At 46.8% G+C, this 70,369-nt stretch overlaps 5 protein-coding genes and 4 non-coding genes across 10 annotated transcripts; 7 read left to right on the top strand and 2 right to left on the bottom strand.

The window, feature by feature from the left end:
• Positions 1 to 16,024: 16,024 nt before the first annotated feature.
• On the bottom strand, positions 16,025 to 16,106 carry Trnal-uag. Its single transcript has one exon. It is a non-coding gene; the product is annotated as a tRNA-Leu (tRNA).
• A 4,709-nt stretch (positions 16,107 to 20,815) lies between these two features.
• Trnat-ugu lies at positions 20,816 to 20,888 on the top strand. Its single transcript has one exon. It is a non-coding gene; the product is annotated as a tRNA-Thr (tRNA).
• An 810-nt stretch (positions 20,889 to 21,698) lies between these two features.
• Positions 21,699 to 21,785, top strand: Trnay-gua. The gene is given in 2 exon segments: positions 21,699 to 21,735; positions 21,750 to 21,785. It is a non-coding gene; the product is annotated as a tRNA-Tyr (tRNA).
• A 1,016-nt stretch (positions 21,786 to 22,801) lies between these two features.
• Positions 22,802 to 22,873, top strand: Trnap-ugg. Its single transcript has one exon. It is a non-coding gene; the product is annotated as a tRNA-Pro (tRNA).
• Positions 22,874 to 23,095: 222 nt separating this feature from the next.
• Rnase4 (ribonuclease A family member 4) lies at positions 23,096 to 41,396 on the top strand. 2 transcript variants are annotated; one of them, XM_036199334.1, is made up of 2 exons: positions 23,096 to 23,378; positions 40,243 to 41,396. In XM_036199334.1, the coding sequence occupies exon 2, from the start codon at positions 40,260 to 40,262 to the stop codon at positions 40,701 to 40,703; it is 444 nt and encodes a 147-aa protein (XP_036055227.1). In that variant the 5' UTR covers positions 23,096 to 23,378; positions 40,243 to 40,259; the 3' UTR covers positions 40,704 to 41,396. The 2 variants fall into 2 exon arrangements, with proteins under 2 accessions (XP_036055227.1, XP_036055226.1); XM_036199333.1 differs by having other exon boundaries at positions 23,099 to 23,415.
• Ang (angiogenin) lies at positions 32,338 to 32,856 on the top strand. The gene is given in 1 exon segment (XM_036199335.1): positions 32,338 to 32,856. A coding segment is annotated over 1 exon segment (441 nt). The 3' UTR covers positions 32,779 to 32,856.
• Positions 41,397 to 50,694: 9,298 nt separating the features above from the next.
• On the top strand, positions 50,695 to 51,141 carry Eddm3b (epididymal protein 3B). Its single transcript, XM_036198787.1, has one exon. It carries the CDS (start codon positions 50,707 to 50,709, stop codon positions 51,139 to 51,141), a length of 435 nt encoding a protein of 144 aa, XP_036054680.1. The 5' UTR covers positions 50,695 to 50,706.
• A 9,816-nt stretch (positions 51,142 to 60,957) lies between these two features.
• Rnase6 (ribonuclease A family member k6) lies at positions 60,958 to 61,458 on the top strand. Its single transcript, XM_036198800.1, has one exon. The coding sequence runs from the start codon at positions 60,997 to 60,999 to the stop codon at positions 61,456 to 61,458; it is 462 nt and encodes a 153-aa protein (XP_036054693.1). The 5' UTR covers positions 60,958 to 60,996.
• A 3,968-nt stretch (positions 61,459 to 65,426) lies between these two features.
• Positions 65,427 to 68,246, bottom strand: Rnase1 (ribonuclease A family member 1, pancreatic). Its single transcript, XM_036198736.1, has 2 exons — positions 68,208 to 68,246; positions 65,427 to 65,897 (listed from the first exon to the last, which is right to left on the bottom strand). Exon 2 carries the CDS (start codon positions 65,871 to 65,873, stop codon positions 65,427 to 65,429), a length of 447 nt encoding a protein of 148 aa, XP_036054629.1. The 5' UTR covers positions 65,874 to 65,897; positions 68,208 to 68,246.
• Between the last annotated feature and the right edge of the window lie 2,123 nt (positions 68,247 to 70,369).

Consider the following 70,369-nt stretch of genomic DNA (forward strand, 5'->3'; position numbering starts at 1 on the left):
GGTGTGGACAGGGTCCCCTTAGCTCCTCCCCAGGGCCTCTCTCAGCCTCTCCTGCTGGCCCAGCTCTACTCTTCTCTGCCACACACCCAGGAGACCCAAAGACTTTCCTAAGATCCAGAGGTCCACTGAGAGAGCAAAAGAAAACAAGAACCAGAGCATCCACCCAGCAGTGATAAGACCAGATATCAGCCTTCCAATCACCTGACTCATCCCAACCCCAGATGCCTAGACACCACCAGAACCCAGAAATCCTCCCACAATAAACACTGAAAAATGCAATATAACTGAAGCACAAGACTTCTAAATAGCAGTTACAAGTATGTCCAAGGACCTTAAAGAGAATATGAATAAATCCACTGATCAAGTCTGTGAGAACACAAACAGTGGAACAAAACAATGAAAACCGTTCAAGGCATGAAAGTAGAAATAGACTCACTAAAGAAAACCCAAGCTGAGTTAAAACTGGAAATGAAACATTTAAGAAGTCAAGCAAAAAACCTCAGCGGTAAACCTCACCAACAGAATACAGAGATGGAAGGATCACAGGTGCTGGTGATGAGATAGAAGAAGTGGATCCCTCCCTCAGTCAAAGAAAATGTTAGATCTAAAAACACCCAGGCACAAAACATCGAGGAAATCTGGGATACTATGAAAAGCCAAAATCATAGGAATAGAGGAAGAAGAAGAAACATAGGTTAAAGGTACAGAAAATAGTTTCAACATAGAGAAAAATTTCCCTAACCTAATGGAGATGCCCATCAATGTACAAGATGCATACAGAACACCAAGTCGGCAGGACCAGAAAAGAAATTCTCCACAACACACAACAATCACAACATTAATGTTCAGAGCAAAGAAAGCATTAAAAACTGCGAAGAAAGAGCATCAAGTAACATACAAAGGCAGATCCATTAGAACGGCACCCAGCTTCACAATGGAGACTCTGAAAAGCCAGCAAGGGCTGGACAACTGTTCCACAAACTCCAAGAGACCACAGATGCCAGTCCAGACTACTACATACAGCAAAACTACCAATCACAAGAGAGAGAGAGGGAGGAAATCCAAGATAAAAACCAAAACTAAGCAGTATCTGTCTACCAATCCAACTCTACAGAAGGCACTAGAAGGAAAACCTCAATCTGAAGAGATTAACCACACCCAAGACAACAGAAGAATAATAATCCCAGGCCATATAACGGGGGAGGGGGCACATCAAAACAGGAATCAATAAGCACTGCTCATTTATAACTCTTGATATTAATGGCCTCTATCCCCCGAGTAAAATAAGACCCAGAGTAATAGATTAGATTAGAAAACAGGTTCCATCTTTCTGCTGCATCCAAGAAACACACCTTATCATCAAGGATAGACATGACCTTGAGGAAAAAGGATGGGAGAAGCAAAGTAACCTGGTGTAGCCTTTTTAACATCTGACAAAATAGACTTCAAGAACTCAGAAGAGATAGGGAAGGGCACTACATACTCATCATAGGAAAAAATCCACCAAGAGGCCATCACAATTCTAAACACTTATGCACTAAGCACGGGGCACCCAAGCTCCTAACAGAAACACACCACAGCTATAGTAATAGTGGACCACTTCAATACTCCACTCTCCCTAGTAGACACATTGTCCAGGCAAAAACTAAACAGACAAATGCTAAAGCTGAATAATGTTATAAACCAAATAGACTTAGAATATATTTATAGAACATTTTACCCAAACACAAAAGAACATACCTCTTTCTCAGCAGCTCACGGAACTTTCTTCAAAATTGACCACAGTCTTGCACACAAGGCAAGTCTCCACAGATACAACAAAGCTGAAGTAACACCCTGCGTCCTGTCTGCGCACCGTGGATTAAAGCTGGACACCACCAACAACAGAAACAATGGGAAGTTTACAAACCTGGGGAAACCAAACAACTCACTACTGAGTGGAAACTGGGTCAAGTCAGGAATTAAGGAAAAATTTAAAACTTTTTAGAATTTAGGAGAAGGAAATCACAGCAAACCTATTGGATTCTAAGAGACAAGTCCATAGCACCAAGTGTCTACTTAAAAACAAACAAACAAACAAAAAAACAAAAACAAAAAAACCCTGGAGAGATCTTATATTAACAACACACCTTAACAGACCTGAAAGATCTAGAAGAAAAAGAACTAACACCCAAAAGGAGTGGATAGCAGGAATAGTCAAACTCAGGAATGAAATCAATAAAATAGAAACAAGACAAAACTCAGAATACCAAGAAGAGTTGAGTAAAATGAAGAGTTGGTTCTCTGGGAAAAATCATAAGACTGATAAATGCTTAGGTAACTTAACTAAATGATAGAGAAGATTCAAATGAATAAGATTAGAGATGAAAAGGAAACATCATCTCGGACACCGAGGAAATCCAGAGAATAATAAGGACACTTGTTAAAACTCTGAACCCCATCAAACTGGAATACCTAAAAGAAATGGATAAATGTCTCAATACATACTACCTACCAAAGTTAAATCAAGACCAGACAAGCAACTTAAACAGACCCATAGCCTCTAGTGAAATAGAAGCAGTATTTGAAAGTCTCCCAATCAAAAAAAAAAAAAAAAAAAGCTCAGGGTCAAAAGGACTAAATTCAGAAGTACATCAGACCTTCAAGGAAGAATTAATGCCAACACTCCTCAAATTATTCTGTAAAATAGAAACAAAAGAAATATTACCTAATTCCTTTGATGAGGCCACAATTATCCTGAACCTCACACAGACCTAACAAAGAAAGAGAATTACAGCCCAATTGCCCTCATGAACACAGGAAATTCTCAATAAAATACTTGCAAACTCAGAGGCAGGGGCATTTTTGTAGTTTGAGGCCAGCCTGGTCTATAGAGTGAGTTCTAGCATGGCCAGGGCTGTCACACAGAGAAATCCTACCTCAAAACAAAACAAAACAAAAAACCAAGCAAACAAAACATACACACACACACACACACACACACACACACACACACCAAAACAATAACAAAAAAAACCCTCACAAACTGAATAGAAGAACACAATGATCAAGTAAGCTTCACCCCAGTGTACAAGGATGGTTCAACATAAAAATATGTAAATAAATGTAATCCACCATAGAAACGGATTGGAAGACAAAAAGCACATGATCACCTCATTAGATGCAGAAAAGACAATTTTACAAAATTTAACACTCCTTTTTGATTAAATACTGGAGAGACTAGAGATACAAGGGACATACCTCAGCATAATAAAGCTGATTTACAGCAAGCTCACAGCCAACACCAACCTAAGCAGAGAAAACTCAAAGCGATCTCACTAAAATCCGGCACAAGACAAAGATGCCCACTCTCTCCATATCTACTCAGCATAGTACCTAGCTAGAGCAATAAGACAATTGAGGGCCTTGAGAGTTGGCTCAGAGGTTAAGAACACCGGCTGCTCTTACAGAGGACCCAGGTTCTATTCCTAGAACCCACAAGGCAGCTCACAACCATCTGCAATTCTCATTTACAGGAAATCTACAGACACCCTCTTCTGGCCTCGGAAGCCAACAGGCATACATGTGGTATACAGCTATACATGTAGACAACCTACACATATAAAATTTTAAAATATGGCAATTAAAGGATATCAAGGAGATACAAATAAGAAAGGAAGAAGACAGAGTATCTTTATTTGCAGATTATATGACTTTATATTTAAAAGACCCTAACATCACCACTAGGAAATCTGATAGCCACTTTCCATAAAGCAGCAGGATGCAAAATTAATACATAAAGACCAATAGTCTTCCTATATACAAATGACAGACTGAGAAAAGAAAATCATGGAAACCACACCTTTCACAACAGTCTCAAAAATAATAAAATACCTTGAGAAAACTCTAACCAAGCAAATTAAAGACTTAAATAATAACAACTTTAAGATACTGAAGAAAATAATAGTAGCACATATCAGAAGATGGAAAAACCTGTCCATGTTCGTGAATTGGTAGAATTAATATAGTAAAAATGGCCATCTTAGCAAATCAGTCTACAGATTCAATGCAATCTACAGCAAAATTCCTACACAGTTCTTCACAGAAATCGAAAGGACAATGTTCAGCTTCATATGGAAATACAGCATTTGGAAGCCAGGTAGTGGTGGCACACGCCTGTAATCCCAGCACTCAGGAGGCAGAGGCAGGTGGATCTCTGTGAGTTTGAGGCCAGCCTGGTCTACAGAGTGAGATCCAGGAAAGGCACAAAGCTACACAGAGAAGCCCTGTCTCAACCCCCCCCCCCCAAAAAAAAAAGGAAATACAGCACTTGGGAGGCAGAGGCAGGTGGATCTTAGTGAGTTCAAGAACAGCTTGGTCTACAAAGAGAGTTCCAGGATAGCTAAGACTGTTATAGAGAGAAACCCTGACTCAAAAAACAAAATGAAACAAAACAACAATGTCAGGAACCAAACATGAACCATGGAAAAATACTAGCTAGGCCAGAGAACAAATCATACACCCTCTGCCCTTTCCCAGAACAGTAACACCTGTTTACTAACCAGAGGCCCTCAAAGATAAGAGAACATTCCACAGTCAGGTAGCCTAGCAACAGAACAAATGGGCCCTGACCAGCAACCTTAGCCAACATCCTGCAGTTGCACGTTCTGCAAATCTCCCACATCCTGGACCCCTGCCACGTTCTGCACGTCTCTTCCCCCTTCTCTCCTTTCTGCCCCTTCCCCCTCCTGTGCTGGTCAGAATCCTGCCTTGCTGTCGTCCTTCCATGTCCCCTGTCCCTTTCATTCTCTTCCACAGATGGGTCGCCCCTGTTGAAACCCCGCTGGCCGGGGCACAACAACAACAAAAATTCCAGGATAACTAAAACAATTCTGGATAATAGATGAATTTCTGGAGGTATCACCATTCCCAATTTCAAGTTGTATTACAGAGCTAGCTATAGTAATAATAATAATAATAATAATAATAATAATAATAATAATAATAATAAAAGGAGAAGGAGGAGGAGGAGAAAAGGAGAAGGAGAAGGAGAAAAGGAGAAGAAGAAGAAGAAGAAGAAGAAGAAGAAGAAGAAGAAGAAGAAGAAGAAGAAGCAGAAGAATGGTATTGACAAAGAAAACCACACCTGTTGATTAGTGGAATCAAATTGAAGACCCAGACATAAGTCCACACATGTATCAACACCTAAGTTTTGAGAAAGCCAAAAATACACACTAGAAGAGAGTCAGCATCTTTTCCAAATGGTGCTGGTCAAACTGGACAGCTGAATGTAGAAGAATTCAAATAGATGCCGGTTTATCCCTCTGCACAAAACTCAACTTTAAATGGGTGAAGGACTTCAACATGAGGCCAGATACCCTGAATTTGATAGGAGAGAAAGTGGGGAATAGTCTTGAACTCACTGGCACTGAAGACAACATCCTGAACAGGATACCAATAGCACAGGCACTAAGACCAACAATCAATAAGTGGGACTCCATGAAACTGAAAAACTTCTATACGGCAAAGGACACCGCCAATCATACAAAGCAGCAGGCTACAGAAGGGGAAAGATCTTTACCAATTATACATCCAACAGAGGGTTAATATCTAACATGTATAAAGATTAACAACAACAAAAGCTGGACTCCAAGAAAACAAATAACCCAATTTAAAAATGGGGTACAGAACTAAACAGAGAGTTCTCAAAGATGAAACACAAATAGCTGAGAAAGATTTAAAGAAATGTACAACATCCTTAATCATCAAGGGTATGCAAATCAAAATTACTTTGAGATTTCATCTTACACCTGTCAGAATAGCCAAGATCGTAAAACAAAGGGCAGCTATGCTGGTGAGGATGTGGGGTAAGAGGAACACTCATCCATTGATGGTGGGAGTGCAAACTTGTACAGTCATTGTGGGAACCAGTGGGAATAGTTCTACCTCAAGGTTCAGCTATACCACTCTTGGGCATACACCCAGAGGATGCTTCATCCTACCACAGAGACACTCACTCATCCATGTTCATTGCTGCTCTATTCATAATAGCCCTAAATTGGAAACAGCCTAGCTGGCCATCCATAAATGAATGGATAAGGGAAAGTGAGGTGAAATTCACAGGTAAATGTACACAGCTAGGAAAAAATCATCTGGAGTGAGGTAACCCAGGCCCCAAAAAGACAAATATGGTACATATTCTTTTATATGTGGATGTATCATTTGATGGGAATGTTATAGTACATATAACTACAGATATTAGGTATAGAGTGAAGGAACTGGGGGTGGGGGAATCTTCCAAGGAAGGAGAAAAATAATATATAGTTAAGGAGAGACAGGGGAGAACTAGAACAGAGGGATTAAATAGGGAGGGGGGATGAGGGGGTAAGGGAGACAATACAGGGAGGGATAACCAACACTAAGGACCATTTATGAGGCCATTTGGAAACTTAATACTGTGGAAGTTTTCCTTTCATATGTATACGTGTGTGTGTGTGTGTGTGTGTGTGTGTGTGTGTGTGTGTGTGTGTGTGTGTATGGAATCTAAATGGAATCACCAAATTACAGAGAGACAATGACCCAACTAGACATCTTTCTTCACCAACTAAAACTTCCAGTGCTAGGAACTGGTTACAACTAGTTGAGTTGTTGGGCAAACAGGCCCTACTGAAATCTCCAAACATCTCAGATTATTGCCAAAGGCAGTTTCTCTGCATAAACTGATGGTAAGGCCCTATTGTTGGAGACAACATTTACATATCTCATTGAACATGGAGAAGTTGAACTAGTCCCTAACTAGAACCTTCATCCCTACAAACTAGTGTTCAAGGACTGGAAGGCACTCTGCAAGCTACTAGAGGAAAAGGTAAACACCAATCCAGCTATAAACCCTGTGATCTACAACAGTGACTGGTCTATATGAGACATTGGTGCAACAGTGGCTCACACACTGGGGGAGTAACCAACCACTGATTGGATTTAAGGCCCACCCACTCCATGGAATGGAACCCATGCCTGACACTGCTCAAGTGGCCAAGAACCTAAGACTAGATAGGTCACGGGTGAAGGGACTCTAGCCCACTGGAGCATGTGGCTCTGGCAGGCCTTGCCTTTCTCCCCCATTCCCTCTGCCTTGCTAAAGACTGTTAAATTACATTTCTAAAGCTAGCCACCAAGGTCTATTCCCTTATTGGACCACTTCTGTCTCTTGAGGCTGACCACCAAGGTCCAGCAATCAGAAGCCCCTTTGGCTCACCTAATTAATATGCCAATTAAAATTAAACACCTCATTCTAACACTGGGTTTCCCCCTTTACCTTTATAAGCCACCACTTTCCTATGTGCCACGTCTGTCTCCTCTCTGTCCAGAGGCGGTCCTTTGTCCTCTGGGACAAATAACCCTCCCTGTCCCTTTCTCTTGTCCCCTTCCCCTTCTCCCTCCTCCTCTAGCTTCTTTACCACCACAATCTAGCCCACTCTAACACAGACCTCCTCTTTTTCTCTTCCTAAGAACGACACCTGCATCTCCTTCCATGAGTTACTGGGATGTTCTAGGATGACAATTAGGGTAGTCACCAATTTGATGACAGGATGATGGCCAGATCAGGCACCCTCTCCACTATTACTAGGAATCTTAACTGGGGTCATCTCTGTGGATTCCTGGGATTTTCCCTGGCACCAGGTTTCTCCCTAGCCCCATAATGCCCTATTCTATCACGATATGGAGCCGGGGAGGGGGGAGGCGAGGGGGGGTGGTCAAGATCATAATGGGGAAACCCGAGCTTATAGGAGCTCACAGACTCCAGACCAACAGCTAGGGAGCCTGCATGAGACCGACCAAAGCCCTCTACATGTTGTGACAGTTACATAGCTTGATCTGTTTGTGGGGTCCCTAGCAGTGAGACCAGGGTCTGTCCCTGGTGCATGAGCTGGCTTTTTGGAACCTATTCCCTGTGGTGGGATGCCTCACTCAGCCTTGATGCAGGGGGAGGAGCTTAGTGGGAGGATGCCTCAACTCGATATGCCAGGCTTTGCTCACTCTCTTGGGAGCCCTTACTCTTTCTGAGGAGTGGATGAGGGGAAGGCAGAAAGGAGGTGTGTGTGTGTGGGGGGGGGGGACAGGAAGAGAGGAGGGAGAGGAAACCATGGTTGGTATGTAAAATAAATTTTAAAAATTTAATAATACAAATTCAAAAGAAAATGGCTCCTGCAAGGTCATTGGCTGCTGTTTTTCAGCCTGAGTCAGAGAGCATCCACTTACCTTTTCTTCTGCTTAATAAAGATCTCTCTGTGAAAACAGGTGTCTGGGTGTGGTTTGTGCCGCATCCGGGGTCTGGAAGGAAGCCCCTGCTGTGTGGGAGTTGCCTTCAATGGGTCTAGGAAGAACCAAATGCTATTGTTCTGCTAAAGGAATGCTATAATGAATTGGCTTCTATAGACATTCTGTTATACTGATAGATCAGTGTCTCCCTCAGCCACCACCAGAGACGATTCCTCCTGAGTAGACGGGAACTAACACAGAGACCCACAACTGGCCAATGCGTAGAGAGTAAACGACCTTGGAACACAGTTGTAAGTGGATGTCTGCACCAAATCCCTCCTCTCAAGGCTCAGGGAACTATGTGGACGAGGAGGCAGAAAGAGTGTAAGAGCTAGTGGGGATGGAAAAATAGTGCCTTTCGGGCCCATCAGTACTGACGTACATATGAACTCACAGACAGAAAGCACGCCCAGGGCCTACATAGGTTCAAACTGCATTGTGGGGCGGGGGTGGGGCGGCGCCAGAGGAGGGGGGCGGCGTGTCTCACCACTGAGAGGGAGAACTGGACGTGCACTCCCATTCCTAACCAAGAAGCTATCTCCAATTGACAACCAGTTTCAATGGAAAAATCAGTTTTCTTCATTGGAGTCTGACTGGGCATATTAATCACATTTTAGGGAGGCCCTGTTAGTTATTTGGCGCTCTTACCCTGCGAGAAAACGTCCCGAACTCGACAAAACCACAGAAGAGTTTTTATTGAGAGAGGATAGAAAAGAGACGTGATTAAGAGGACAAGAGACTCATGCAAGATGGCGCCGGCTTTATAAACGGGTGGGCCACACATGCGTACAGGAACTCGTGTGGCTACTCCACGCATGCACGTAGATTACATGGCCATGCACACATGTGCTTTACGCAACCATGCAAAGCCACGGAGTCCTAGTCACGCGAGATGTTTTGACCCGGAAATGGCTATTTTGAACCGGAAATAATTAGGCAGTCCGCTGGGCAAGCACAACTGTGTGGGCATGTTGTGACTTCATATCAGGCCCCAGGCCCAGTAGTAGATGGCCAACACGAAATTAACTTAATGGTGCTTTTTGTTGATTTTTTTTTTTTGTCTCGTATTGCTTTGTTTGGGTATTATTATTATTTTTTTACTTCACTGGTCTTTTATTTGTGTATTATGGTTTCTGACTATGATTTTATAGGTGTGTGTGTGTGTGTGTATATGCCATGGTGTACATGTGGAGGTCAGAGGACAACTCTCGTGTCTGTCCCAGTCTTGCATGTTGTTGGGGAAAGATTTCTCATTCTTCTCCAAGGTCCTGCCTGTCTCTACCTCCCATCTCACTCTAGAGGTGCTGGGGCTACAGATGCATGATATCATTTCCAGCTCAAGTTGGGTGCTAGAGATCTGAACACAAGTTCTCACACTTGCATGACAAAGGCTTTGCCCATTGATTGTCTCCCCAGACCTAACACACACTCTTAACACACCACTAGTTTGCTTCCACCAACCCAAAAGCTAAGAATGCCCCAGAAAGCAACAGAGGCCTGTAACAGAGATTTCCCTGTTGACACACCTGCCTTCCAGATGTTGCCACCAGCGCACTTTATACACTTTGTGATTGATAACTCTCTTTGTTCTGTTACCATAAAAACTTCACAAAACTGCTGCCATGCTGTGACAGTCACTCATATCTGGCTCCAGAATATTCTTTTATTCTTTTTGAAGCAAGAACTATGTTTGAAGATTGACATATCGAAAACAAAACAACCAAAAAAGCCGTTGCCATCAGATAGCAAAGATCTTGCTCCACATGCAATGTAGAGTGACAAGCAGGAAAATTTAACTGAGAACTCTTTACAATGTCTTTATGATCCAGTAAGTTTCATCAGGAATGTTCACAGTAGCATGGGTGAGAGGTCATTCACAGTAGCATGGGTACCTTGCCCACGGCTACAGAACTGAAGAAAATGTCTCTCCCTTGTCCATCAACCATTATTTGCCTAAAGTTCTTGAGGGAGGGTGGGACCTCCAGAGAGTCTCCCCAGTTCTTGACAGGATTTTTCACACACAAGAACATCCAAACAGTGGAAGATGCTTTGCCTTGGTTCAATCAATAGATGGCATAATATATCCATCTACTGTAAGGTTCCCATCTGGGCCATATTGGAAGGTGTCTTCCAATGAGGACTTTCAACACTAAAATCTTCATAAAGTTAAGAATGTGTAACTGTATCACCAGATAGCCGTGAGTGAAAAATAAGCAGACACAAGTAAAAACAGCAGAGCTATCATGAAAAGGCCAAGTTAAAAGACCAGACATTAGGTACCACAATGTGGGCAAAAAGCTTCAGGCATGTCAACTGAGCCTGAATGAGGCTAAGCAGTCCAAGAGCATCTGGAGCCATCTGCGTATTTGCTCCCTACCACGGTGAAGGCTGAAAGGAGTGAGATTGTGAAAGGCCCTAAGGTCCCTCCATGGGGACTCTGGAAAATTCTAATCCTTAGGGACACTTGGAAACTTGACCCTTGGCAAGAAAAAAAGAGCCTTCCCAGTTTCCCATGTCCCAGGCCCTTGGGGTAGGTGGCAGCAAACCCTCTGGGCAGGCTTGCTGCCCATGGCTGCTGGGTGCCCTCAGCAAGGCTCTTGTCCTTCTGGTAGTGAGGAGATGAATTCTTGTGCTAAGAAAGCAGGGGTGGGTGAGAGGGAGAGGAGGTAGGATTGGCCCCATGCATGGTCCCTCCCTGTACCAACCTTTGCATGTTGGGACAGGTGGTTTTACTACACTTGAGGGAAGAGTGAGGACCACCAGCTTTCAGTCAGCGGTTCCCATTGGTTTGCTACATGCCAAGGTGAAGAACAGAGAATTAAAGCAGGGACTTGGGAAGAGGTCAAGAGTCCTGGGAGGGTGGGGGCTGTTGAGTGGAGGGCAGGGAGTCAAGCTAGATGGGGTGGGGGTGGGACAGCAACTGTGTCCTTCTAGAAGCACCCAAATTTGCATCCTTGTCACAGGTTGCTGTTGGTGGGAGCTCTTGCTGGCTTTTGTGCCCAGGTGGCGGTAGACCCCAGCTAGAAGAAGACCAACCAGAGAGTTGTCAGGAAGACAAGGGAAGCACCAGGATCAGAAGGGGGATGGCCTCTGAGGAGATGGAGCGGCTAGCTGACAGGAATACCAGGGATCAACCCCAGACATGTGATGTCCAAATGGAACTGATCACAGAAAGGACTTTACAGGAAATCTCTTCCATAGGAGCTCAGCTCTCTGATGCTCATGAAAAGAGAGGGGGTCATTTCCTTTGGGGGCAGGATACCTTATGAGCTTTCTTTTTTCCCCCAAGTAGCTCCTCTCAGAGTTATACTGTGGCTTCTACATCAAGCCAAGAATCCCACTGCTGAAGGAAAGTGGTGTCCCTGGGAGGTCAAAGGATTCCCCCTGCCTCAGGAGGGTCCTGGTACTCTGTAGCCTTCAAAAGGCTCCAGCCTTCAGGCCAGGTGTGGTGGTGGCATCCACCTTTAATCTCAGCACTCAGGAGACAGAGACAGGGGAATCTCTGCGAGTTTGAGCCTGTCTGTTCTAGCCAATGACTTCCAGAGCTACATAGAGAGATCCTATCTCAAAAAGACAAAACTAACCAAACAAACAAATCAGGGCTCCCGCCTGAGCGACACCATTACAGAGGCCAGCAAGGAGACTGGAGCTGGGAGTCAAGCTCCCAGACTGTCTCTAATCCCGGCTCCTGTTTTAGAAGCCTCAGGAAAGCCCTGGGCCTGGCCCCAAGCAGAATGGGGCCTCCTCACCTGTCCTAGTGAGTGTTTCTATTGCTGCAATGAAACACATGACCAAAAGGCAAGGTGGGGAGGAAAGGGTTTATTTGACTTACACTTCAGCATTGCTGTTTATCACTGAAGGAAGTCAGGACAGGAATTCAAACAGGGCAGGACCCCAGAGGCAGGAGCTGCTATAGAGGCCATGAAAGGGAGCTGCTTACTGAGTTGCTTCCCAAGACTTGCTCAGCCTGCTTTCTTTCTTTTCTTTTCTTTCTTTCTTTCTTTTTTTTTTTTTGCTTTTGTTTTTGTTTTGTTTTGTTTGTTTGTGTTTTGTTTTTCGAGACAGGGTTTCTCTATGTAGCTTTGTGCCTGTCCTGGATCTTGCTGTGTAGACCAGGCTGGCCTCGAACTCACAAAGATCTGCCTGCCTCTGCCTCCTGAGTGCTGGGATTTAAAGGTGTGTGCCACCATGGCCTGGTGCTTTCTTTTTTTGTTTAATTTATTTTTTTTTTATTCATCTCTTTATTTTATAACCTGGCCTCTTTATCCCCTCTCTGTCCCTTTCTCCCATTTTCCCTCTGCACCCCCTAATCTCTTCCTCTTCTGTCTCCATCTAGGAATGAGCAGATCATCTACGAATATCAATAAAAAGTCAGCCTGCTTTCTTATGGAACCCAGGACCAACAGCCCAGGGATGGCACAACCCACCATACTTTGGGCCCTCCCTCATTGATCACTTAATGAGAAAATGCCTTACAGCTGGATCTGAAGGAGGCATTTCCTCTACAGAGGCTCCTTTCTCTGATGACTCTAGCTTATGTCAAGTTGACACACAAAACCAGCCAGTGTGCATCACCTAAGCCCGTGCTTCTATGTGTCATCTGCCAGGATGTTTCCATGCTCCAAAGTATGCAGGGAGCAACTGTGGTGAGCAAGCTGCAGGAGCTGGGTGAGGGCTATGCCAGGTGGCTGGCTGTTGGCATTAGCACCCCAGCAGGGCTCTCCTGAGAACCCAGTAGCTGGATCTCATTGGGCTGTGTCTTCTGCTGCCTTTCAGCTCTCCATTCTGGCCCTTTCCTCTGCACAGCAGTGTGTGAGTGAGCTTGGCAAAGCTAAGGCACATGAGTTGAGGTCAGTAGGTACAAACAAGGGCATACCACCACGCACACTTTGAGGTGTGATCTCATCTTGCCAGCAGTGAAAGACCTCTTACACAAGTGCAAGAAATACCAAGAGTGAGCCTTCTTTCTCTATTCTCTTGATGAGAATACGAGACAAAAAGACAGAAAGAATAAATAAACTCCAAAGACAGGGGCAGGGATGGGGGGGGAGGGAAACTGGGGAAGAGAAGGGGGGAGGGAGTGGTACGTACTTGCAAGGCAACACACAAGGAGTCAGAGACAGAGATACACAGGCTAACAAGCCCTGAGAGGATGGAATGCAACAGAAAAGAAATGGAGACCGGAATGCAAAAGGAAGAGAGAAAAACGAGACAGGGAGAAAGGAATGGGGGAAATGCACACACAGAGAGGCTGGAGATGCACAGGGCTGGAGGGGTGTCTAGAGAGACGGGTGAGGAGGTCCTATGTCAGAAGAGAAGCACTGGAGGGAAAAAAAGAAAAGGGACATGGGACTGAGGAGGAGAGCAAGAGAGCAGATTCAGAGACAGAATGGGCACATGACCCTAATCCCAAAGAGGCGGAGTCAGGCAGACCTCCGTGGGTTCAAAGCCAGCCAGGTCTACACAGCGAGTCCCAGGTCTCCCAGGAGAGGGGAGGCAGACAAAGGACATGGGGAGAGTTACAGGGATATAGGTAGACAGGGGAAGAGAAAGCAGCCTCAGTAAGATGGCAGCTTCTTGTTTCCAGAAGTCATTGTGAGGAAAAATGGTGGGAAAGCAAGGGGAGAGGGAGGGAGTATCCAAACAGAACCAACAGGGAAAGGGGAGGACCCAGGGGCCATATAAAACACTCAACTCAGAACCCACTTAGTGGGCTCCAAGCTTAGTCGACTTTTGTCCATCCCACAGGATAAGCTTGGCGACCCCCTTAACAACCACTAGCACCCCCATTCCAAGACTAAGAGGGAGATGGAGTGGAAGAGAAGGAGTGTGGGAGGGGAAGAAGGGGTAGAAATGAGGAAAGGAGAGAAGGTGATCAGGTGGAGATGGAGGAAGGACAGGGAGAGGGAAAGACAGCGGAGAGGGGAGAGGTCAAAGGTAAGAAAGCACCGAGCGATGGAGAGTTTGATGGAAAGAAAAGAGGAAGGAGTCGAGCTAGAGTTTCCACTGCTGCAAAGAGACTCCGTGACCATGACAACTCTCATAAAGAAAACGCTGAATTGGGGTGACCATTTACAGTTCAGAGGTTCAGTCCATTACCATCACGATGGGACATGGAGGTGTGCAGGCAGACATGGTGCTGGCTATACCTTGATCAGAGGGCAACAGGAAGTGGACTGAGACACTGGGTAGTATCCTGAGCATAGGAAACCTCAAAGCCCGCCCCCACAATGACACACTTCCTCCAACAAGACCACACCCACTCCAACAAAGCCACACCTCCTAATAGTGCCCCTCCCTATGGGCTAATGGGGCCATTTTCGTTCAAACTACCAACAGAGGATGAGTGGTTGGGGGAGGGAAGGGGAGGGAGGGAGGGAGGCTAACTGATTGAGTGGGAGGTCGAGGTCAAAAGAGAGGCGCAGGAAGATGAAGATGAGAATAATTAGGAGAAACAGAAAGAGTATTTTGGGGAGGAGATTAGAGTGGGGTGGGGCAGACAAGGATATACTTAGAGGGAGAAAGAAACACGGCTCTTAATCCTGTGTTAGCGACCTCTCTGCTGCTGTGATAAACCACCACTACCAAGGCTTATATACCTTATATAATTATAGGAGGTAGACTTTATATGGGCTCACAGTTCCAGAGGGATCCGGGCCGATAAGGAGGGAACACATGGTGTGGTGGCAGGAATCGGAAACGGGCTGATCACGACCTTGAGTGCGAACAGGCTACAGAGAGAGCAAACTGGAAGTAAGCAAGACTGTGGACACTCAGAGCCTGCTCCCGATGACGTACTTCCTCCAGCGAGGCTGCACCACCTCTCCAAACAGTGTCACCAACTGGTAACCAAGTGTTCCAGTCCTGGAGCCTGTGGTGGGCATTGCCTCTCCAAACCAGTCTGTGTCTGCCTGGCCACTGTAAGTCAGAGGCCAGCCTGAGCTAGTCAGTGACGTCCACGCCAGGTTTGGCTATGGGACCACAACCTAAACCTCCTAAAACTAACAAAATAAAAAGATAAAGACCAAAATGGCTCTTCAAGGTCCCGTTGGACACTATTTGGAGACAGTGTTGCCACATTCGGTTAGGAAAGACACCATGAGAGAATGTTTCTTTAAAAGACCTCCAATTCTGGCAACGTATGGTGAACCAGGCCTCTGGTCTCATCACTTGGAAGACGCAGGCTGGAGTTCAGAGGTCATGTTCCGTTACAGATCGAGTTCCAGAACTGCTTGGGCCACATGAGAGTCTGCCTGAAAACGCAAACAAAGCAAACGAGCGACCTCCAACAAGCTGCGTGCCTGACTTCAAGCTCACCCTAGGACTCTGGTTCTGGTGTTCTTAGTTCGGCTCAGTTCTTTGGCATCACTTCCTGGTGGTTTGTGTTGGAAAGGGAGGACAGATGGGGGAGGCAGGTGGGAGGTGCGCGTGAGAACAGCACGGAGATTTAGTCCAGAGGCAGTCAGGAGCCCGTACGCCTTACAGTCTGTCGGTCTGTCTGACCTTGAGGGAGCGGCACACTACGGGGTAGTGTGCCTCGTATGCCTCGTAGAGGACTGGGCGTTTGATTACACTGTGAGCTCCCTGCCGTTCGTTAGGTTGAGGCCTTTTTCTGTTCACATATCCGGCCTAGTGGCAGGAGTTCAGAAAATACAAGCGCATTTTCACAGGAGAGCAAGCAAAGACAGAATGAAGACCACCGAGACCACCAAAGGAAGGAAAACACTGGCAGCGGTGGGATTCGAACCCACGCCTCCGAAGAGACTGGAGCCTAAATCCAGCGCCTTAGACCGCTCGGCCACACTACCAACCCGCCTGCCCTCTTCCGTGTACTCTAGCTGTTTACATTATTCCATTCTCTTTAACTCGCGTCCTGAAATCCGGAGTTAGAGGATTGTCCTATGGCGTTGCGCTCCCACACCGCTAGCGAGGCTCTGGCGTGAGTGGGTTAAACAGACTATCCTCCGGAGAGGAGTCCCGCACCCTGCTGGCCGCACCCGGAGCTGGACCCCGGCGGCTTCCCGATGCACGCAGACCGCTGCGGGGTGCAGCCGCAGCTCTCCTCCGCCCCGCCGCCCCCCACGGAGGGAACTGGAGTTTTTCGGTTCGGAGGGCCAGAGACGCATCCATGGAAAGGCTGAGGCTAGCCCAGCTCCCAGGTGCTCAGGAAAACCCGCGCGCAGAAGCGGAGCGCGCCCCAGCTTCAGCCAGAGCCCCTCCCTGCAGCGTGCGTCTCCTCCCCCACCACCTCCGCTCCCCGGGGCGTCCCTCCGAGAAGGCTGTCTGCAGGCTGAAGAGCCCCGTTCCATTTCTTGAGAATCGGTATCTTGGCGTTTGTCCAGTGTGTCGCCAGCGGCTGCAGACACCTTGTGCTCTGCGTGGAAGCCCTGCTGGCTGGTGGCTGCAGGAGGAGATGACAGAGTCTTCCCAGCCCGGACTGAGTGAACCAGATCGGTGCTCCAGCCATTCAGAATTCGGAGATGTCAGCGTGCTCTCGTCACACTCCCACCACTCTCATGAGTCCTCCGACTCTGGGAAGAGTGGCCACCACACCGCGGGCGTCACCCGTTAGTTTCTGGCGTGGCATCCATCCAGCATGAGCCTCCTTACTCGCTGCACAGGAAAGACGTCCCGCGCCCCCTAATTGCGGCTGGTGCAAATCACGGAACATCGCTTTGTTGATCTGACCCCTTTTGTTTGTGCGTGGCAGTAGCTGAGAACTGAACCCACTACTATTGTCTAGAAAAACGGGTGATTATCCCAGCAAAAGGCTGCGGTTGGGATTGGGGAATGTTTGAACGATTTTTTTTTTTTAATCTTTAAAAGGAAACTGTGGTTCCTTGGTAATATTCAAATTACATCTTCCATTTGACTAAATTCAGTATACTTAGAGGCAAATTTCCAGAAAGAGGCAGCAAGCCTGGAGGTTGTATATGTCCTTGCTTAACTCTACAAACAGTGCGGTCAAAGTTGAAGAAAAGGCACCCAGGCCTAGCGTAACTCTGTTGTTTTCTAGGGGTCACGATCCAGGTCTTTTTCTCCACCTATTAAAGAATTAAAAGGTAGGAAGAAATCTCAGACGCAGCAGGGCAACAACAGGTAGCAAACTTTACTAGACTTGAGGAAGTGAGAGAGTGTATGAACACGCGCGCGCGCGCGTGCGCGCGCACACACACACACACACAAGGGGGGGACGCATACAGGCGACAGACTCCCCACAAAATGGGAAAGGGGATCTAGAAACTGAAATCTGTTTTCTCCTGGAGGGCCAGGAAGTTTAAGTTGTTTTGGTGGCATGGGATGGGACCATCCTCTTGTTTGGGATTGATTGGGGAGGTTGCTGCTGATAGACCCAGAACTTCAGGTAATCAAGACTGGCCTTGAACGATTCTGACCAGCCTGAATCAGACAGAAGGGGAGTCGGGCCGGCAGCTTTTGTCTCTGCTCAGAGGGAAGAAACTGGAAGTTTGCCAATCTTTACTCTCTATCTGTGCCCCCATCCCTCTATCTGTCTGGCTACCACAGATCTGCCTAGCTCCCAGACCCTCACTTCTTTAAGATTAGAAAATTATTATTGTTTCTGAATCTCTTGTTCTCCTCCAGTGAAGGGATTTACTGTTGTTGCGTGCACAGGGTGGGGGGTGGGGGTTGTTCTTTGAAAGACACCAAGAACCTGGGAATACCCAGTTCAGAGATTTTCCCGGTGATACTTTTACTATCTTCCTTCAAGAGTGCATAACTTTAAAAAAAAAATCATGTTTTTATTTATGGATACCTGTGTGAGCCTGCAAGGATATGCGTATTTAGTGTGTGCAGGAGCCCTGAGAGGCCAAAAGAGGTCACTGAGTTCCCTGAAACTGGAGTTATAAGCATTTGTGAGCCACCATGTGAGTGCTGGGAACTGGACCTGGGTCATCTGGAAGAGCAGCCAATGCTCTTAACTGATGGGCCATCTCTGAAGCCTCTTAGACATGCTGAGTGGATGATTCACTGAATTTAAACTTTAAAAAAAATTTTTTTTTTTTTTAATTTTAGGCACTTGTGATGTCTTGTTGAGTCTTGGCTTGCTTACCCAGCAATCTGAGTTTTGGTCCCCAGAAGTCATGTAAATAAAGACGGAAGAAAAACTGATTCCACAAAGTTGTTCTGACTTCCACAAACCTATCAGGCACAAACATAACAGCAATGGATAATAATAAAATTCTGGTGGAAGGTGGCAAGACGGCTCGGTGAGACTCACTTGGTGAAAGGCTGGTCTCTGACTCCACACTCCAGCTGCAGCATGCAATGGCTCCCATACAGACAATAAAGCAGATACATGTTTTTAAAAGAAAAAAAAATTAACTGTAGAGCCAGGTGTAATGGAGGCAGAGGCAAAGGCAGGCTGATTTCTGTGAGTTGCAGGCCAGCCGGGACTACATAAAGATCCCACCTGAAAAGAAACAATTAAGGGCTGGTTACCTCATCCGCAACCTAGCACTGTTGGAGCCCACTAGGTTTCCTAGTGGACTGTACCCAGCAGGACTGCATAAGAGGTTGATTGGACCACCGGCCTGGGCAAAGGGAGGTCTTTTGCTCCACCCCTTGGCATTGTTATAAATAGCCCTTTGGAATAAAGCTCTGGGCCCATTTGGATAAGGATCCAGGCCCACCCCAGTCTATCCTGTGTTTTCTCTTTGCTTCTTAACTCTCTAAGTCTCTTATCCCTCATTCCTCAAGAGTTCCTGGGGTTAAAAAAAATAATAATAAAATAACTTATTTAAGTGTGGGGGCTGGTCCCCTACACAGCACCCACATGGATCACAGCTGTCTAACTTCAGTTCCAGGGGATCCAGTTCCCTCTTCTGGCCTCAGCTGGCCCCAGGCAAGCAAGTGGTGCACAAACATAGATGGAGACAAAACACACATACATAAACTAAGAAAAAAATTAAAACAGAAAGTAACCTTTTGAAAAGTTAATTTTTACTTATTGATTGATCGAGACTGTCGCGCTGTGTATGAGGTGTGTATCCTTGGCTGGCCTTGATCTCCAGATCCTTAGGTCACAGTCCCTACAGCAAGGTTTACTATTCCCAGTTTAACTTATTTTATTTATTTTTGTGATCCTGGAAATTGAACCCAATTTTCTGAATTGCAGTTCAGAAAAGAGCTCTACCGTTCAGCTCTACCCCCAGACTTACTTAATTTAACCTCATCATGACCTTAGCCCATGGACTCTAAACACAGGCATATTCTGTGAAGAGCACCTCTTATTTATCCCACCCAAGCCCTGACATCTCTGCACGTCTGTCCCCTTTTGCAAATATGAGGGTGTGACTGAGTCTCCCCTCCTTTCTGTCCGCCGTATTTAAAGGCAGCAGACCTTCGCTTCCCGGTGTCTTTTACTCTTTCCTCTGTAGCCCGCGGCTGTTACAGCTTTGTGCTCGCACGGCTCTGGTGTCCTAACTCTCTGTTTCTCTTTCCTTGAGTTTACTTTGCATGCCAAGCTCTGTGAATTTCCGTTTCCTGTTTCCCGGAGGATCTAACGGCGTTCCTGTCTCCTAGCTTGTCTCGGCTCTTGTCACTTCGAGGAGGGTGGACCCACCATGTTCTAACAGTGTACCCTTAAATATTTTGGCCTTCTTCGGGCTTTACTCATAATTTTCTTCTACCAAGAATCGTCTGACTTCCCTCTCACCCCGGGATATACAAATCTCAGCCTCCCTGAGACGTAGACTATCCTGAGACTTAGCCCACTCCTTCTCAAGGGCTCTCCATGGTTTACTTGCAAGGTACACCCGGTACACCTGCTTTTCATTTTGGTTTCACAAAAGTTAAAAATAAAATAAAAAAATCCTGCGGACACCAGGCACCCACGTGGTGCACAAAGAAGCATGAGAGAAGAAAATAAGTATCAGTGAAGCAAATTAATAGTAGTAAAATCTGAATCCCTATCTAGTTTCAAGCTCAGAATTGGAATTGGAGAATTCGCAGCTTCTTGAATGAAGGGATGAATTAAATGGCCAGCTAGGGATTGCTGGTTCTGACGATGAGGGAAAGGATCTTTACAGAGGCATGTGGTGGAAGTTGGGAGTCCAGGGAAAAAATCCAGATGTGGGAGCGTCAGTTCCGCCCAGACTTGTAATAGGCTTTATTCCTTACGCTGGATATCTGTTCTAGATTTCTAAAGGAAGCACCAGAGGAGGACTCTGGTTGTTGTTGTTGTTGTTGTTGTTGTTGTTGTTGTTGTTGTTGGTGGTGGTGGTGGTGGTGGTGGTGTCGGGGTAGTCACATTTCTACAAATTGAGGATAGTAGTGACCCCCATCAGAATCCACACCACTACGCCAATCCCAACAAGCCCAGAGTCTGTAGACTGAATTCCCATTTGCACACAGGAATAGAGTGTATACGGGAATATACTGTAAATGGGAATGGACTAAAGTATAATCCAAGTTTACCTTTTCCCCTACAGTCAGGCGGCCGAAGGGCCAGCACAATTATGCTTTTCTAAGAAAGAGAGAAGAGCACTTTCCGTGTGGCCCTATAGCTCAGGGGTTAGAGCACTGGTCTTGTAAACCAGGGGTCGCGAGTTCAAATCTCGCTGGGGCCTAGGAGCAAGCAAACTTTTGAGAAAGCTTGCTGAAAATACAGGGCTGCTCGCCTCTCAACCCTCCATTCTTCGTTCATTTTTAACTCTCGTGGCGGCGCTGGAGTGCGGTCCCTCACCCCCGAGTTCTCTGCAGTCGGGGAAGGCGGGGTCTCCGCCTACAGCCTGTTAGGGGTGCCGCGAGAGGGAGCAGAGGGGACGGAGGGAGGACTGAGCCGGCGCCGGCTGTGCCAGGAGGGAGGGAGGGAGGAGGGAGAAAGGAGGGAGGAGGGAGGGAGGACTGGCCTCCTCCCGGGCCGTGGGATCCCCATACTTCACAGTCTCGAGACCTGGGTCCCTAAACCATGGTCTGAACTCACAGAGGCGGTGGTTATGGCTTCCTTTTAAAAGAAAATGCTTTTTCTCCGAGGAGAGCTTTTTTATTTTTAGGATCTGAGGTTGAACTTGGAAAACCTCACGCTGGGCAACGGCGTTACCACCAGGCCACGCCTCCAGTCCCCGGGTCTCCGAGCTGCCGTGGCATCATCCCACGCCGTCCCGCACGCAGAGTGGGTGCGCAGAGTGCCGCGCGGTCCGGGCGCGGAGCGCACGTTCTCAGATCTCTGGTGTGCGCGTCCCCGCATGCAGGCGTGCATCCACCCCGGGGCCGTGTCTGGCAAGGCCGGGCGAGGCAGGACGGCGGCCTTGGCCGGGCGTCTGCAGCTTTCGGCACAGGCCGCCGCACAGCGGGTGCCGTTGGCAGAGCCTGTCCCCACCGCTAGGTGGTTAGCTACCCACTGAATACGGCTTTCTGGGGCGGGATTGTCGTGCTTCCCTTCGATAGCTCAGCTGGTAGAGCGGAGGACTGTAGTGGCAGATGCAGCCATCCTTAGGTCGCTGGTTCGATTCCGGCTCGAAGGAGTAGCCTGTCTTTTGGGCTCTCCTTTGTTGAAGATCTGAACATTGATCGTCCAGACAATCAATCCCCGTTCCCGAGGATGGACGCGATTAGTTGTCCTTGCCGCGTCAGCAGCGTTAGAAACAGGAAAACAAGACTCTTGGCAATTGGCTCCTGGCCCTCTCCCCGTGTTCACTTTTAGTTTCCGAGCCTAGCTGGCTGCCCTATGTCCTAAGCCCAGACACCAAAGACCACAAGGTACAGAGAGCCTTGTGGACATGCTTGTGTGCCTGTTCTCAGTCCTCTGACGGCCCGCAGGACCCTGGTTTGCCGGGGAGAAACAAAAAACCAAAAAAACAACCGTAACTGACCCCGCTGATTGCCCCACTAACTGGCAAAGAGGCACTTTATTCATTTAGGTGTTTGTGTAGCATTTGACGGGAGTTGGACGTGAGATTGCAAGAGTATAAAGTTCAGATGGGTCAAACTCTTCAAAGGAAGTGAGGATGGAAACGCAATTCCTGTTCAGGAAGACTTCGGGTGGTGGGGAGGTCTGCAGACTGTCAGAGCATGAGCAAACGGATCCTCCTCCAGCCTAGCTGGCCACCCGCGGTCTCCTCGTGCCCCCAGCATTGTGTGGCTGCAGGGGTGGTTCGCAAGTGGGCAGAACGCGTCCTGCGCCTGTCGGAGGCTCCACTGTTCTGCAGCCGCGCTCCACCCGGAGCGGGCAGCACCAACCCGGCTCGATTCAGGCTCCTGGAATAAATAGGCGTGTGTGACTTGAAATCTGAAAAGCTACCTCTTCTGATCCCATTCCGAGCCTAGAGTTGTCCGGGACGTGGATAGAGACTAAAAGGAGATAGGCCCAGAACTAATGGATGGGAACTGACAAAGATGAGGAGATAATTAAATAATACGCAAGAGAGTGCCCCTGTGAGAAGAAAGGGGAGAAAAGAAACTGCTGGCGCGTCCTGACAGCTGCTGGGCGCCAAGATGTTTAGAGTAGACTGAGGGACTGCAAACAACATGAGAACATCACGGCTCGTTGGTCTAGGGGTATGATTCTCGCTTTGGGTGCGAGAGGTCCCGGGTTCAAATCCCGGACGAGCCCTGTTCTTTTACACTCCCTGTCTTTAGTAACTGGAAACAGTTCACTTCTCTATAAACTTTCTCCTGCTGTAACTATCCTCAGAAAGGGGACGGCACCACAGGACCACACAAAACACCAAATTCCTGGCTTCTGAGGGCTCCCCAGGGAACCTCCCGGAGTCCCCCCCGTCCCCCAGGGTCTCTGTAGCATCAGCGGCTTGTATTCCTCGTAGCGGTCCTCGGGACATCTGCCAGTCTGGTTCCTGCGCAGAACCCCACACTGGTTCCCTGCTTGGAGGCTAGGGTCACTTCTTTGGGTTCTGCAAGCGGGCCCAGCGGGGAGGGGCATCCTGGGAGAAACGGGGTGCGGTCCCAGCCACCGAGGCTGGAACGCCCACCCTCCGCTCCCCTGCACCCCGCCCCAATCTGTCTGCGTGGCCAGGCAACGCCGACCTCACCCATATCCCGGACGAGATTCCGAAGGAAATTTCATTTCTACTCTTCGGCATCCCACTAGGAAAACTCGGGTGAGAAACAAAGCCGCCGCCTCCAGTTCCGCGCCAGGTGGGTCTCTCTCCACCCCTGCTCCCTTCCAACCGAGGATGACATCTCGAGTCTGATTGCGGAGCTGAGGTGTGGCTGGGATCAACTCTTGCCAGAGTTCCCTTTCCACTGCTTGGCAGAGTCCAGCGTGGGTGGCCGTGGTCTAGAGCCCAGGCTCAGAGGGGACCACAAAATCTGCGAAGGGAGGGGTTCCAGGAACCCAGCCCGCGTTTGCTCAGATAAGAAAGAGCTGAGGGTTCCCAGGTTGGGATCAGATTTGTGAAAAAAGGCCTGTCAAGGTTGTTTGTGCACGCGTAACTTTAACATTTGAGGACGGGTGTTTTCGTTTTCTATTTCCTGTCTCCCGCCCTTAACCCACCCTTAAGTGTGTTGTGAAATTTTGGAGGCAAGCGTCAACAACCTCCTCCATGCCTTCTTAGTGGGCGGTTGGGATTCTCTTGCCCTGAGACAGCACACCAAACCGTGTGTGTCCAAATGATGGAACATGTTTGTTTCGGAAGAACAGTAGGAACCATGTCCTTATACTGGGACATCTCCAGGGGGCCAGGATCTTCCCTCCGTGACGGCAGTAATCTTTACAGTTAGTTCATGCACGCGATCGCCGAAAACCTCAGTAGTGTACCTATCGGAACAGCCCCAGCTATTCCAAGGGCAGGCGCACCACTCAGCGCTGAGCCGGATTGCTAGTCACAGCGGCTTTAACTCAAGAAACTTTTCGCTAATAAAAGGGGAAGTCAAACGTTTGGGGAGATTTATGGAAATAATCAGTGTAGGTTTCCTTTAAATAATTTTCAGTACTACTTTAAAAATTAGTTTTGATTTCTGGAGAAATCATTCCAATGGGATATAAAAGTCGTGTCGTGCGTTAGAAAGCTTATTATGGTCACAGGAATGTCAAATGTTCCTCGGTCAATGGATGTTCCTTTCTTTGTTCTTCAATGTCCTCATGTGTAAAATACAGGTCGAGAGATTGTCCCAGGCTGCCCCCTGTTCTCATCTTGATTTCATGGAGTGGTAGGATGTCAGTAACACGATTCGGATAATGTGGAGCTGAACTGCAGTTTAAGAGGAAAAAGTGGACTAGCTATGGCCAGGGTCAGAGACAAGGTCTGAAAGAGTCATCAGTGAAGCAGCAGTGCCTCAGCTTTGCAGGGATGCAGAGCTCTGCATGATGCTCTCTCATCCTTGTTCTCTGCATCCCATGGACCGTCTGTGGAGCTGCCCGCTGGCAGCATCATTAGTGCCTACAATTACGGATTCAAAAGTGTACTGACTGACGCAGGCTGAAGAAACATCTCTTGAGATTTTCCAGTGTATCTATGTTTGAGCAGAGAACAATCTCCATAAACAGTTATTCTGAGAATAACTAGAAGCCAAGACTAGGCCAAAGCCCAGTATGTTGGGAAGTGAATGTTGAATTTGTGTCTTGTTTGGAGATTCAGGGAAGTTGTGAGGACTTTGTTCCCATTCTCCCTCAACCACTGTGTCCCGACTTCCTCAAGCTCTAGTCCTGTGAGCTTTTCTCTTAGCTGCTGCTTCTGCCAATGATTAAGTGTTAAGTTAGCATTGTAAAGGAATGCACAGAGTTCGCCCATGCCTTCCACACTTGGTTCTACAGTGAGTGTTAAGGACAGAATGAAGCATACACTCTGTATAAGGGGGAAATGACCCAACACTAGAATTCTTGGAAGGAGAATTTCATGCCTCATGTGTCCATGGATACTACTGGCTTGGAGAAGAAACAGACAAAAATTCCAGGAAAGGGGAATGCTTTCAGGAGGTTAAAACTTAGGAGCCTGTCCTGGAACTAGCTCTATAGACCAACCTGGCCTTACTCACAGAGATCCATCTGCCTCTGCCTCCTGAGTGCTGGGATTAAAGCTTGTACAACCACTGTCTGGTTGGTAAAAACATTGTCTTTTTAAATGAAGACTTTTAAAAATTGCCATTTGTTACATATAAATTAAAATTAATGACAAAGATATAATAATCAGGCCCAGAAATGTTGCTCAGTGGTAGTCTACATAGCATGTGTGAAGCCCTGGCTTTGAGCACTAGCGATACACACACACACACACACACACACACACACACACACACACACACTGTTCATCATTCATAGACTAGAATTCTTTGCATCTTAAAATACAAAACTTTTAAAATACCCATTTCTATTTCAATATGTGCCAACATGGAAGAATTTTAAGAAAGGCCAGGCTTTTCATCAGGGTATAGAGCAGGTTCTAAACCCTCTGGGTTGCCAGGTGAAGGGCCAGTGACTTCAGAGAAGGGGCTTGACTCCTGTGAGTCTTTGGCTGCTCTGCTGTGCTCTTACACAGACCTAAGGAAAGGGAGGCTGCTCTGTTTGGGCAAGGTGCTGTGTGAGATGAGTAGAGTTTGTGTCTGTGTGTGCTGTGGGTGAGGGTGAATTGTCTGCCTTGTTGCTGTTTACCAGAAAAGGGCCTCACTGGTTAGAGGAGTTGGCTGATACTTACCCTGGCTACTGATGAGGCCATCAGGGTGTTGCAATGAACTTGGCTGTTCCCTTCTAACAAATGGGTGATTAATGACTCTGGAACTCGGTTCTTCCACATCTGTTCAAAAAGTGATGTGTGATTAGTGTAAAGTAGGCATCGCCACACACAGTATGTCTACACACTGAGCATTTTGGTGCCCAGTTGGATTCCAGCAGAGGTCTTACTTACCCTGAAGGTCCTCTGTGCTCTTGCCTCCCTGTACTTTGGAAACCCTTTACATTTGGGCATTTGGCAGAACAAAGTTTGCACTGGCCAGGAAAGTGAGTTGTGGTCAGAAGTGTGCTTGTACCTTCCTTTCCAGAGACTCCAGGACTCTCAAGTCACCAATGCAGAGAGAAGGCAGGCCGCAACAGCTTGCTGAGTCATCTAATCCCAACCCCAGCCTCATTCTCTTTCAGCTCACAGTTGGGTTAGGAGCGCAGGGGGAAGGGAAAGGATGAAGGCAAAGGGGAACTCCAAGCAGGGCTATGCCTCAACAAAACTCAAGTGTGGAGGCTTGTCCTTTCTAGGTCCCCATGCCACCATCCTTCTCAAGCTGCAGGGCCTTTCCACTGGAAGTGTGTCCCTCAGGATGTGCACATTCTGGGCAGCTTCTTTTTGTTCGTTTGATTGATTGGTTGTTTGAGGCAGGGTGTCTCTGTGTTGCCCTGGCTGTCCTAGAACTAGCTCTCTAGATCAGGATCACAGAGATCCACCTGCTTCTGCCCCCGAGTGCTGGGATTAAAGGGGTGCACTTTTTTTTAATAGAGAGATTAGACTCCTAGAGATTTTACACTGTGGTCGGGAACAATAACTCACTGGCAAAGGCACATGAGCCAACTTCAGCAACTTTTGCAGGAAGAGCAGAGCATTCCCAGATCTATTGCAACACCCAGATGGCCTCATCAGTGCTCAGGGGAGTATCAGCCAATTCCTCTAGCCAGATTGCTCTCCTTAGCAATCAAGCTTTATTTAATAACTGCTACCAAATCTTGCATCTCTGAACCTTTAAAGAGAGGCCCAGAGTTTGCATGGTTAGCGGCTTTAGGTCAGTTGGTGAGGACTTAGGTGTCAGTCACTAAGAATAGAGACATGAGCAAGCAAATATTCTTCCCTGGAAAGGTTCCACCTAATGGAGAGACAATGAGATTAACTCCCAAAGGAGAGTTGACAGCCTGTTTCCTCAGTGACACCAACCTGAAGTGAAACCAGATCCATCCCACCCACACTGTGAGAACTCTGGGTAAGAGCAGTCTTCTCCAAGTGCGCCCTGTCTAGGTGTGAACATGCCTGCATGTCAGCACCCTATGGCTGCCTGTTTGCATCTTTCCTGCCCCAGCTTCTGAGGGAGTTCTGTTCCTGCTACACAGAGGAACAGCCCTGCTGAGGGAGTCTGCAGATGCTGATATGCTAGATAAAGCAAGTCAGTCAACTGATGCCCTCGTTCCTGTGCCCAGACTCAGCGTCCCCAACAGGGTTTTCATGTGGGGCAGGGCGCTTTGCCCCTTGCCTCTGCCTCTACCCTTTCGTTATCAACCTGGAGGTGGGTTGTTTTCTCCACTTTTTATTTATTTATTTTAGAAATTAGCGCAGCTTCAACTACACACAAATATTTACACAGAATGATGGAACAAAGTCTAGAAATTGACAAAGAGCTAAAATATTGCAGTCTTGCCCTCCATACAAGATAAATGTGTAACAATTCTTTCAATTTTATATACTTATTTATTTCCTGTATGTGGGTATTTTGTCTGCATGTATGTCTGTGTACTAGGCACATGCAATGCCTGGGGAAGCTAGAAGAAGGTATCATTATAGACGGTTGTGAACTGCCATGTGGGTGCAGAGAATTGAGCTTGCATCCATAACCACTGAGCCATCTGTCCAGCCCTGAGGATTAATATATAACAACTCTAGTGAACTTCCTTAGGACCTCCCTGTGTGCTTTGTGTGTTAGAAGGTCTGACCCTGTGGCTTATCTACTGTTTAGTCTCGGTGTTTCCTCATAAGCAGAGCAAAGGTACACAATACCTTCTTTATTTACATAGTTTCAGTGATGATGGTTGGATGTAGACAATTGCTTTTATAATTGTACTTTCAAGAACAGAAGGCTAGCAGGCAGGTTTTGTTTCTTGAGGGGGGATGAAAGGAAGAGGAGTCCAGGAAACGGTGAAAGTGTTTCTGAAGCTTCAAGAGGTGGGAGCACAGCTGCCTCCCTCCTTCCTCTAGACTTCTTCCAAAGTGGCTCTTGACATTGACCGTCAAGATCAGAGACCATGGTCTTGCGTCTACCCTATGGCATATGAAGAGTGAAACCTCAGTCCGACTGTGAGCAAGGGTGAGGACCATGCACATTAGGAAAGAGCTCTGGAAGAGAAGGCAAACATCTCTGAGCAAACATCTGATCCACTAAGGTGGTTAATATTTGGCCTGGGCATGCCCAGGGAAAAGGTGAAGGACCCCTTGTTTGTCCACTATTGGTGTCCTTGGTTTCCATCTCTCTGACAAAGTACTTCCTTAGAAATGCTCTCCCCAACCCCCTCTCATGAACCCTCTATATAACCAGACTGAGAGGATCCTCTAGCGTCACCCTGCTGGACCCGGTCTCCAGGAGCAAACAGCTGGACTCATCTCCAGTCGGAGGAAAGCTGGCCAACTTTGGTAAGGTCCTTCCTCCTGGGTACTCGACTACTCTATTCCTTTCTCCCTGTGCTCTTTCTAGCCATTCATTTATTTTATCAAAACCAATCATCCCTCCTTAGGACTTCTGGACCCAAGCTCAGGCATTAAAAAGAAAATGAGTCAGAGCCTAATTAAAATGAAAGCAGGTTTCGTTGGGGATAGTTTGTATCTGGATGAAGGTAAGTGAATGGAATTGAGAGCAGGAGACGGAGGTATAGGAGGGATTCCTCAGTTGTGATAAAAATCTCCCAAAGGCTGGGAAAACCCTTTGACAAAGGGCGTCTGAACTGTCCATACCAAGCATGTGGCTTGAAAAGAATAAAAAGAAAAACCCCAAACCAGGGAAATATTCTTCCAGCACTGTGTCCTACTCATTTCTTTCCTTTAAAAAGTTAAGAATGCTCTTTAAAAACAAAGTGGAATGTGTCCCAAGATCAAAAGATGGTAGGTTGGGGGAAGGAAGGAGGAAAGATTGGAAGGAAGACTGGGCATCTGGTGTTATGGCTTTCCTCTGGGAGTGTTTCTGGAGATACACAGGTCAGGGAGTGTGGAGCTAGGAAAGGTTGTCACCTTACTGTCAACCGTGCTGCAGCTCTTGGGTACAAAGCGCTGCCAATGGGGAGAAATAGGGAACATGGGTTCTTGTGGGGACTGCAGGATTAGTTTAAGAATGGATAGAATGAGTCTAGAGAAGAGTGGGAATGTGTTCTACTGTCCGAAATCTGAATAACCGACATGTGATGTGTTTGGGACTAAGGTTCAGCACCTTTGGCCTTGGCAGATTTACACCTGCACCCCAAATAATCTAGCAGTCACTTGTTTTCTCACTATTATACTTCACCTGGCTTTGGGGGAAATTTTAATGTTTTAGTGAGACAGTTGCAAGAGTGGACAATAGACATTGGTGGTCATGGTGTGCCGCTGGGATTCCGTTTCTGATGTTTTAGAGAAATGAAGTTATAATAAGCCCAAGAACTGCGTTAGATGAGTTGGTAAAAATTAATGTGCAATTTCTGCAAATTAGAAACAAGTAGCCCCTTTACCTGGCCACGTAGACCTGAGAGCTTTCATGGAAGATGTGTTTCAGCCGACTGGGCCAAGGTTGTCCTGTCACCTCTTTTCTTCCAGTGGGTACCTTGTACCATCAACTAACTTTATATGAACTTGTTCCATAATTCCAACTGAATTTTGCTAATGAAACTGGATAAAGGATCTGTTAATCTAGTGAGAACCATAGACTCCCGGACTTTGAAAGCTAGAACCCCTCATGTTTATGGATGGTAAAGCATAGGCCTGGAGAGGAAAAGCAAGTTAATCACCAGGGGGATATTGAGAGTCTGCTGGGAAGCCAGCACTATGATTCAGGGCAAAGAATACAGATACCCCTCCATCGTAGATTATAGGGCTTCAGGAGAAATGGGCGGGTACATGGTTGTTTGCCCAAGATCACATGAGTCATGGCATGTTTGGAAACAGCAGCCATGAAATCTGATACCTGGTATTTGCTTTGTGATATCCTTAGTGTTTGGATCCTCCACGTTATGGCTTTTGCTTTGGTGTCCTAACTACCTAAAGCCTGGCAAGTTTGCTTGCCAGTTCACATTCCCTACAACCTGTACTCCTTCCTACAAGGTTTTAAGTACAGGTTGGTGCCTCCACAGGGGCCAAACTGTCCTCCTACCAAAGGGCAACATCCCTGTCCACTACTGCCACCTGCTGATTCTTTCAGGCATTACCAGCTCTTATAGTGTGTGTTTAGGTTAACATGGAGCTCACTAGGTAGCCAGGCTAGCCCCAAACTTGCATCAGCCCTCCTTGCCTGTTTTACGATTGCATGCATGCATGCATGCATGCATGCATAAATTCTTCCTAACTTCTGAAGAGAAATCACACCCAGGAAAGATAACCCCAAGACAAACGTGAAGAGCTCAGCAAGCGGGTGTTCTTCCACAGCTGGGTATCACGCAGATTGGCCAGTCTGGAATACAGAGCAAGACCTTGTATCCAAAAATTATTCAAAACTTAAAAGTTGACTTTTGTTGTTGTTATTAAATGTGGGGGCATTTGTACATTGGGGTACATGCCTATATGGGTTTTATAATGAGGCGCATATTTGGATATATGTTCCTCAGAAGCCATCTACCATGTTTTCTAGGACCCGAAACTCTCCAGTTACTGGGCTGGGTAGTAGGGGGTCCTTACATTTCCCCCTTCACAGCATATCCTCAAGCCCAGCTTTGTACTTACTGAACTACTTTCTCCTTATAGAGTTTTTTAAAAAAATACTTATTATTATTTTAAGTGTATGCATGCATGTCCATGGGCAGGTATGTGTAGATGCCCACACAGTCCAGAAGCATTAGATCCCCTGGAGCTGGGGGTGCAGGTACATGTGAGCTGCTGCTCAGTGTGAGTCCTGAGACCCGAATTCAGGTCCTCTGCAACCCCACTATAAGGGGGGCTGTTAGGTCTTGAGGTGCTCTTTACATTTTTCTCGAAAGACCTAAGGGTATTATCAGACACCACTTGCCACAAACAACCTAATACCTCTTGATTCTCTGAATTCCAAATTTCATGAGAAATAACATTTTTTAAAAGCCCACAAGGGAGTCAGGCTCCATCAGAGGTACCTTTGGCCCTAAGGTGTGTGGTCTGTGAGGGATGTATGTGGTGCCATGTGAGCTGAGAGCTCTGGAGAGTTGATGTCAGCGGCCTTCACTCTGTCCTTTCCAGAGAGATCTTACAGCATATTTTAAGTCCTTTGGCTTCATGAAGAGGTCTTAGTTTCATTTTGTTATGCTTTGTTTTTACCACACTGTAAGATCTTGTGTCTGTGTTAACCATATTACAAACATAGGGGAGACTAGAAACTTTTCTCCCGAGTCATCCAAAGGGCTTCTGAAGTGAGACACTGAAGAACAAGCCTGAATTCCCCCTTTCACTCCATAAGCATCTCTTCAGGCCCACCGGTCCATTCTATGGTAACTCTGAATGGTAACTCTGTCCTCTGGGAGAAGTAGATCTGACCCCCTTCACACCAAGGTGATTTGCTCTCAACAGTTTTCCTCATTGGTGTGGAACTGAGTGACCCGAGTGCCTGGAGTCCCATCTCTGTAACCCTGGGGGATTGGCTGCCCCTGTGTTCATGGTCCCTGGATGCCATTCCTCCTGGCTCTCAGCTCTGTGTTAGCACCTCAGGAGGCCCCATTGCTTACTCTGGATGCCACATCTCTATTCCATTCTTCTGTTTCTTCCCCAAACAGAGTCTTCTATGTTGCCCAAGCTAGTGTGAAACTCCAGGGCTTTAGCAATCCTCCTGCCTCAGCTTCCTAAGTAGCTGGGACTGACACACACACACACCATTGCCCCTGTCCTTGGTTTATCCTAAAGGTCTTTGGTGTCCCAGGATCTAGCACAGTTCCTGGGCCCAACAGGGAGTTGAATAATGTTCGTTATCAAGTTAAGTAATAAGGGACAAGGAATATCAATAGTTATTAATTATGCTATTGCCAGTGGTGATCCTGAAAGATAGAGGAAGATGGCTGGGTCATGCAGTCCATTAGGAAGGCCCAAGTAGAGAATGAATTAGATGACTGAGGACAACTGATTCATAATGTCCTATCAGAGGGGAAAGTCCCCACCCTCCTAGCCTAAGTTAGAATGTGGTTCCAAGGCCCTACCATGCCTACTTCTTTGTTTTTGGCAGGAATCTCTATTGGAAGAGATGAACATGAGTCTGGGTCCCTTGTTGTTGGTCTTCGTGCTGGGTCTGGTTGTGACATCACCAGCTCTGGCTCAGAATGATGCCAGGTATATCAAATTCCTGACTCAGCACTATGATGCCAATCCAAAGGGCCGGGACGACAGATACTGTGGTAGCATGATGGGAAAACGAGGCCTGACCTCTCCCTGAAAACAACGCAACACCTTTATCCATGGCAATAAGGACAGCATCAAGTTCGTCTGTGGAGGAAACGGAAACCCTTACAGAGATATCTTCAGAATGAGCATTTCTGAATTCCAGGTCACCACTTGCAGGCATACAGGAGGGTCTACCCGGCCTCCGTGCCAGTACCGAGCCTCCAGGGATTTCAGACGCATTGTTATTGCCTGTGAAAACGGCTTGCCTGTCCACTTTGACGAGTCTATTATCAGTCCCAAGTAAGCAGGCCTCGAGCACTGGGTTGGCTCTGCTTTTTTTTTTAATCCCCTCTTATCCCAGAACAATGATGGCAACATTCACTGTCAGTGGCCAGAAAATGAACTATCTGAAACTTATGTCTCCTGATTTATGATGCACATAAATAAAGATGTTTCTAAAGCCACTAACAATCCATCTGGAAGAATCACTAGTTCCTAGGTAATTTAGCTTTTCCTATATTTCCTATATTTCTACTCAGCTGCCCCCTGGGGGAGGGGCAGGAGCAGATAAATTCTTCCTTACCTGCCAGTCAATGGGACAGTAGACTTCATCTTTCTGTGGTGGTGAGGATGATAATTGATTTACAGATGGGACAGATGGGAACTTTTGATAGAGTCAAGTTGTCTATTAAGTGTTAGGTCACTAAAGGAGCCTTTAAGGAAAGGAGTTATGACTAAATGCTGACACACCAAAGATACCCCCCACACACACACTCCACCCCTCTCTTACATACACCACACACAAACCAGCATGAGACTGTCAGCACTGAGGGGGCAGACACTTCATGCTGCCCATCCTCACCAACCTAATCAGCTCCATTAGTTTTTTTTAAGGACCTCAACTCTGGCCAAACCAGATTCATAGTTTCACACAGAAGAGAATTTCAAGACTAGCCTGCGTGAAGCAGAGTTGGGGATTTTTACCAATGACAATTTTAACACAGGCTATTAACATAAAGGTTGTGAGAGAGGCACTCAGAAAGGGAGACACACCCAAATGTGGGTATGGGCTTCCTAACCAAGAGTCTTGTATTAGTCATAGATACAATTTGGGTGCCTCTCAAGTCACTTCTTAAAAGGCTGCTAGGATATCTCCCCTTTTCTCTTTAAAAAATTACTTATTTTAGTTTATGCATATTTTCTTTTATTATATGGGTTTTTGCCTGCATGTATGTATGTGCACCACATGTGTGCCTGATACCCAGGGAGGTCAGAATGATTGCTATATCCCTTGGAGCTTGAGTAGTTGATGGTCGTGGTGAGTGCTGGGATCCAAACCCAGGTCCTCTGCGAGAGCAGCAAGTTCTTAACTGCTGAGCCAGCCCCCCCAAGCCCCCTTTTCTCTATCTTTTGATAAGTGGGGTCATGAGGTGACTCAGGAGATGCCTTGGATGGAATTACAATCTGCATAGGTAGAATCAGGAACCACCGGGGGCGAGCCCTGGTTTAGTGCACATTCTTTCCTTGGAAATAAGGTTTGCTCTTGGATTCTTAGAAAGTGTGGGTTTACAGCTGGCAAGGGAGGTAGGCCTTAAGCAGTTGTTACTTGTGATGAGATACTTGCTTCCCAGACTGCCGAGTAGGGACTCCTTTCCCTTCTCATAGCCCCTCCAGTTTTCCCTTGTACTCCTTGAGTGTCTGCCTCTTGTCTTAAGGAATGGCTTTATTGTTGATTGTAAGGGAATACTCCAAAGACATTGCTTTGTCACAGTTAATTTATTTAAAATTTTAAAACTTGGCTACTTTATATGCTTTTTCTCATTAATCTTTTACTTTATTGGGTGATGTTTGACAACTGTGGGGTCCTGAGGAATTTATAGGAAGATTCCAAGTGTATTTTATATTCCTCAGTCAGATTTGTTTTCAAGTGTGAAATGTCACCTGTGGAATGCTCTTGGTACCCTGGCCCACCTACAGGTTCCGTGGGTGGTGTCTTGCTAGGGAAGACTTATGAACACATACCTAGATGTTTTATTTAGAAAACAGTTGTTAGCAAATGAAAACCACCAGGTGGGCTGTCCTGTGGGTATCTGAACGTCAGGGCTGCTTTTTCTCTAACATGTCTCCAGTTGTTATCGTCGCCCTAAACTGGGCCCAAAGTCCCACTTTTCCAGTCCTCAGGCTCTGGGCCAGTACTTGAGTGAGCCCCGCCTTCCTGACAGTTTTCAAATTTGGGAAGTTGGCTGCTGATGCTCAGCCCAGGAATCACCACCATCTCTTCAGAAAACAAGAAGAAGTTTTCAAATGACTCTCATTAGCAAAGTTACCTTGAAAAATAAAATCAAAGACTAGTGTGGTCAATCAGTGAGGAAAGGTGCTTGCTACCAAGACGGATGACCCAAGTTTGGTTGGGGAACTCACATGGTAGAAGGAACCTATTCCTGCAACAAACAAACAACCACCACAACAAAAATCACATGACTGGATGGGTCCTTCTCACCCATTGATGGAGAAGCAGTCGAACGCAGTCTTGGTGTTTTAGTACTGAGACTCTTGCTCTATCATAATACAAAGCTATTTAGAGTGAAATGTCAACTTACAGGGAAGGCATTGTGTCTCAATAAGCCATTTGAGAAATAAGACAGAATCATAAGTGATTGCTTGGCTGTGCAAAGAACAGACAAGAAACACTCTCAAACTTCACAGAATGGTGACCATGTGAGGAAGAAAATTCCATGCAATTGGAGAGGAAATTCTCCTGGGGGACACGACACGAATAACGAGACCTCCGAATTTTAGAGAGTGTGATTAACTCTTTAAAATAAAGAGAGTCAATAATACTGAGCATAACACATTGTAGTCAGTTGTTATTTTCTCCTAAGTGAAGGAAGTAGAGGAAGAAAAAGGAAAGAGAGGGAAGGCACTTGGCTCTGAAAACTAAGCTGGCTTTCCTTTTCCTGCTCTGTAAGGGTCGATCCCTGGCCCATCTCACACACAGCCTGCTTCTTCCCCGTTCTTCCTATGCACTGTGTAGTAATTCTGCCTTCTGGAAGAAGTAGACCTGCCCCCCTTCACCCCAATGTGACCCTGCTTTCAACTCCTTTCCTCATAGGCACGAACTCAAGGATAAGACTGGACAAATGGGAAGCAATTGCCAGCCTTTACTGGCCACTTACCGTGTGCTAGGCTTTGTGATAAGACCTCCCATGAAACTGTTTAAATTTTGTTTCTCACAGTATTGCAAGAGCCAGGTGTTATTATGGCTCTGTAACTTATAAAGTGATATGCTGAGAGAGGTTGAAGAATCTCCCAAAGCCATGCACTGTGTTAGTCTTCTTTCCATTGCTCTGACAACATATTTGAGCTAATCAGCTTAGAAAGAGGAAAGAATATTTTGACCTGTTCCTTTCATACCTATGGAGAGACTGTGAATTATAGCACAAGGACATGGCAGAGCATCACAGCATCAGGAGAACAAGGAGGAAGGAGCTGAGGTCATTTTAAGGACTATTCAAGGGCATGCCCTCAGTGACCTCACTTCCTCCCAACAGCACCACCCTGGGGATCTAGCCTTGGACACATGGGTGGGCCTTTGAGGGACTTGGAAAGTCTGAACTATATAGCAGCTAGCACAGGAGACTCCTGGTGTCAAAAGACGTTCTTATTGAGAATCTTTGACACAGGGGGAGAGCCTTTGGAGAGAATCCTGGTTAAAACTATACTAAATAGGAAATCCTTTCTCTTTCTTGTAGCCAAAGCTAGCCTTGACTTCTGCTCTTTCTGCCTTTACCTCCTAAATGTTGGGATTATAGGTGTACCCCACTGTGCCTGGCTGCGTGTGATGCTGGGAATAGAACCCAGGGCTCCATGCATGCTAAGCTCTCTACTGACCATCACAGCATTATCTCTAGCTCCTTCATTTTCTCTTATACTGAGAGTGCTTGAGATGCACCTGTGCGTGTCTACATGGGACTGCTCCCCTAGGATGTCTTACTATGTCTTACCTATTCATTTGGTTAGTGTATCTGTAGTGTGTGTTTGCTTTTACATGAATACTTTAGGTTTTCTATGGAGCCAATTTTCTTGCTAATCCATATTTTAGGTTAAAAAAAAAAGCATGATTAGAGAAAGTAAATAAGATCCATGTAAAATGAGAGAGGGTGGCAAATAAACACCCCATTCTGCTGAAGCTAAAATGTAAGTACTGTGTGTCCCTGCAGAATCTGTGTCTGTGGTCTTGGAGAGAGAGGGTTCTGTCTTGAGCCCTGCTGCTGTATGAACATAGCATAATGGGGTGCAGGGGGTCCGCTTGACTTACACCTCTTGGTCACACACTATCACTGAAGGAAGTCAGAGCAGGAATGTACGTGGTTTTCTTCTACAGATCAGGGATCAGTATTGCTCGCAGTGGGTTGTGCTCCTCTACATCAATTAACCATCAAGACCCCCAACCCAGACATGCCCATAGGCCAGTATGACCTGGGAAATCTCTTAACTGAAACTCCCTTCTGCAGGCTACTCTTGGCCAGTGGTTCTCAACCTTCCTAATGCTTCAGCCCTTTAATACAGATCCTTATGTGGTGACCCCCACACCCAACATAAAATTATTTCTTTGCTACTTCATAACCATATTTTTGCTATTGTTATGAGTAATACCATAAATATCTGCTACACAGGATATCTGATATGCGACCCCCATAAGGGATGTGACCCACAGGTCGAGAGCTGCTGCTCTAGGCTAAGACAAGCTGATAAAACTAACTGGGCCAGATGTATATCAAACAGCAGCTTTCTCTGCCTCCGTTCCTCTCAGTACCACGTGATTCCCTTCTGCCTGACATGGTGTTAGTAGAATGTGCTGTTCCCTCTTTGGGGTCCCCTTGATTAAAAAAAAAAAAAAACTTAGAAAGAGACTCAGAAGGACGCTTGGAGGGCCAGCTGTAAACCTTAGCAGCTACCAGAGGAAGGAGATGCAGAAGAGCAAGGGAAAAAGCAGACCTTTTGAGTTAGGGTCTAGGAAAGCAGCCACGTCCAGCAGTGGAGTTCAGCAAGCCGCTCTAGGTAGAGGTGGAGGCAGGGGTTGGAGAAAGAGTCAGAAAGCCCAGAGTTCTAGGAGAGCATGGTTAGAAATTCTGGCCAGTATCTGAAAGAAAAGGGATAGAATGGACAAAAAAGAAAGCCCAGAAGCGTTAGCAGGCTGCAGGCCAGCGGCTTAGTAAGTGGTTGTGCTGAGGGATGGACTTCCGGAAAGGTTAACTGCACTAGCTCATTAAAGGAATAATCGGCCCATCTATCTCCTTAAAGTGGTTTTAGATCAATCAGTCTTTCTGAGGGTCAGTTTCTGAGCCAGGTGATTGACAAGTAGAGCTGGATTAACCCTTAAGGAGGAGAAAATAGTAGGTTGTGTTCTAATCTTTGGAGCAGAGAAGAATATCATGTAACCACCACCCAGGGACAGATAGTCCATTCTTTTGACCAGGAAACCCACAGAGTGCCAAGCTGATGCTCACCTTTCTAGAGTTACCAGGGAAACAGGAGGTAGGGCCCTAACCCAAACATGAGGGAGGGGCCCATCCTCAATGTCCTCAAGGCTGCTAATAACTGTAGTAATGCTATCTCAAATCTGTAGCTGGTGGCACAGAAGTGGGGCATAGACATGGCTGTTAATATGGGGAGTGTTAAAGAGTAATACTTGCATTTGATACTGGTAATTATCACTTATCAAAGCATAGGCTTCAGGAAAGATGAAGTATGCATGACTCCCAAGGCATTTCAGCCACGTGCGGGATCTGCCATCCTGGAGCTGCATCTTTGAGAAGTACAATGGGATCTGTATACTCAAACCCGCTCTGAAGGAGGCGGCTCTTGGACTGTACTTGCATTGTTAAGTCTGCTTGATCTGAAACAACTGTCCTACTACCTTCTCTATTTGCTCTTGTCAACCAACCTGCAAGTCAATCTGAGGGCTGACTGCCAGAGGGCAGTATCTGACAGCCATTCCTTAAACCATTCTTGAAGACTAGTACTGGCCATGTCTTTATTATCCTGTTGTGTTTGTTTAAATATTTTTATTAATTCTTTGAGAATTTCATACAATGTATTTTGATCATATTCACTATCCTCTCCAAGCTCTTGCCAGATCTACCCCCATCATCCTACCCACCCAACTTCATAGCCTTTTTTATTATTTAAAGCCATTGAGTCCCCTTTGTTCTGCCCAAATACACTTGGGTGCCGACTATCTTCTGGAGCAATCAACGTACCAGGAGTCACACATCCGTAAAGAAAATGGACTCTTCCTCTTTACGCTGATATTACTTGCCAATGGCTCCTCAGTTAGGGGTGAGACTTTATGCCCATCTCTCTCCTCCAGGCTGGGAACTTGTCCTGCTTGAGTCTGCATAGGTCTTGTGCATGCTGTCTAAACAGCTGTGAGTTCATATGTTCATGTTCCCTGTTGTGCCCAGAGAACACTGCTTCACTGAAGTCACCCCCTGCCTTTCAATCTTTTCCCTCACTCCCTCCAAATGATCCCTGAGCTTTGGGAGGAAGGGGGTGTTGTTTGGTTTGGTTTTTTTGAGACAGGGTTTCTCTATGTAACAGCCCTGGCTATCCCAGAACTCACTGTGACACCAGGCTGGCCTTGAACTCACAGAGACGAGTATTTTTGTTGTTGTTGTTGTTGCTGCTGCTGTTTTTGTTTGTTTGTTTGTTTGTTTGTTTTTTGTTTTGTTTTCTTTCCAGAGCTAAGAACCAAACCCAGGGCCTTGAGCTTGCTAGGCAAGCGCTCTACCACTGAGCTAAAGTCCCAACCCTGAGTATTTGTTTTGAACAGAGGTGTAAAGAGTTTCCCCAAACACCCCTCAAACACGTGATTTACTCCACTAACAAAATAGTCCCAGGGGAGGAAAGGCTAGACGGAAGTCTGTTCTACCTTATCTTCCTCATTTCCTAGATACCAGGCATTCAAATCGGCAACACATGAACTTGCTCTGACTCAAGTCTATCTACACCTTTGGGAATGGGAATTTCCAGAACACCAAACACTCCCTACCGATCCTCAAACTCCAGCTCTATGCAGAGTTACCTTTCCTTGTATTACAGTCTAGTCACACAGGCCTGGATAACTAACCACCCAGTCAGTTCTGCCCTGGCTTGCTCTGGTGGCTAAACCAGCTGTCATTTAGCACAGAGTGTTAGTTATTTGGCAGTGCTCTTACCCTGTGAGGAAATGTCCCGAAACACAACAAATCCACAGAAGAGTTTTTATTAAGATAGGAGAGAAAGAGACAGACTGGAACAGACCTGTGGGAAACACACGTGGTCAAGAGGGAAAGAGAGGCCCGTGCAAAATGGCGCCGGCTTATAAAGGGTGGGCCGCGCGTGTGTAGATCACATAGCTGTGTGCATTTTATGCAACCACGCAAAGTCACAGGGTCCTAGTCACGTGAGATGTTGTGACCTGGAAATGGCTATTTTGAACGGGAAATAACTAGGCGGGAGTGTCTAGGTCCGCCGGGTATGCCCAACCGTGTGGGCATGTTGTGACTTCATATCACAGAGAATGGGTTGTTTTTCAAGGAGGTCCATGTTGCCAAACTATTCACTCTCACAGAAAGGGTGGGAAAGGTGAGAGCAGGGAAAAGCGAGCAGATCGTGAGTGGGAGGAGGTGGAAGAGAAGACTCCCATGAGACTTCACTTTACCTTTCTCAGAACCTCTCCAGTGCCCAGTCCTTACCCTTTCCTCCTCTCTTGCTTTCTTCTCAGGCACTTCCTAGGTAGTGATGGCTCTGCAGAGGACCCAGGCTTGGCTCCTGCTCTTGGTGCTGACCCTGCTGGGGTTAGGGCTTGTGCAGCCCTCCTCTGGCCAAGATCGCATGTACCAGCGGTTCCTGAGACAGCATGTTGCCCCTCAGGACACCGGCGGCGATGACAGGTACTGCAACGTGATGATGCAGAGAAGGAAGATGACTGTTCACCAGTGCAAACGCTTCAACACCTTCATCCACGAAGACATCTGGAACATTCGTGGCATCTGCAGCACCGCCAATATCCAGTGCAAGAACGGCAACATGAACTGTCACGAGGGTGTAGTGAAGGTCACCGACTGCAGGGAGACCGGGGGCTCCAGGGCTCCCAACTGTAGATACAGGGCCAGTGCCAGCACGAGGCGGGTTGTCATTGCCTGTGAGGGTAACCCAGAGGTGCCCGTGCACTTTGACAGATAGATGTCATCCCGCAGCTGCTGCAGCTGGTAACCAACCAGTGGTTGACCTCGGAGTCAGTGAGAGTAGCAATGAGTCATGTATTGAAAGGCCTCTAGGTTTGTTCCCGTTGCTCACGCCTTATACCCATAGGTAATCACTATAATCCATTGTATTAAGTGCAGCACATCCAAGAGAGGAAGAAAATTTCCCCTTATAGCTTGCTTCTCCCAGATTCTATCCTGAGGAACGTGTGCATGACAAGTATTCAGATAGCATTTCAACTACTACAAAGTGCTTTTTTTTTTTTTGTCCACGTTGTTTTATTTCAATGCCCCAAGCCCTGCCCTTGATGCCAGTTCTGCTACTGGGTTCAGAAGTTTAGAGTTAATGGATTTGAAGACCGTGAGAACAGTGGGAGATCTCAGACAGAAATCCAACTGAACTGGCTATTCACACGGGGCTTTTCCCTACTTCACTGTATATGTGTCCTGCTATTCCTAAATGTCCGCCTTAGGTAAACCATTAGGAACTTGGAAATAGCATGTGGTCAAAATGAAAGATATGACTTACTTGGTATTATTATAGCTTGTGGCTACTAAGATTTTTTAAATGCTGTGTCAAAAATGTAATAGATCATCAGGATTTTTTAACCCCTCCCCTTAATTGAAAGATTTTCCACATTTTCATCATAATAAAAGCTGTCTGTTGAACCCACTGTGTCATGGATTTGTGTCCCTGCTCTCTTTCAGTTCCCCTCCAGTCTGTGAACACTCCTGCCCCTGAGTGTCCCTAAACATCTGGTCAAAGAGAAAGGTTCACCAGATCCATTACAACACAGAACTTTGTCCCCTCCTGCACAGAGCGAGATCCCACTCACAGACAAGACCTGGAACAAAACTTGGAGGCAGCCTTGGATAAACAGCTCCAGCTCTTCACATGGCAAATGAGAGTGCTGTATTATTGCCTTTTGCTGGTTTGTTTGTTTTTGTTTTTGTTTTTGGGATTTTTGTTGTTGTTGTTTTGGTTTTTTGGTTGTTTGTTTGTTTGTTTGCTTGTTTTCTGATTTCTTAAGACAGGATTTATCTGTGGAGCTCTGGTTGTTTGGGAATTCACTCTGTAGACCATAGTGGCCTCATACTCAGAGATTGACCTTCCTCTGCCTCCCAAGTGCTAGGAATAAAGGTGTGTGCCACCATCACCCAGCTTTATGTATGGAACGCTTCACAAATTTGTGTGTCATCATTACACAGGAGTCGAACTAATCTTCCCTGTGTCCTTTTTCTCTCTCTCTTTCCTTCTTTCTTTCTTTCTTTCCTTCTTTCTTCCTTCCTTCCTTCCTTCCTTCCTTTCTTCCTTCCTTCCTTAAGTGGTGCTGGGATTGAACCTATGGCCTTCTGTCTGATAGACAAACACCATGCCACCAAGCTGCATTCCCACCCCTTATTTGGCATTACTAATGTTTGTGACTGCATGTGCCCAGTGGGTGACTGAAAGTAAGGTAACAAGTTTGAAGTTTCTGGCCATGTGTGATTTGTCCTTTGTGCGTCTTCTGTGGTCAAAGGAGTCCGAGGTCAATTGATGGGTAAACAGAGAGTAATGGCTTTCCTCTTCAGGATTTTACATGTGTGTGTGAGTCTCTCTCTCTCTCTCTCTCTCTCTCTCTCTCTCTCTCTCTTTCTGTGTGTGTGTGTATGTGCACATGTATGCCACAGTACACAGTACAAGGGTTGTCAGAGGACAACCCTTGGGAGTCAGTTCCGCAGGGGAACAAGGATCAGATCATCAATCAGGCTTGTGTGACAAGGGCTTTTACTGGATGGGCCATCCTGCTGGCCCTTTAAGAAAGAGTGTTTTGTGTGTGTGTGTGTGTGTGTGTGTGTGTGTGTGTGTGTGTGTGGTGAGTGTGTGTGCAGGTGCTTAGGAAGAGGTCAGAGGACAACACTGGGACTTGGTTATCTCTTTTCACCATGGATTCCAGAGAATGAACTCAGGTTGTCTGGCTGCAAACATTTTTACCCACTGAGCCATCGCCCTGGCTCAGACATTGTGTCTGACCAACCTGAGGTAATAGTTGGCCAGACCGCAGCTGGACAGAAACGGCTTACTACTTCCTGCCTCCACCCGCTATGTAACCTTAGTGCTTTGGCTAGCCCCTCAGAGACAGGATAAGGACGGCAGGGTCCTTGCCTTTATCAGCACACTCACACTGACTAAAGCTCCTCTGCGCACTCCATGTTGCCTTTCCTGTTGGTTTGGTGTTTCAGTGGCAGGACCTCACTTATTGGGACCACAAGAGTAAAGCCCCGAGCCTAGCACTCCAATAACACCTGTTCCTTCCCACTTTGGACACTTAATAGGACATTAAATTATAGATATGGGCTGCTCACCAGGGCGAACAAAGAGGTGTTGAGAGGCAGGAATGACAGAGTAGTGAAGAGCATTTTGTTTTACTTTGTTTTTGTTGGTTCCCTGCTTTTTTGTTTCAGTTTGATTTTTTCTTTATTTTCTTTTGGGGCGCTGCAGGCGTGAGGGGAGGACATGAGGTGAGTCTGAGTTGAGCAGGATTAAATTGCATGATGTGAAATTCCCAAAGAATAAATAAATTATGTTAAAAAAAAAAAAGAAGAAGATGTTGGTTGCTAAAAAAGGTATACTTGTGAGAGACTAAACTGACATTTGAATAATAGCAACTTGGAAAAGAGACTTTATCTGAATTTCCCTTCCCTGACTTAAGTGACAGTCTCCTGTGACGTGCAGCCCAGGGAGTATGCCAAGACAATTATGTAAATAAACCAACTGTACTTGAAGCATGGGATGCCAGTTGATACAAGAGATTTCCTCCCAAATACTCATCTGCATAAGTCTATTTAGAGTGAGGAGAGAGGGTGGGAAGAGAAATCCTCTCCTGGGTACCCTCCAGGCAGCCATGAGAGCTGGTCATTCCTGTGTCACCTTAGTTCTGACACAGAGCTGCTGCTTGCCGTTGCCCTAGTGACAGCACTGATCAGGCCTCCGTTTATGCTAATGGAATGGCTTAAGGACTTAAAAATCTCAAGGTAAGTAAGGCAGGAATAACACCACTGTTTAGACAGTTGAAAGATCTTCCCACCAGTTTCCAGGAATTAGGGTGGAGATTTAACTCTATAAATCTCCTGGACAAGGCCCTTTGGTGAGCTTCTAAGTTACTGAGTATGTGGAGATGCTGCGTGAGTGGCGTGCCCAAATGGACCTGGACAAACCACATTCCATGCTCTATACCTTTCCTTATGCATCCTTTCGGCCAGTGGAAGTGGAAATGCTCACAATACACAACAGACTCCTTACATCAAGATCCTACAAGTCACACATGTGCACAAAGAAGCTTGCTTGCACCTTCCTCTCTCTGCAGAGTCCAGGCAGGCCTTGACCTTACGCCAGCCTCCCACAGAGCTGGCATTACAGACCTGTGCCGCCAGGCTCAGCTTCACCAAGTATTTCCGAGGATTCCTCAAATTCTTGCTTGCCCTCTTGTAACAGGCCTAGCTCCAGAACTTCTGCAGTATTGCAGATAAGCCAGGATGGTTGCCTGCCAATGGTGGTCTCCAGTAATGAGCTAATGCCACCTTTCCCATGCACTCCTGAGGCAATGAACTTTGGTTTTGTTTGTTTTGTGTTTTTCAAGACAGGGTTTACCTATGTAGACCAGGTTGCCCTGGAACTCGCAGAGATCCCCTGCCTCTGCCTCCAGAGTGCTAGGATTAAAGGTGTGCCACCATGTCTCGCTATGAGCTTTTCTGAAGCTGTTCACCTGTATTTCTTTTGTTTAAAATTCCTAGTTTCCCTAACTCCTTCTACTGTGTTTGTATTAGACAGCATTCTCTAGAGGAACAGAATTGAATGACATACATGCAATATATATATAGTATTATAAATCAAGAGTACTGGGGTTGAGGATTTACCTCAGTGGTAGAGGTAGAGCACTTGCCTAGCAAGCAGAAGGCCCTGGGTTCGGTCCTCAGCCCTGGGGGAAAAAAGAGTACTATATGCTGGAGACTGGAGAGATGCTTAGCGGTTAAAAGCACTGGCTGCTCTTCCTGAGGACCCAGTTCTGATTCCCATCACCAGAGCAGCAGCTCACATCTGTTTATAACACCAATTTCGGGGATTCAATCCTAGCATCCAAATGGTGGCTCACAATTTTCTGTAACTCAAGTTCCAGGGAAACTCACACCCTCTTTTGACCTCTGTAGGCATCAGGCACACACATGATACACATGCAGGCAAAACACTGATGGGCAGAGAATAATAAAATCATTTTTAAAATGAAAAAAGAAGACAATAAAATTTATTATATTTTATATTATTCTTTGAGACAGGGCATCATGCTGTAGCCCAGGCTATCCTGGAATTTACTCATGAAGTCCAGGCTGGCCTTGCATCAATCTTCCTGTCTTTACTTTCTGAGTGCTTAGATTATAGGTAGGAAACACCATGCGCATCAATGATAAGAATGTTACAATCCTGATTGGCAAAATGGTTTTGAAACAGGCACTTAGAAGCTGTTTCGTGTGCATGTGTGCGTGTGTGTGTGTGTGTGTGTGTGCGTGCGTGCGTGCGTGCGTGCGTGTGTGTGTGTGTGAAAGAGAGAGAGAGAGAGAGAGAGAGAGAGAGAGAGAGAGAGAGAGAGAGACAAAGGCAACTAAATACAGGATAAAATTCCCTCTCCCAAGATTAGCTCGGCTGATTCCTCCTCATTCTTTCTCTGTATAATTTGCTCTTCATTCAGTGGAAAGGAAGCTTCCCACAAACCTTCTAAGTAGTGCAGCCATACAACTCTAGCAGTTTGTCCTCAGCTCTTCAGTTAAGAATGGGACACTCTATGGCCTTGGTGTCCCTGAACTTAGCTCCGATACACACAAAGAGACGATAAATGAAGTCCAAGGGAGTCTCAGACACAAGGCTGACAACCTGGACAGAAAGACGAGACTAGACTTGGAACGGTTTTGTTCTCATTTGCTGGGAAATACATTTAGGAGACAGACAGATTTCCCTCTGATTTCCCAGACAGCCAATTCTCTCAGTGCAGCAGAGTTTAAAGATTGGAAGGTTTGAGGACACCTGTGTGGCCTGGACAGGTGTCTCCATGACGGGTAAGGTGACCTGCTGACGTCCCATGCAACCCAAGTCAGAAGCTCATTTTTTAGTAAAAGGGGGGACCTGTAGGGCCCTGGCCCCCGTTTTGGGTAACTGTTGCCTTGCTTGCTGACATTGACCTTGATGTCCTCCCTATGCTAATTCCCTGTGAGATTCCACCCTCCTGAATGCTTAAGGGAAGCTCCTTGTCTGTGTATCCAGCATATTGGGCATTAACTGCTTAGATGCAAGATTGTAAAACATCAGGAGCGGGGTTGGGGATTTAGCTCAATGGTAGAGTGCTTGCCTAGCAAGCGCAAGGCCAGGGGTTTGATCCTCAGCTCAAAAAAAAAAAAAAAAATCAGAAGCAAACTTCTGCCCTCCGGGGTTCTCCCATTGTGCTGCAAGCCTGTATTTAAGACCTCCTCCCTCTTTCAATAAATGGCATTTGGCATTCAAAAAAGAAGAAGAAGAAGAAGAAGAAGAAGAAGAAGAAGAAGAAGAAGAAGAAGAAGAAGGGGGTCAAGATCATGATGGGGAAACCCACAGAGCCAGCTGACCGGTGCTAGTTGGAGCTCACTGACTCTGGACTGACAGCTTGGGAACCTGCATGGGACTGAACCAGGTCCGCTGAATGTGGGTGACAGTTGTGTGGCTTGATCTGTTTGTGGGGTCCCTGGCAGCAGGACCAGGACTTATCCCAGGTGCATGAACTGGCTTTTTGGAGCCCATTCCCTGTGGTGGGGATACCTTGCTCAGCCTTGATACAATGGAGAGGGGCTAGGCTCTCCTTCAACTTGGTATGCCAGACTTTGTTGACTACCATGGGAGGCCTTACCCACTCTGAGGAGTGGATGGGGGTAGAGTGGGAGAGAGGTGAGGAAGCAGGAGAAAGGGAGAGAGGGGGAACTGGGGTTGGTATGTAAAATGGAAAAAGTTTTAATAAATAAATATATTTAATTAAAAAAAAAAAAAGATTGGAAGGTTTGAGTTTATTCCGGCAGACATCATGAGCCAAATTCTGACTTCAGCATCACTGATCCAGTCAGTGCATTGAAACGATAGCCAGTGGTCAGAGAGCAGAAAGAGAGTTGAATTTTAATAAACTCCATCCTGTCTTAGCCCACCAGTTTCTGGTTCCAGCTCTCTTATTACTCAGATGTGACTGAAAGCCATTTTTTTTTTGTTTGTTTGTGTCTGTTTTCTGTTTGTTTTTGAAGGAGAATCACAGTTATTCCAGATTTCCCCCTTGAATGTGGGATTAGGTCGAACAGACCATGTCCACCTGGCCAAATGGGGCTTGACCTGACTGAGGGTGAGTGTCACCAGAGAAGTGGCCCTTGGCAGTGGTGAAAGGCACATGGTGAAGCAAACCAGATGGAGCTTCGTGTCCCAGCCTCAAGGGGAATGGAGTCTGGGAAGCCAGAAAGAAGCGGTCACGCGAGCCTTCCTGAACAGCCTGCATGTTCTCTTTCCTCTGTGTGACAAAGTCCTCTTAGGTGTCGCCTGGCTGAAGCGATTCTGACAGGGCAGAGCACTGCCTGGCAGCAGCTGTCCACAGTCATGAGCAAACACCCACTTCCGTGTTGAGCTCCTGGCCCCGGTGAGAAGGTCACCTGGAGATGGTGATTGAAAATTCTCCCGGACTTGCAGTGACAGCCTCCTTTCTACCCAGCACTTCCCCCTTGTTATTGAAGCAGTTATTAAATTCTAGCTGTAGTTTAGTGAAAATTAAAAAGAAAATTTCTAACATCCCTGCCCGGATCACAGGCCCTAGGACTTTTGACTATGGAGTCTTTGGAAAGCAGGAGATCTCAGTTTACGACCCAAGGTGGAGGCTTCTGGAGCCCATCCATCAGCTGACAGGAAGTCTAGGTCATTGACTAATAGGAGTGCCCAAAAAATAAAAATAAGAATCGAATGATGGAAGACATATCAAAGAATTCATAGACGGAGTTAATATTTTTAAAGAATGTGATTAGGGAGTGACTGAAACTTCACATTGAAAGGAAGATATCAGCAACTCAAATTAGAAAGCATAACCTAAGAAGCTTTGGGAGGGAAAATAGACCTATAAGAAGTGTGCACTCTTTAAGAAGTTTCCAGAAATAGCCAGGTGGTGTTGGCACATGCCTTTAATCCCAGCACTCGGGAGGCAGGTGGATCTCTGTGAGTTCCAGGCTAACGTGGTCTGCAGAGCAAGATCTATGATAGGCACCAAAACTACACAGAGAAACCCTGTCTCGAAAAATCAAAAAAAAAAAAAAAAAAAAAAAAAAAAGGTGAGTCATGGTGGTCTGTTATCCCAGCAATGGCAAGCTGGTTGGTCAAGACAGGTGGACAGCCAAAGGTCGCAGGCAAGCTGCCTAGCTTCCATAGTCAGGTCCCACGCCAAAGAGTTTCTGGAATTAATGGTTGCCTTGCCTTCCTCAGCTACATCAACAGTTTCAGATTTCTGCAGCTATACACAAGGATTCTGCAGTTTAGTGTGCTTCCTAGCATGGCTGTATATCCAAAAGGCCTTTGTAATTTTAGCTTCAGATTATAGTAGGATTTGTGGATTCGTGCATAGAAAATATTCCTCCCCATTTAATGTCGATTATCACTCATTTGCTGAACACTGGGTTGACCAGGTGACAGAAGGCTTTTGGTAGAGCAATTCTGCATGTGATCTGACACTGATGACAGGCTCTGGTGCAGCGCTTTGTCCTCACTCACATCCTTAGAATTCTCAGAACGGCTTGCTGATGCTCTGTAATATACTCTAAGAGAGACACTCTGAAAGACTGTGGCTTGTGTTGGGGAAGTAGGTCTGTAGTAGAGCATTCTTCCAGAATGCTCAAGATCTTAGGTGCAATTCCCAGCACCACCCAAAAGTAAAATTAGTCCTTCCTTCCTTCCTTCCTTCCTTCCTTCCTTCCTTCCTTCCTTCCTTCCTTCCTTCCTTGGGGGATTTAGCTCAGTGGTAGAGCACTTGCCTAGCAAGCGCAAAGCCCTGGGTTCAGTCCTCAGGTTGTGGGGGTGGTCACCAAATAGGAGGATGTGCAGAATGTAGTTCGACCTAATGCCCTACATCAGCCTATCAGTGTCGGCTTCCTAATTATTCTAGCATCCGCAGATAACAGTTGGTGGATTTTTTATTTTCTCTGACAGGCTTTCCTTGTTATTGCACAGACTGGCCTGAAATAACTGAGTCTCCTGCTTCAGCTCCCTACCACCATACCTGGCTCTGAAAATAAGTTCTGGGTATAAACTGATGCGTGCAGACATTTTCATGCCAAGGCAAACTGGAAAGAATCTCCACCACTGCAACTGAACTGCTAGCAGCCCTTGCGACCCCGGTAGAAAGCACACTCCATTATCTCAACGCATCTACAAATTGCACTTAGATACCTACTCTCACTTCTTGGTGACATGGCCATGGATCACATCTTTGTCCAATTCATATAGAATATGGCCTGGCCATTCATGGGCATTCTCCAGAAAGCTTGTCGGGAAACAAGTTTCAGGGCCAGATTTCTGGTTGTCCATCAACAATCCCTCTCAGGGGCCACCTCTCTCGCCAATGCTTTGAAATTCCTTTGTGCCTGGGCATCCTTTGATGTTTGCAGACCTTGCTTAAGGCTATTCTCAGGGTGAACCCAAGTGTTCCACATGAGAACATACAGAAACAGGCCGGCATAAAAAGATGTTCCTGACCCCGCCCTCCATGCCACCACCCCCACCACCCCCACAAACCCAAGTGCCATCCTTCTGCTGTCATTCATTTCTCTACTGCTGTGGACTTCCTGGGAGCTCCAGAGAGGACACGGACTCTTCTGCTCTTCAGATCCCCCTATCTCTGCACCCACCGCAACAAGCCACGTGTGCACTGATTTAGGTGAGTTAGAAGGATTGCAGTACAGGAAGCTTGGTTGAAAGGCCAGGAATCATAGGAAAGAGATTGACTTACATTTTAGGGTTAAGAATGAAAACTGAGCCAAATCATAGAGAACAAGACTTCAGATTCAGCTCAGCATTAACCCCACAGATGTGGCTTCCCTGCTACCCCACCCTCAGACAGTCTACCAAAGTATTTTTGTTGGCTCTCAAAGGTCTATCAGGCCCATATGAGGTAAGGGCTGTGAGTAAAAGGAATGATTCAAAAGACGAGGTACACTCCGTAAATGAGGGCAGACTCTGTTTAAGCAGAAGGCCTTTCAAATATTGCACACTGTCTTCCACCCAGAGTCACTCCCGTGAAGCTAGGTTTCGTCTTGGTATTTGGTTAACTGAATGTTAATATTGCATTATTATTAGTATTTCAGACCTTCTGTTCCTTTAGACATGTTCAACAAGCAGTTCTGGCCAATCATGATGGTTTGAAATGAACATAGGGATACGGTTCCTGAGAGAAGATATGAGAGTTTAGAAATGCTGTTGCATTTTCCCTAGGTTTGGGGAAAATGCTGTAAGGGGCTCAAGACAGGAGAAGCATCAGGGCACAATCAGTATGACGTGCAACCCGGGCTACAATTTCAGGGACCAAATGCCTTCCTGCTTGGCAATATCTCCCAAGCATCTCTGTTCCCTTCAATGGGAATTAGTGTTTGAACTCTGAAGACAAGTCTCTTGACTGCATGATCTTCTGAGTGTTGAGGAGTTAGCTAGAGCTGGTGAGAGAGTAATGAGTCCCTTCCACTGAGTAGAAGTGAGGGTATATAAAAGGAACTTTGAGTTCTCAAAATAAATTCCATCTTTTTTTTTTTTTTTTTTTTTTTTTGCAAGTATCATTACTACCTAGAGGATATCTCTGGGAAACAAACAAATTATGTGGGAATAGAAATTTAAAGTACAGCTCAGCCTACAGGTTAGTGTTTCAATACTGTCCCCTCTCTTTCCTGTGCCCACTTAGGTGGCCCTGGTACCTGCTATGGCATCCTCTCTGAAGCCTTGGCATATGTTTCTGCTCCTGCTGGGCCTGCAGTACAGCCTGCTTGCACAGAGCAATTCCAGGAGGGAGTTCATGGAATACCATCACCTAAATCCAAACAAAGACTTCAGTGCATACAGATGTGATGAGCTCATGACAGAGAAAGGACTGAAACCCAAGATCTCACACTCATTTGTTCAATTGTCATGGTACAAAGTTGAGCATGTATGCCTTAGTGGCAACTTCAGAGATCGCTACAAAAACTCCTATGTTTGGGCTCAGATGCCGATTAAGGTCCTGAAGTGCTACTGGGATAGTTACATGAGTAGATACATAGAGATAAAGAGCTACAGCTACGTCCAGTTTCACTGTGGTGCAGATGGGTATGTCGACAGCATAGAGGACATGAAGATGCTGGAGCCCATCTTTGACTAGAAAGTCTCGCCAGCTCGACAGCTCTGTCTGGGCAAGCTGTTAGTAATTCTCAAACATCAACCCCCTGCTTACAATAGCTACTGTTACTCCACTTCACAAATGAATGTCAGTGTTTCCCAACCATGTTGATTCTTGGTATTATGATCATGCTTATGTTGATCTCTGCCTAAAATAACATTTCTCCCTTGTCTACCTACTTTTTTTGGGGGGGGGGGTTTCGAGACAGGGTTTCTCTGTGTAGTTTTGCGCCTTTCCTGGAACTTGCTGTGTAGAGCAGGCTGGCCTTGAACTCACACAGATCTGCCTGGCTCTGCCTCCCAAGTGCTGGGATTAAAGGCGTGTGCCACCATCGCCCGGCAAAGCTATTTTTTTTTGAGCTGAGGACCGAACCCAGGGCCTTGCGCTCAAGTGCTCTACCACTGAGCTAAATTCCCAACCCCTGTCTACCTACTTCTATTCACCTTTTTCATGACTTGGCTCACACGGCTTCTGCTGCTGGGAAAAAGTATCTGAGAGAACCCACTCAAGGGAGGAGTGATTTGCCTCCTCGTCTGGGGGCTTTCAGTCTGCGGTCTGTTGGCTCTGATGTCCACCAGGGAGAGTGAGGCAGAACATTATGGTGAGAAAAATGTGGACGAGCAGAGCTGCTCACTTCATAGAGACTAGGAAGTAGAAAGAGAAGGAAGGGGAAGGGCAAGATGTGACAACTGTGGCTTCAGTGGCCCGCCTGCTCCAACTGGGTCCTCAGACCCACCCAGCTATAAATTCATCATTGGATTAACCCACTGCCAAAGTAAGTTACAGCCTTCATGACCCTGCCAGCAAGTAAGCCTGCAACAAAGGAGACTGCGGGAGGACTGGACAGCCAGACCACACGGCATCTTCTCTTGACTCAGTCAGGGTGTCCCCCCCTCCCCCATGTCATCATCTTTATGCCTATCCAAACCCAAATTATCCTCCCTTCCACAAATAAATTGTTATTCCACTGTGTGTCGTACATATACACATTATGTGTGTAGAGTTGTGTTGTGTATTGGTGTGAGCAGTGTAGTTGAATGTTATATGAAGGATGACTAGATGTGTGTGAATATCTCATACTTTGGCTCAAGGTGCATTTTATTTTTGGTTGTGAGCCTAGCCTTTAACGGCTGAGCCATCTCTCCAGCCCTCAAGGTGCATTTTATATAGGCACCTAGGTACATGTGGTTATACCCATGTGTTAAGGTAGAGTCAAGTCTTGACTTGGACAGTGACTGTGGTGGTATCTTTAGCTCCACCCAAATGGGAAATCAGGGCAGAGGGAAACAGATAACTATCATGTTGACTCAAGTAATGTGGTAGGTCTCTGGCTCATAACCAGTGGTTCAGGAAGTTAGGGGTTTTTCTCTCTCTTATCTTTTGGCTTGGGATTTTAATTTTAGCTTTGATAAAGCATACATAAAAGATGTTTGAATCACTTGCTCTCCCCGACTGCAGAAGATTTCTAACATTAAACAAACATTAGTGGAGCTGGAGAAATGGCTCAGTAGATAAGAACAGTTGCTGATCTTCCAGAGCACCCAAGCTCAGTTCCCAGCACCCACATCAGGGGTTTACAACCATCTATGACTCGAACTCTAGGGCATCCAACACCTTCAGTCTCCAAGGGCACCTGCACTCCTGTGCACAAGACTGCATACCTACACACAGTCAAACATAGTAAAAATAATTTTTTTCAAAACACAAGACAGATATTAGGCTGTCATTGGTGTGCAAGCCATAAAACGCTGCCTGATCAAAAATAATCTTTCTTGGGGTGTTGTGCTGGCTAGTTTTATGTCAACTTGACACAAGCTAGAGTCATCAAGAGGAGGAGCCTCAGCTGAGAAAATGGCTATTTAAGATCAGGCTGCAGGCAAGCCTTTAGGTCATTTTCTTAATTAGTGATTGTATTGATGTAGGAGGGCTGAGTGCATTGTGGGTGGGGCCACCCCAGGACAGTTGTCTTGGGTTCTATAAGAAAACAAGTAGACTGAGCCGGTAATCAGCACTCCTCCATGACATCATCATTGGCTCCTGCCTCCAGGTTCGTGCCCTGTTTGAGTATCTGTCCTGACTTCTTTCAATAATGATGAGCAGTGACGTGGAAGTGGAAGCCAAATAAAGCCTTTCCTCCCCAAATTGCTTTTGGTCATGGTGTTTCATCAAGCAATAGTGACCCTGACCAAGACAGAAGTCCATGTGGTGAAGCAGCAGATATAGAGATTTGAATGAGAATTTCCCATTAATTCCTGTACTTGAACATGCTGTGGATGACTGATTGATAAATAAAACCCTGATAGGCCAGTAGCCAGGCAGGAAGTGTAGGCAGGACTAGCAGAGAGGAGAACTGAGGGAACAGGAGGGTGGAGAGGAGGAGACGCCAGCCTGCCGTCCAGGGAGCATCACGTAAAGGCAGCAGGTGAAGCCACGGAACACGTGACGACATAAAGATGAACAGAAATGGGCTGAGTATAAGAGTAAGAGCTAGACAATGGTAGGCCTGAGCTAATGGCCGAGCAGTTTAAATAATAGAAGGGTCTGTATGTTTGTTTTATAAGTGGGCTATAGGACTGCTGGGGCTTGGCAGGACCCGGAGAGAAAAACTCTAGCTACATGAACATTTAGTTCCCAGTTGGTGGTGCTGTTTGGGGAGACTGTGGAACCTTTAAACGGTGGAGCTTGCAGGAGGAACCACATCATGAGTTTATAATCTCATCCAAATTCCAGTTTGGTCTCTCTGAATGTGGTTGAAGTTGTGATCGCTCAGCTTCCTGCTCCAGCTACCTGCAGCCACGCTTCCCCACCTTTACGGACTCTCTCCCTAGAAACCATAGTCATCATAAACTCCTTCTTGCATCAGTTGCTTCTGGTCATGGTCTTTTATCACAGTCACAGAAAGTAACTAATCCAACAGGTAAGGGAATAGTCTCCACAGGCCTAGTGACCTGGATATCCCTGGAAACTACCCCAAAGGTGGAAGGAGAGAACTAATGACACAAAATTATCCTCTGGCTTCCATATGCATCATGTCACACCATGCACACACCAACTCACACATGCACGTCACATATAGACACATAATAATAATAATGATAATAATAATAATAACAACACATTTTAACAATTTAAAAAAAATTTTAATATGTGGGGGGTGTATGCATGTGTGTGAGGGTGCCTGTGGAGGCCAGAGGTGTTGGATCCCCAGAAGTCAGAGTTACTGGTAGTTGTGGTGTTGGGAACCAAACTCAGGTCTTCTCCAAGTACTCTTAACCACTAATGCATCTCTCTAGCCCCATAAAAACATTAAAAATAAAAACAAATAAGCAAACAAAAAACCCTTAAAACCTTTCTTGCATCAACCACAGATGAACAGACAGCATTCACTGACTCACTCATTAGAAGATTTGTCTTAGGACCTGGAGAGATGGGTTACTTGGTAAAGTACTTGATACACAACATGAAGGCTTGCATTCAGAGCCCTAGGACCTGAAAGTGTGTGGTTTGGAATTCAGGGGGACCTGGGGACATTTGGTAAGAGATTCATTAGAAGAGTTATTAACACCATGGGTGGACACACAGATAGATGGCAGCATGGCGGAGGTCCTTTCTTGGAGTATCAGAGAAAGGGGAAGGTTTCCTGATAAATGCATTGACAGGAATCAGTTGGGTGTGAGGGAAGGGAGGAGAAGGATCCCATCTGGTTGAATTGTACCTACTATACTAGTAACTCTCTAGCCTAGTTTGGGTTTCTATTGCTGCAATGAAACACCAAGACCCAAAGCATGTTGAGGCAGAAAGGGTTTATTTGACTTACATTTCCCCATTGTAGTTCATCATGGAAGGAAGTCAGGACAGGAACTCAAACAAGGCAGGAACCTGGAGGCAGGAGCTGATGCAGAGGCCGTGGAGGAGTGCTGCTTACTGGCTTGCTCCCCATGGTTTGCTCAGCCTGCTTTCTTATAAGAACTCAGGATCACCAGCCCAGGGATAGCACAGCCTACAACAGGTGAGCCCTCCCCCATCAATCACTAATTAAGACCATGCCCTTCATCCAGATCTTATGGAGGCTTTTTTCTTCAATTGAGGTTCCATCCTTTCAGATAACTCTAGCTTGTGTTATGCTGACATTAAAGTCTCTGACACAGCAGGCAGTCATAGGCAACATAAATTTGTTAAAAAGTGGGGGGTGGGGCACCGAAAGAAAAACTCCCTGAAGAGCGCGGGGGGGGGGGGGGGGGGGGGGGGCAGTTCCATTTTTCCTATGGCGTCTGGGGGTTTTAAATGGTTTTGGTGACCTTAGATCATCTTCTATAATGGTTAGTTTTAATGTCAACTTGCCACAAATTAGAATCACCTGAACAAGGAGCCTCTCTGCAGGAAGTGTCCTGACTGCCTTGATGGATGTGGGAGACTTTTCCCAGCTGTGGATGGCACCTTTTGGTAGCAGCTCAGATAAAAGGGAAGTGGCCCAAAGCGGCTCTCCCTCCTTCCTCTCCCGTTCCAGATTTTCCAAGTTTTCCTACTGGGCTAGCTGCTCTCCAGGAATCTTCTGAAGGTCCAGCACCAGACTGGGACTGCTGAGGTCTTGTGGGCTGAGCGATTATAGGTTGTTACCCCTTTCCCATCCTCAGTGAGAGACAGCCGCCATGGATTACTCTGAATGTTTAAGGGCTGAGTAACTACTGGGTTCTCGGGTCTCAGGTGTGATTTAGCTGTTATTACTTTTTTTTTTTTAACTGATAAGTGTGTGTGTGTGTTGTCATGTCCCACTGGTTCTGTTCCTCTAGAGAACCATGACTAAAACACTTTCCCCTAATTTTTTGATGGATCAATTTAAACAAAGAAAGGACAGTTTTTCACCCCACAACTTCAGGAAAAGATGTTCAGGAGCCACCTTGAACATATCTGACCCACCTAGAGAGGCAAGGAGTCCCAGCTTGTGGGAGAAAAAGGCTCTGGGGACTTTGCCTCAGGTCAGAGAAGTGAGGAAAAAGTTGGAAACTTGCCATCTTTGCTGTCTATCAGTGGCCCCTTTCCTCATCTGTCTTACAGGGATCTGTGCCGCCCCTCGTCTGTCATATAGCTTGTGTCTTCTCTGGTTTTTTGTTTTCTTGTTCTCATTTTTCTTCCCATTACCCCAAACTCTTCCCTCCTCTTTCTCCTTTCCTGGTCTACAGGGCCTTGATGACTCGGTTTCCTGGGAGATAACACTGGTCTACAGGGTCTGAAGGCGTATCTTTATCCCTTTCTTTTTAGTCTGTCTTCCACTAAGACTTCTTCACTCTTTATTTTATTTATTTCTTTGCCTGTACCATTTTCCCTCCCCTTTTCTACTTCCTATCTAAACTAACAACCTAATACTCATCATTGATCCCACCGTGACTTCTCACTGGTTTTTCTTTATTTTCCCCAGCCAGATCTACAGTAGCCAAGAGACGAGCACACACAGTACTGTTGGTTCCCCTTCTCCACTGGTGAGAAATCAGTTCTCGGTCCAAAAGAAAGCACCACCAATCTAGTGAAAGCCTCTTGGTCGGGCAAAGCTTGATTTACAAGGGTGAGCTGCTCACACCCATTCAAGAACAAACCCACAGAGTCAGAAACTCAACAGCCTTTATCTTAATGCAAGAGCGCTGTGTCCTTCCCTTGCTGGCTGAGCTCCAACCTCAGCCTGTCACGGTTGCTTAGTTTGAGAAGAACTGGTACAAAGGAAATGAAGGAAAGCAAGCCTGGGCAGGCATCTCAAGATCCAAGAATGCAGCAGGGCCTGTGGATAAATAAAAGTTTTACCAGGTAGGGGATAGCAAAAGATTTAAATTCCTTGTCTCGAACAAAAGCTTCATGGGGTCTGACAGAAAGACTAATATTTAATGTTCCATCCATACCGAGAGCACTTGGTACTGAAGGGGCGACTGTGTGGTAGCAAACACTTACCCTGTTCCCAAGGTGGATTTACGGTAGCATTGCCATTTTGATTGGAAACAGTTCTCAAGCCTCAGGAAGTTCTGAGGAAAGAGCCCTAAAGGCCAGCTGAAAAGGAAAAAGTCACCTCAACCCTCAGGCAACATAGTCTTTCCTGGGCTTCCAAGCAGATTCTCTGAAAGAAGGAAGGTTACCTGAGTTAAAACAACAAAAATGGAATCAATGATCTAATCCTGACAGGATGAGCTCAGTGCGGAAATACCAGTAACGTGAAAAACCATGACATGTCTCCTCCAAAAACTTCTAACATCCAGTAACCTCTAAGAAGAACCATTTAAATAAAAATCCAAACCAAAAAAATAAAAATAAAAATAAAAAACTTAAACTATGCTCAAAGAAGACACAAATTCCTGAATAAATTCTTTTCTTCTCCAACATAATGTTTTTATTATTTTTTGGGGGAATTTCATGCAGTTCACCTTGATCACACTTACTTCTCATTCCTCCCAGGTTCACCCTCCCACACTAGTGCCCCCCCTCAAGAAAACCAAGTCCAATTTGTGTTGTCCATGATGTGTCTGAAATATACTACAAACTGAGCATGCAGAATCTCTGGAACAACATGAACCGTGGGACTAGAAGGAAAAGATTTTCGCAAAAAAAGGTGTAGAAAATACTTTCCATGAATGCACAGAAGAAAATTTCCCAAAGCTAGGGAAAGACATGCCCATCCAAATAGAAGAAACACCCAGAACACCAAATAGAACCAGAAAATAAAATCCCCATATTATATCATGGTTAAAACACTGAATATACAGAACAAAGACAGTATATTGTAAGCTGTAGAGAGAAAGACAAAAATCACATCTAATGGCAATTAATGGAGACTCATCGTTGGTCAAGGTGTTAAGAACAGGTGAATATCAAGTGCTCAGTCCTGAATGGGCCACCTATATCATCCTCTCCAAGGCTCAGAAACCATCAAGAAAGAGTGGGGAGAAAAGAGTGTAACAGCTGGATGATGGTGATGATGATGATGGTGGTGGTGGCGGCCATGTAATGCTGTCTTACAGACACAACAAGGCCAGGGTGTGCCTGAACTCACAACATCCATGGCAGCTTGTTAGGGACTGCACAAGACTGAGTCCACAAACATTCAGTCATAGATAGGCAGAGGCTCATGAGACCCCTCCAAGGGGACCTAATCGTAGGTTGTTGGAGTAGGCATTGTCTTCAGTGACGTAGCTGTTGTGAGTTACTTGTGCTCCAGTAGATACCTTTCTACCCATGCCCACACAAGTTGAAACCTAGTGGGTTGCAAAATGCAAACAAAAACAAAATTAAACCCAATACATGAAAGTGCCTGATGGTCAGAAGGCAGAAATAGTGGAGGAGAACAAGACAGAGTGAAGAGGGGGGGCGGGGAGTGAGATGGCTCCACAGATAATGAGCCTCCGTCAAGCTGGATTATCTGAGTTAATCCCAGGGAGCCACACAGTAGAAGGGGAAAGCCAACTCCTGCAAAGTGCCCTCTGATCTCCACACATGCACCGTGGCACAAGTCCAAGTGTGTGTGAGCACACGTGTGTGCAAAAACACACATTAAATAAATGAATAAATTGTAAGTTTAAAAAAGAGAGGGTGGAGGCATGAGTGTGATCAGAATGTAGTGTGTGTGTGTGTGTGTGTGTGTGTGTGTGTGTGTGTGTGTTAGTGTTTATGGCATTGTCAAAGAAGAAACTAATCTTAAAAGCTACTTTTAAAGATTTTTTTTAAGGTGCCTATGGTGTCGGGGAGGAAGCCAAAGACATCAGGTTCTCCCTGGAGATGGGGTGACAGGAGGTTGTGAGCTACCTAATATCGGTATTGGGAACTGAACTCAGGTGCTATGCACAGCTGTACACACTCCCGACCACTGAGTTGTTTCTCCAATCTCTTTAAAACATTTAAAAACATGTTTTCTGTTATTGCAGTTTATTTTTGTTTGTTTGAAGACACTGTTCCAGGTAACCAGGGCTGGCCCCTGTCAGTTCCTTGGTGCTAGGATTACAGGAATGAACCACCATGCTTAGTTCTATATTAACCTTTGAGTGATCATGACTGCGGATGTCATGAGTTACTCGCCTTGTTTCTGTGACCAAAATCTCAGGAAGAATCAGTTTAATGGAGGAAGGGTTTACTTTGACTCACAACTTAAGTCTGTCACAGCTTTGTTCATTACGCCAGGTAGTCGTAATGGCAGGAGTCAGCTAGTTATAACGATCTCAATCCGGAAGCGTAGAGCAAACAATAAATGAAGCTGTGTATAAAGCCTCATGACCCCCTTGCAGTGACCCACTTTCTCTAGCATGTCTCCATCTCCTAAAGGTTCCACAACTTCCCCAAATGGTCCCACCTGCTGGGGCCGAAGTGTTTAAACACTCAAGTCTATGGGGAAACACTCAAACCACAGTGGTTAAATCATGTCTAAAAACCTCCCTCTGTGGTTATTAGTCAAAGAGATCACGATGGTGTACACCTGCATCCCAGCACTTGGGAGGTGGATGCAAAGAGATACTGAGTCCCAGGCAAGCCTGGGCACACACCCAGACCCTATCTGAAAAACAACAAACAAAAACACCTCTTTGGATAAAAGTGTACTATTGTAACTATATTAATCTGGGAAAGTATGCAGAATTGATTGGAAGAAATAAGGCAGGAGGCGGGGAGTCCCAGTGCAGCCCTCCATGAGATGATGCGGTGCAGCAATCCTGTAGTGCACACCGGTGGTGAGCAGCCGAGAGACTCAAATGCAAGCACCCTACATTATCTCCTCTTCTTCATGCTTTCGGGTCTTTTCACACACAATTCTCCCTTTAAAGGTCCTTACTCCATCTCATTAATTAGTCCTCAAGCTCAACTTGGGTGGGTGTCTTTAAATAACTCTTGTCCCCTTTAGTGTGAACCACACCATGAATGCTATTCATAGTTATTAATTCATAATATATTTATTTACCTGACTATCTTTCATTAGACTGTAAACTCTTAGTAGCCTAGTATCCCAGAGACACATATACAAACAAATGATGTATTCATTTGTACTTGCAGGAACTCATATTGCCAAGTATGTGGTAACTATTGTACAAATATACAAAGTCTATTTTGTTGTTGTTGTTAAGAAATTGAAATCAAAGAGCTTCAAAACAACCTGAAACTCCAGTCAAAAAGGAAGTTCTAACCCCTTAGCAAGAGATCAGGTCCTTGAAACTGAGTTTTGAGTCTACTTGTCTCTTAAGTTGAGATACTTCTCCCTCTTCACTGACATCGAAACGCTCAAAGAGCTTGCTTGGAGGTGGGGTCTCACTTCACTGTACTTCTGCAAAATCTAAGGTTTCTCTTTCATGGGCTTAAGAACCCTTCTTGCCCTGCCCCACTTAGACAGCTGTGACTGGCTTGGAGGAGAAAAGCTAACAAAACATTCAGAACCTGGGACTGATCAACTTCAACTGCCCCGTGTTCTCAGTAGGAACACAGCAAAAACACCGGGTAAGAGAGGCACGTCAGGGCCCTGCCAGGCAGTGGAGCTGGCTGGGAAATGCTGGTTGGAGAGGGAAGGTAAACACGCGTTAGACGGGATTATAGGGGGAAGCGTTGTACATATGAACACAGGTCAAAGAGGACAAGATGTGCCACTCAGGGCTGTGTGCTCATCTCCTGTCTTCCTCACTGGATTTCAGAGTTTTCATAGAATTATGAGCCTGCCTTTCTTTCTTTCTTTCTTTCTTTCTTTCTTTCTTTCTTTCTTTCTTTCTTTCTTTCTTAAGACTGTTAAATCTTAAAAGGAAGAAAAAAACCCATCAAACTAGTCATGATTTGTTTGTTCTTAAAGCTTCTTCTATTAGCACAATCTTCCTTCTTCTACACAGGAAAGAAATGGCCATAGACCTTCGGCGATCCTTTCCTCTCCTACTGCTGCTGGGGCTGTGTGAGCCAGTGTGTCCACTTGGCACTCAGCCTAAGGGTCTCACCAAGGCTCGCTGGTTTGAAATTCAGCACATACAGATAAGTCCTCAGCAATGCAACACAGCCATGCGTGGGGTCAACAATTACACCCAGCACTGTAAACAGAAAAACACCTTTCTGCGTGAATCCTTCGAGAATGTGGCTGCTGCCTGTGGTTTGCCCAACATCATCTGCAAGAATGGTCGAAAGAACTGCCACATGAGTGTAAAGCCTGTCAGCATGATTGACTGCATACACACTGGAGAAGCCTATCCATACTGCCGCTACAGTGGTGCAGTGCAGTACAAATTCTTCGTTGTGGCCTGTGAGCGTCCCAAGAAGGATGACCCCCCTTACCAGCTGGTTCCTGTGCACTTAGATGAGATTGTCTGAGGCTTAGGGCACATGTCTTCTGGTTGACACAGGTTCTCTTACTGTTTATTCCCACTTTGTCTTTTGCGCCTACCGAGAAAGGAAGGCACTGAAAGAATTAGAAAGCCTAAGCTATCAGAAGAGAGTCAAGACTAAAAGAAATAGGGTACATGGGTTCTGATGTAGCTCAGTAACTGAGTACTTGCTTAGTGCACAAAGGCCCCTGGGTTCCATCACTGGTCCACACTCCCCAAAAAAGAAGAAAAAACAGTCCAAGCAGCTGAACAATTTATCCTGCTATGTTTTTTGATCACGCTTTATTGTACTATGCTCACAGAAATAAAACCATTTCCTTTTTCAGTACAATGAGTATCAATTTTGCTGGTTTGTTTGTTTTGTTTTGGTGGTGGCGGCTTGGGTTGTTTGTTTGTTTGACAGCATCTGATTTGGTCAGGCTGGATTCACCACGACTATGTAGTCAAGGATGGTTATCAACTCATTTATTAAATTAAAAAAAACAAAAACAAAAAACACCTTTGGCAATTACAGTCACCTTCACTTCCTGTTGTCTTCTCTTTTTCTCCCACTCCTACTCGGTCCCTTCTTCCAGCTCGTCTCCCTCCCTCCTGCCCTGTGAGGTTCATGCTCCTGCACCGGGAAACGGGGAGGGTCACTGGATGCCAGGAGCCTGGAGAGCTTTTGAAGACTCAGAGTCAGTTTTCACTCCAGCCTAAAGCTGTCAAGCCGCCAGGGAAGCTGCCACCAGCAGCAGGCACCAGGCACACACTGGCTGCACACAAGCCATGTGGAAGTGAAGTAGGCACATAGACCTAAAGGAACACACAGCCAGGCCGGTAAAGGTGGAAGTTTTAGGCTCAAACCTCTGACCTCAAGGCTGTGTTTTTACAGTAGTCTTAGTCAGTGTTCTACTGCTGTGACGAGACACCATGACCATAGCAACTCTTTTTTTAAAAAAAATAATTGTTCTTTATATAGAATAGGTAACTTTTTTTTGTTTTTGTTTTTGTTTTTGTTTTTGTTTTTGTTTTTTGAGACAGGGTTTCTCTGTGTAGCTTTTAGGGCCTGTCCTGGAACTCACTTGGTAGCCTAGGATGGCCTCAAACTCACAGAGATCCGCCTGGCTCTGGCGTGCACCACCACTGCCTGGCAAAGATTTATTATTATGTATAACTGCAGGTCAGAACAAGGCACCAGATCTCATTACAGATGGTCATGAGCCACCATGTGGTTGCTGGGAATTGAACTCAGGACCTCTGGAAGAGCAGCCAGTGCTCTTAACCTCTATGCCATCTCTCCAGGCCCTGGGCAATCCTTATAAGAGAAAGCATTTAATGGGGGCTGGCTTACAGCTTCAGAGGTTTAGTCCATTATCATCACAGCAGGAAACATGGTGGCCTGCAGGCAGACATGGTGCTGGAGAAGGAGCTAAGAGTTCTACATCCAAATCTGCAGGCAGTAAGAAAAGACTTTGGGCTTATTATGACCTTTTGAAACCTCAAAGCTCAAACCCAGTGACACACTTCCTCCAGTAAGACCATACTTCCTAACCCTCTTCAAATAGTGCCACTCTCTGATGACTAAGCATTCAAATGTATGAGCCTATGGAGGCCTTTCTTATTCCAACCACCACACTAGAGTTACTTGGGAAGAGCTGCCTCAGTTGAGAAAATGCTCCCACCAGATTGGTCTGTGGGAAGCCTGTGAAGCTTCTTTTTTATTTTATTTTACTCTACTTTATTTCACTTTATTTTTTGAGACAGGGTCTCTATATAGTCCTGTCTGCCCTGGAATTCCCTATGTAGCCCAGGCTGGCCTCAAACTCACAGAGATCTGCCTGCCTCTGCCTCCTGAGTGCTGAGATCAAAAGTGTATGACACTGTACCTGACTCGAAGCATTTTCTTGACTGACAATTGATGTGGAAGGGCCCAGCTCACTGTGGGCAAGGCCATCACTGGATGGATATTCTGAATGCTATCAGAAGGCAGGCTGAGCAAGCCATGAGGAGAAAGCCGGTAAGCAACACCCTTCATGAGCTCTAGATCGGTTCCTGCCTTGAGTTCAGGCAGGCCCTGACTTCCCTGGATAACTGACTGCAAGCTATGAGATAAAATTAACCCTCTCCTTCCCAAGTTGCTTTTGGTCATAGTGTTTTATCACATCAAATAATAGTTACATAACAGATTACATCATTGTTTACGTTGAGGTTCCCCAGACACCCTGTTTTGTATTGCTTTATAGACCCCCTGACAGCCATTGTCTGCCTTATTTTAGCTGACAAATTCCAGATATCCATATCAGCTTTATGTTGTCTAAACACAGACTGGCCCCGATAGCCTGTGGTGTGAGAAATCTGTGCAGTCTGCACGGTGTGTCTTTCACCTGCTCTGTGGGGCCCCTTGGCTCCAGCCCACCAAGGCTGCCTCCCACCATTTTAAAAATACAACAGAACTTAAAGCTGTTTGAAGGTAAAGCCTATCTCTTTATTTCTTATATTTTTGTTTATGTGTATGTGCCTGCATGAGTTTATGTGCACCACATGTGTGCAAATGCCCTCAGAGCCCAGAAGTAGACCTCAGAACCCCTGGAAATGGCCTTATGAGTTGCCATGTGGGTACTGAGGACCAAACTTGGGGCCTCTGAAAAAGCAGTAATTGCTTTTAACCAATGATCCATCGTTCTATCTAGTCCTGCTTTTTTTTTTTTTTTTTTTTTTAAGAATTATCTAGGTCTGGAAGACAAGGAAATGAGAAATAATCATAGAAGAGGTTCCTTCCCACAATACCTGGGACAAGGTAACACACACCTTTTGCTCTGTACTAGAGAGGTGGAGGAAGGAGGATCAGGAGTTCAAAGCCACCAGGCAGGGATGGCACAGGTCTTTAATCCCGGCACTCCGGAGGCAGTGGCAGGTGGATCTCTGTGAGTTCAAGGCCAGCCTGGTCTACAGAGTGAGTTCCAGGACATGCAGGAATATACAAAGAAACCCTGTCTCAAAAAAAAAAAAAAAAAAAAAAAAAAAAAGAGTTCAAAACTATCATTGGCTAAAAGGAAAGAAAATTCAACATTGACCGACCTGCAGAGCAACTGTACGGCTTGTTCCGGTGTGACAGTGGCCAGCTCTACAGAACTAACCCTTCACTCTCCTCCTTCCACTCAGAATCCCGCCGTGAATCCTGCATCATCCACGGGCAAGACTGCGCCACCCTCGTGACTCTTTCCCAAAAGCGTCACTGGAATTTGATCCCGGCTGTGGTGGTTGAAACTGAAGGCCCCCACGCATTCCCACTTGCTCCACGGAGTTTGAGTCAGTCTAAGGAGGCAGGAGAAGAGGAAGCAGCCCCTGGAGGGAAGACTGGAAGCTGCCTTTCCTGCACCCTGAGAAAGTGCGAAGCGAACCGTGGCTAGAGGAAGCTCACAGAGGCGGAAGCAAAAGCAAGGCTCCTTTGCTCTCCTGGCCGAGGCCAACTCTCAGCTAGATGTGGCAGGTCTGTATTGGTGTGGGGAGCTGAGGGACTCGGGGAGACGGGGCCACTGAGTGCTGCAACAGATGTGAGACTTAGACAGAAAAGTAGGAGAAGAAGGAATGATCAGTGGGTCAGAAGAGGCAGGAAATGCTCGCTTCAGGAGGAGGATGAAAGCCTCCCGGAGTGCGGAAGGTCTGGACCAATGAGGCGACTGGCCTGTTGTCCACAGTCCATTGTGAACGGCCCTAAAAGGACTCCACTAGCTGCACAACTTCTAATGAACAGAATTTTATTTGGTTCACGGTTTTGAAGTCAAGGGAGTCTCAGGTTGAAGGGACGCGTTCTGGTGAGGGCTGTCTTGCTTCATTTGTCCCAGGAGTGGAGCACAGGGGAGGGAAGCATGGTTTTCTCATATGGAAGCCCTAACAGGGGTCACTTCCGGGAAAGAGTGAAAGAGAGGCTGGGAGACAGGGACATCTCACTGGTTTGGCCTACGTGGGACCCTATACAGAAGCATCGAAGTGGACCGGCACGAAGGGGTTCCCCTCACAAGCCACAATGATGTGCTTCTGCTGCTGGCTGGTTTTGTACTGGCAGTTGGGGTACTTGGAGCTGCCAGTCAGGTGGCAGTCGGTGATGTGCAGGGCGGAGCGGCTCTTGTAGCAGTTAGTTCGCCCGTTCTTGCATTTGACGTTTTCCTGGGAGCAGACGGCCTGGATATCCTCTAGGGATTCATGCACAAAGGTGTTTACAGGCTTGCAGGATCCCTTCGTCATTTCCCGCCTCTGCATCATTTGGTTGCAGTAGGTGGGGCTGCTGCTGGGGGAACCCGAGTCCACATGCTGTCGCTTGAACTTCATGGCAGAAGTTTCCTTGCCCAAGGAAGGCTGAACCCATCCAGCCACCAGGAGGAGCAATGGAAACAGGATGAGGGACTTCTCCAGACCCATGGTAGCTTTGTTGTTCTGAGGAGCCTGACAGGGAAAGGAGAGGAAAATAAAGAACTGCAGCACCCATCTCAGCCTCCCCAGCACCCACACCTCAGCCTCCCTAGTACACCTCCACCTCAGCCTCCCTAGTACACCCCCACCTCAGCCTCCGCAGTACACCCCCATCTCAGCCTCCCCAGCACACCCCCATCTTAGCCTCCCCAGTACACCCCCACCTCAGCCTCCCCAGCGCACCCCCATCTCAGCCTCCCCAGCCCACCCCCAACCCTGCCTCCCCAGTACACCCCCATCTCAGCCTCCCCAGCACACCCCTACCTCAGCCTCCCCAGCGCACTCCCCACCTCAGCCTCCCCAGCACACCCCCACCTCAGCCTCCCCAGTACACCCCCATTTCAGCCTCCCCAGCACACCCCCACCTCAGCCTCCCCAGTACACCCCCATCTCAGCCTCCCCAGTACACCCCCATCTCAGCCTCCCCAGCACACCCCCACCTCAGCCTCCCCAGCGCACTCCCCACCTCAGCCTCCCCAGCACACCCCCATCTCAGCCTCCCCAGCACACCCCTAACCCTGCCTCCCCAGCACACCCCCATCTCAGCCTCCCCAGCACACCCCCACCTCAGCCTCCCCAGCACACCCCCATTTCAGCCTCCCCAGCACACCCCCACCTCAGCCTCCCCAGTACACCCCCACCTCAGCCTCCCCAGCACACCCCCACCTCAGCCTCCCCAGCACACCCCCAACCCTGCCTCCCCAGCACACCCCCATCTCAGCCTCCCCAGCACACCCCCACCTCAGCCTCCCCAGCACACCCCCATTTCAGCCTCCCCAGCACACCCCCACCTCAGCCTCCCCAGTACACCCCCACCTCAGCCTCCCCAGCACACCCCCACCTCAGCCTCCCCAGCACACCCCACCTCAGCCTCCCCAGTACACCCCCATTTCAGCCTCCCCAGCACACCCCCACCTCAGCCTCCCCAGTACACCCCCATCTCAGCCTCCCCAGTACACCCCCATCTCAGCCTCCCCAGCACACCCCATCTCAGCCTCCCCAGCACACCCCCACCTCAGCCTCCCCAGCGCACTCCCCACCTCAGCCTCCCCAGCACACCCCCATCTCAGCCTCCCCAGCACACCCCTAACCCTGCCTCCCCAGCACACCCCCATCTCAGCCTCCCCAGCACACCCCCACCTCAGCCTCCCAGCACACCCCCATCTCAGCCTCCCAGCACACCCCCACCTCAGCCTCCCCAGTACACTCCCCACCTCAGCCTCCCCAGTACACCCCCATCTCAGCCTCCCCAGCACACCCCCATCTCAGCCTCCCCAGTACACTCCCCACCTCAGCCTCCCCAGCACACCCCCCATCTCAGCCTCCCCAGCACACCCCCATCTCAGCCTCCCCAGCACACCCCCCACCTCAGCCTCCCCAGCACACCCCCCACCTCAGCCTCCCCAGCACGCCCCCCTCCTCAGCCTCCCCAGCACACCCCCCACCTCAGCCTCCCCAGTACACCCCCCATCTCAGCCTCCCCAGCACACCCCCAACCCTGCCTCCCAGGACAGTTAAGTTCTGCCCGTGAGCCTGGAAGGTTGCCCTCTGCTGAGATATCTTGGAAGTGCTGACACTGCTTTACTTCCTTCCTTAGAGAAGAAAAGCCACTTTTCTCTAGGTGGTGGGCTGTGTCACCTAAATTCTTGGCAGTATGCTGAATCCTGGAGTTCCTTTCATAGAAAATACATTTGAAAAATAGAACACATTTATACACAGTGTTCAAATGGCTCATCAGAAGGTCATTTTGAACATGCCATGAGCTAAGTTGTGTTCCTCAGTCATTACTGACACCTAGGACTGTGGGTGATAGTTACATTGTCTCACAATACTGGGGGACTTGGGCCAGTGCCTGACCCTGGCATTATAAACAGATTGAGTTGTATTCTAAAGACACATGCTCCCTTCCCAACCTGGGTGCTCTGTCCTTCCTGCCGCTCTAGTAAGTGCTTTGTACCTGACTATGCCCTGCCCCCACCCCTGCCTCCAGCTGTTTGCCCTGCCCAGCTGTTTTGGAGTTAGTGTCAGTCAAGAGTGACTGGCCTCCAGGCTGTGTTGGCTCACACCTGTAATCCCAGCACTCGGGTGGCAGAGGCAGGTGGATCTTTGTGAGTTCGAGGCCAGCCTGGTCTACAAAGCGAGTTCCAGGACAGCCCCCAAAGCTACAGAGAGAAACCCTGTCTCGGGTTAAAAAAAAAAAAAAAAAAAAAAGAGTGACTGGCCTTGACTCAGTTCTAGCTCTCAAGCAGAAATAGTCTCTGATGCCATCTCTAGGCCACTTACCTAAACTCTGAGTAAACTCCAGGGCAAACTGGAAGCCAGCTTCTGTAGCCACTCAGTCCCTGTGGTGTGGAACTTATAAGGAAGACACAGGGGTTGGCTTCCAAGAAAAATGGGTGGAGTAAATCTTGGCCCATTTTACCTGAAGGATAAAAACAAGGGCATTGTAAACTTGGATGGAAATGCCCTGGGCTGCCAAGGAAAGGGAGAAAAGCGTTTGAACCTCATGTGCTGATTCCCAGGGGGCAGCAGAGCAAGTCACTGGAACAATGGCAAACACGCAACTCCACATTCCTTCACAAAGCCGCATAACCTATGAGCACATCGTTTGCACCAATTACAACCTGGAGGTTTAAAAGGTCACATAGCAATCCTAGGAATCATGGGAGAGGGAAGCCCTCCCCATCTACAGTACTGAACCGAGTTGATGGTAGCCAGAATTCTAGGTCTCCCTACAGTGCCTTTCTTGAGGAGGAAAGAGAGAACAAGAAGCCTGCTGCCTGTGGGCATCTGGAAGGGTTCTAGTATTGGTGGGGTTCTCGGGGGCAAAGTCTGGGCTGCAGCAGTCTTACCAGGCCAGGGTACAGCCACTCATCCTCAATAGATCAATTAAAGAGACAAGTAACAGCAAGGCCTTCAATGTGGCGAATTGGGAAAAGGAACAAATAGAGTCCCGTGACCCCGAGTTCATCTTCAGGATCCTGGCATGAACTTTAGGCTTACATGGAGAGTTCAAAGTGGGGACCCTCCCATCACTGACCCATCGTTGTCTGGGCTCCCATCTCTACTGCAAAGCGGTCTGACAAGTTGTCAGAACTGTGTGAAATCTCTTTCCAGGAGACAACTCTCCCTCTGGCTAGCACAAGGTCCCACCCAGTCTTTTATCTCCCCAACATGAGACTACTGGGGAAATTTATTTTTCTTGTTGTTGTTGGTGGTGGTGGTTTTTACAGGTCCAGCTTTTTATTAAACATATTAACAAAAAAGGTTCAGTTAAAAAGAGCAAAGCCCAGATGTCACCAGACTCCCCGGATTCTTTCTTTGCTCCCACTTTGTTCTCGGCAGGGGCAGCAACAGTGAAGGGACCAAGCAGCCCCCATGATGCAGGCGAGGCTTCCAATGTTGACATTGGCCAGGACCTTTACAAACAAGCTGGGCCAGAATGGATCACCACTGACACCAGCGGCTTTAATGAGGGCATTGCTCACCTTCCTGTGTCCATCACCTCATGCAGGATGAGAGCAGAGTGGATGCAGGCTAGCTTGGAGATGTACACTACAGTGCCAACTGCCACCACGGTGCCAATCACTAGATGAAAGGAGGGCCTCACCCCAGGCTGCCTTAGCTTCCTCAAAGCCAAGCACCTTCCCGGCAGCTGAGGAAAGCCTGGAGAAATTCCCATTTGTTGGGGTCTGTACCAAATAGTTTTATGTCAGTTTGACACAGCTAAAGTTATCTGAAAGGAGGAAACCTCAATTGAGAAAATAATATCTGGCTGAAGAGCATTTTCTTTATTAGTGATCAATGGCGGGAGAGTCCAGCCCTCTGTGGGTGGTGCCATCCCTGAGCTGGTGGTCCTGAGTTCTCTAAGAAAGCAGGCTGAGCAAGCCATGATGAGCAAGCCAGTAAGCAGCACCCCTCCATGGTCCCTGCATCAGCTCCTGCCTCCAGGTCCCTGCCCTGCCTCCAGGTTCCTGTCCTGACTTCCTGGGAGGATGAACTGTGATGTGGAAGGGAAGAGGGAAGTCTATTTTGTCATGGTGTTTCTTTGTAGCAATAGTCACCCTAACTGAGACAGGGTCCATTGTCTCAATAGTCTGGTGGCCGAGAAAGGTGTTGGTTAAATCCGTGCTGCTCGTGGCCATGCCAACCAAGGGGTTGGAGGAAGAATCATGAGCCATGGTTACCTTTCTAGAGTTTTATTGGGAAAGAGGGAGGGGAGGGGGAGAGAGAGAGAGACAGAGAAGAACAGAGAGACAGAGAGGAAGAGAGAGACAGAGAGACTGCGCAGAGGGTGGAGAGAGGGAAGTGGGGGGGCACAGAGGGCCCACCCGCATTTTAGGCTGGCCCTTGTCCCAGGATGATGGCCTAATTAAGGACAAACCCCTTACAAGGGGTCATCTGGAAGAAGGATACCTTCCAGAATAGTTACAGGCGGTTTGGAA

The sequence above is a fragment of the Onychomys torridus genome, chromosome 9 (genome assembly GCF_903995425.1).
Source record: "Onychomys torridus chromosome 9, mOncTor1.1, whole genome shotgun sequence".
NCBI classification, from domain to species: Eukaryota; Metazoa; Chordata; class Mammalia; order Rodentia; family Cricetidae; genus Onychomys; species Onychomys torridus.

Coding starts and splice junctions, on each gene's coding strand:
- Rnase4 (XM_036199334.1), top strand. CDS start 40,260: ATGGCTCTGCAGAGGACCCAGGCTTGGCTCCTGCTCTTGGTGCTGACC.
- Rnase1 (XM_036198736.1), bottom strand. CDS start 65,873: ATGGGTCTGGAGAAGTCCCTCATCCTGTTTCCATTGCTCCTCCTGGTG.
- Eddm3b (XM_036198787.1), top strand. CDS start 50,707: ATGGCATCCTCTCTGAAGCCTTGGCATATGTTTCTGCTCCTGCTGGGC.
- Rnase6 (XM_036198800.1), top strand. CDS start 60,997: ATGGCCATAGACCTTCGGCGATCCTTTCCTCTCCTACTGCTGCTGGGG.